This window comes from Lolium rigidum, chromosome 7, assembly GCF_022539505.1.
Source record: "Lolium rigidum isolate FL_2022 chromosome 7, APGP_CSIRO_Lrig_0.1, whole genome shotgun sequence".
Taxonomy (NCBI): domain Eukaryota; kingdom Viridiplantae; phylum Streptophyta; class Magnoliopsida; order Poales; family Poaceae; genus Lolium; species Lolium rigidum.
Window position 1 is genome coordinate 11,118,678 of NC_061514.1, and position 72,089 is coordinate 11,190,766.

Below are 72,089 nucleotides of genomic sequence, written 5' to 3' on the forward strand. Positions count from 1 at the left end.
GCTCCTATCCCAAGTTTTTACTTTACAAGCTTTACTAAATTTTGTTTATCAAAGTTACTTTTTGATTCATGATTCACTTAGTTTAGTTATGGAGTAGTGCAAGAGTATCAAACTTAGCCTAGAGCAATCCAAGTTGCTTAGCACCCCTTATGACTAGTTGCTAGTGCTAAATTAAAGTTGACTACTATAGATGGGAACTTGTGAAAACCAATGACTTTGAAAACCTTGGAATGACGAGTAATTCTATTGAAAGATTTTGAAGGTGAATATGACTGGTGAATGACTTGGTGACTTTTATCAAAACTGATGGTTGGGTTCGGATGCGATACCATTCCAATTTTATAAGTACCCCCACAATACCTGAATCTGGGTAAGGCTTAGCTGGAAATTTATGTGTCTTAGTATGGGTTCCCTCTGAAACAAGCGTCATCGGGGTTATGCCAGAGGCTACCTCTACAACAAAAGGAATGATGTGAAATGACGTGAAATGAGGTGAATGTCCGGCCCAAGCCCTGTGCAGTTCCCAGGCTGACTGTCTGTCTTCACTGGGAGGCCAAGCTCATGGGGAGAGGTGCCTATACTAGGGTATGTAAATGAAAGGTTAGGATTGGTAGTTCGCGTACTGCGTACGATAAATCAGGGCCAGTTACCCCTGACGAACTATTGCAATTGTTGTGGCACAAGTGTACAACCTCTGCAGAGTGTAAACCTATTCGAATAGCCGCGTCCGCGGTCATGGACAGTTGGAAAGGCCATACTGTTCCGTCATCAGAACTTTTCTAAAAATATGAATGGTGACTTGTGATTTGAGTTGAAAGGTGACTTTGACTTTGAATCACAACTGAGTTGTGGGAATGACACTAATGTTCCCACTTGAGTTAAGTTAGGCAAATGAGGAGTTTTTGGTTATTAAAATGCTTATAAAATAAAACTGGCTTTCTGCAAATGAAACTAGAGCTTAGAACCCCCTTACTATAGTTGATAGTTTTTACCTTAGTATTAGTTTGCGAGTACTTTAACTCATGGCTGTGTCCCTGGCTATTCAAATGGCCAGACTATGAAGAGGAGTACCAGAACCCGGAAGAAGGACAGCAGGACGTCTACGACAACTAGGATCACTCCTGACGTCAACAGTTGCCTGTGGAATAGATGGACTACTACTACGCTATTTCGCTTCCGCTATGTGTTATGTAATGGATCAATAGAACTTCTATTATATTGTAATAAAGACTGGATCATGTGATCCTTTTTTTTAAGACGATTATGTGTTGTAATGAATGATGTGTTGTGATATCAATCTATTATGTCTCGCAAAAACAATATTCCTGGGATTGCGAGGAATGGCATAATAGGCATCTGGACTTAAAAATCCGGGTGTTGACACAGAGGTTCAATAGTAAAGATGGCCCAGAATGCCACGGTCCTTTTTAAGTCAATGAAGAATGGACTATATCATCTTTCAGGTTTCTTTGGTAGGTAAAGATCATGAGTGTAAATGGCGTATTAGAAATAACGTGGGCGCAGGCTTTTGTTAGATGGTCGTCAGCCTACCATGTGTACACGGAAGTTGGTCATGTAACCTATATGTAGATTTTGCTCCTTTGGTCAGTGGTTTATGCAATTATTTGATTTAACTATTGATCTAGACTTTAGTTTCAGTGATGAATTTATATATATTCTCTAGGAAAATGATTTCTTACTTGAGTTCTCACATGTAGTTCAGGTGTGTCATCGTATATTATCCTATTTAAGACAAGTATATTAAAAATTGTCATGTCCTATGTCGTTAAGAAAAATCCAGAACATACTAAAGTATTTTCATGGTATACATAGTCTTTACATTAATTCAGTATGGCTGAGATAAGGTTTCTGTATAGAAAAAGAATCAATATCATGATAGTTGAGTTCTCCTCGAACAGTGTGTTATCGCATCCTTCTAAGAAATAGTTTACACTGGTGGAAAAAGGGCCTTTGGTCGCGGTTCGCAACTGCCATTAGTCGCGGTTGCGCAACCGCGACCAAAGTAGCGCGACTAAAGCCCCCCCCCTTTAGTCGCGGTCGCTTACGAACCGCGACTAAAGGCCCGTCCACGTGGGCGCCGGGCGACCGTCGGGGCGGAGGCCCTTTAGTGGCGGTTCTTCGGCCGACCGCGACTAAAGGCCGCCGCAGGTTTAGGGTTTTAGGCCCCCCCCCCTAAACCTGCCCCCCTAAACCTGTTTTCTGTTTAATTTGTATTGTTTTATTTCTTTTGTGCTTTATTGTAATTTTGAAGGAGTTTCACATATTCTACGGTACTACATACATGCATGCATATGAATGTACAATTTCAAACAAATTTGAAATTAGAACCAAAAAGAATTCAAGAGGAATATACAATATATATTCAATATCATCGGATGACCATATACAAGTTTGAACAAGTTTCCATACATAATTTAATGCATGTATAGTTCTACGTCCTCTACGTAGTGTTTTCCTGTAGGATCGATGACTTCCCTCGCGAACCATCCAGCTAGTTCCTCCTGAAGTGGTCGGAAGCGAGCTTCTGGACTAAGCGTCATCCGGAGGTTATTCCTCTTGATGTTGAGCTCATCCGACTGGTCCCGCTCATTGGTGTATCTCCGGATCCTCTCACAAACATAGTATCCACATAGATTGGTCCCCGGTGGCTGAATATCCCCAGTCGTCCGCACTTCCCTTTTAAAATGTAGCTCTTTTTTGAATTCACCGACCTTTTCATCTACGAACCGTCTCCAAACCCTACGAGGCAAAGAAAATTAAATGAACAAGAGAGTTATTAATTAGTTACTTGATATTAGGAAATGATGAACGAAATAGGCCGATCGATATAGAGCGCAAATGAATGAAAACAATTACTTTTGCATCATTTTTCTCATGTCGGCCCAAAGCGCCGCATCCATATTCGAGAGAGTCGTGGACGAGAACTGTGGAGGTTTGAATTTGAATTACCATCGGAATCCGGTGGAACCTGCGGACACGATACATGCACAGTCATGCATATATAACTCATCGATTAGCCACATACCATGCATGGAGAGTAAACAAAAGAGAATGTGCTCAAGACAGAAACACTCACCCAAAATGGTAAGCAAATAGAATATCACTTTTGAGTTGCTGTTTTCTAATAAACCGAAACAGGTCTTCCTCCACGTCGGAGGGGTGGTGTTGTAAAACATATGAATTAACGATGTGTGGGTCAATGAACCCAACATCATTGATGTTCCTTATTTGCATTTCCAGCTTCTTCATTACTGCATAATAGCGTAGACAACAAGATAGTTAGGACAATATATAGTGCAGGCAATGAACGAGATGGGGTAGAAATTAATAAATCACTTACGAACGTAGCAACCGATGATAGATTTGTCGAGGTCGCGCAGATTGAACAGTCTGGAACAATTCACTCCGATGAACCGCGATATAGTAATGTTTGAAGTGATGCTCAGCTCTAACTTCCGCATAAATATAGTCTTTGGCGTTTTTAAGTTTTATGTAACTCTTGTACCAATTTAGCGGACCTTTCATTTGTCGAGGTAGATCCTCTTCCTGCGCAGGCTCGACGAGAGGGCCATTCTTCACATATGTAAAAACTACGTCCTTCATTGGCGCCTCATCAAGGCCTAACGAGTTCACGAAGAGTGATACCTAAGTCGGCCGCTTGTTCTCCGGCACTCGTTACGGTCAATCCATGTCTGCCGCAGGCTGCTATGATATCGGGGGCATCCGGACCGGCGGCTTGCACTATGAGCGGGGCGATCGATTGTTTACTTTGTTCCCCGAGCTGGGCAACTTCTTTCCCCCTTTCTAATTTTTTCTCGGCCTCCGCCAAATCTTGGTTCTTCTTGAACGCGAGTGCTTGCCTACGAAGTTCACGTGCATAGTCGTCAGGCAGATTCTTTGCGGCTTGGGACGGTGTGTTCAAAAATGACTTAGCCCACTTCTTTTGCTCATCAGAATATACTGGCTTGGGCTCGTCCTCTATTTTCTTCTTGCAGCTCGCCTTCCATTTCTCTAAATCAGCAGCCGCGCCCGCCTCGACTTCCTCGGCACTACTTTCCCAAGGCCTCGTGGGGAGAGGCTTCGGTGATACCTCCGGTACCTTTGTTTTCTTAGGTACGTAAGGGTCCGGGTTAATAATCCGGGACTGCTGCTTCGCTTCTTCGCCGGAGGTGGATTGGGGGGTGGCGTGCGCTACCCGCCCGGGGCGGACTAGGGGCGGCGGCTGCTTACCCGCCGGAGGTGAATTGGGGGCGGCGTCGGCCCTCGTGAAGGAGGTGTAGGTGAAGCACCACCACCACCACCGCCACCGCCGCCACCACCACCACCGTAGGGGGGTGGACTTGTTGGCGCCTCGCCTGGAAACTTGATAAACTTCTTCGCCATAGAATGAGCCGGCGCTTGATATCTCCAAGTCTTGTCGCCCCTTCGGGTGTAGCAATGTCAATGTCCAGGTCCTCAAACCCTTGGACTATGTCCTCCACCGTGACACGAGCATAGCCATCTTGAATGGGGTTGTTGTGGTGGAGTGCTCCAGGTGGTAAAGCATTGCCGATGGCTACCTTCATGGACATGTTCCCGATAGGATAATACAGATGACATGCTTTCATCTCCTTTATATCGTCCACGGGGTAGCGAGGAGGCTCCGGTGCAGTAACTTCGACCACCAGAGGCTCCGGTGCAGTAGCTTCGATCGTCGGTGCACCAGCCGATGGGGCGTCCGTGGAAGCCACGCCTGCTTCTCCGCGGGCCGGCTTCCGAGATCCAATGGATGATCTTCATGCTCGCGCCCGAGCTGCATCTCTTTCGGCTACTAGTACACTCACGGTTTTCTTCATCACATCCATTTCCGATACCAAGCTGCGCCACAACATCTTTTTCCCGATCCATCTTTCTCTTACGGCTTACGTAACCGTACGGGTCATCGTTCTGGGAACCCTATTTTCCACGGAATGTGCCCCATGCCTCGTACACGTCCTCCGTGTTCGGGATTCCCGAGGGCTTTTGTCGTGGCGTCGTTCTCTCCGTTGAACTTGATCCTCCCCTCTTGAGCATCCCTCATTGCCTCAATAAGCTTTTGGGTGGGTGTAATTATTTTGCCCTGGTAAACACACTCCCTCGTCTCCGGGTTCGGCGATCCCCCATGCCCGTACCACCAGCTTTTGGCCCTTGGGTCCCATCCCTCCGTACACCGGACGGATTCCTCGCGCCCTCGGCTCGTTCTCCATCTTATCCCACCTAGGCTGCCAAAAGCGATACCCTCCTGGCCCCATTTTATGATTGTACTCCTTCTTGGCCGCATTTTCCTTATCTTTTTCGATAGTTCAAGGAACTGCTCCGATTTCTTTTGCTTCACAAATTCTGGCCAATCATGTTGCGGTTTCTCATATTGTCCTTTGAAATCCGGAGTCTTGCCCTGGTTGACAAAGTCATGGGCTAGATTTTGCTTGTATTTCCGGAATGCGTTGGCCATCCTAGAAAGAGCGAATCTGTTTGACTAGCTTGCGCCTCTTCTTGTTTTCCGCAATCTTGTTACCCTCCTCATCGTATTTGCGGTATTCCGGAGGTAGAACGAAATGTTCCATAAGCTTGTTGAAGCAATCTTTTTTGTTCTCTTATCGACAAAAGTGAAACCAACACGTGCCTTCTTTGGCTCATTCCACTCCTGGAGGGTGATCGAGACGTTGTCTCTAACAACGGCTCCGCATTGGCCGACAAACTTGGTGGCGTTCTTGCTGGGCTCCGGCGGCCTGCCGGTTGCTTCGTCGACAACATCGATGGTGCATGTTTCTCCTGCTTTCATCGTCTTGGTTGCGCCACGCTTTGACGACGACGTACTCGATTGTTTCGACGATCCGGCCGAGGGCTAAAATAAGAAAGAGAGGCGCGCGCGTTAGTACACACATATTTATTCAAATCGGTGAGTTTGTATCACCGGAGGCTCAATGTATATATATATATACCTCGGCGCCGGAGGTGGTTGCTACTTTCAACGCGAAGATTATCGTCGTTTATCGACGTTCCTTCGGCACCATCTTGCTGACCATGCCCTTCATCTTCACCCTCAAAGTTCGAGATAAGAATCGATATCATCTTCTTCTTGTCCGGTCGGCACATATAGAACATCGCCTTTTATGATGCCGAAGATTTGTTCTTCAGCGTCCGGATCATAGTTGTCCATAATCGGGTCAGCTCTATCGTCCGCCATATGTCGATCCTGAAAACATGTAGTCAAAACAAATTAATTGTGTATATGCCAACATTATCACATCTCTTCTACATATAAAGAGAGAGGGCGACGATGGAGGCGAGAGGGGGGACGCAGTGACCGCGTGACCGAGAGACCGGTGGCGGGTGGCGAGTTGAAAGGGGGACGCGGTGACCGCGTGACCGAGAGACCGGTGTGGCGGTGACCGAGAGAGCGGTGGCGGTGGCGAAAGGGGACGCGGTGACCGCGTGACCGAGAGACCGGTGTGGCGTTGACCGAGAGGGCGGTGGCGGTGCCGAGGACACATAACCCTCGCCGCCCCTCTCTCGATCCCAAATTTTGTTAAGTAAAATTTTAGTTACATTATACTATTACATGTGTGAATTTTTGTTAACCTAATAACACATTTTTGTTAAGTAAATTTTTGTTATGTCAAAATTTGGAGGGGAGTACAATTTTAATTAAACACAAGTTAATTCGTTTAAGTCAAATTTTGTTAAATTTTGTTAAGTCAAAATTTTAGTTTACAATTTTAATTAAACACAAGTTAATTCGTTTAGGTCAAATTTTAAATTTTTTTTTTACATAATCTTTTTTAAGTCACATTTTTGTTTACAATTTTAATTAACAAAAACAAAAAAAACAAAAAAAAATGAGAGAGATGGCAGGGGCGCCGCGCGTGTGTACTGGCGCGCCCCGCCCCTCTCTCTCCCGCGGCGGTGGGCGGCGGCGGTTCGAGCCGGCCGGCGCGCGCGCGTGGGAACCGAGGGCCGGCGCCGGCCGGCGGCGTTGGGCGGGCGAGCGAGAGGCGGCGCGCGCTCGGTGGGCGAGGCGGCGGCGGCGGCGCCATGGGCGAGGGCCGGAGCTAGCGGACGGGCCGGGGCGCCGCGCGCGATGGCGGCGACGTATACGCCGGCGAAGGGGGCCGGGCTGGCGACGTTACGAGGCGGGGGCCGGCGACGTACGGTGGGCGGCGACGACGGGTCGACGACGGAGAACGGCGTGGCGGAGACGAAGAGAACGGCGCGGCGGAGACGAAGAGGCGGCGCGGCGGAGACGAAGAGAACGAAGTGAACCGCCCCTCGCGCGCGCGTTTAAATAGGGACCCCCCTTTAGTCGCGGTTGGTGGTACCTTTAGTCGCGGTTGGCCACCCCAACCGCGACCAAAGGGTATTTTCGCCGGGTTTTCGTTTCCCGCGGAAAAAACCCTTTAGTCGCGGTTGGTGACCCCAACCGCGACCAAAGGTTATTTTTCGAATTAGTTTTCATTTCAAAATCCGAAGAATACATATAATATATCAAAAAATTCAGGAAAATAAAACTAATTCATTTATAAATGTTAAAAATACAAATAATATATCAAAAAATTCAGGAAAATAAAACTAATTCATTTCTAAATGTTAAAAATACAAATAATATATAAAAAAATCGAGAAAATTAAAACTAATTCATTTCTAAATGTTAAAAATACAAATAATATATGAAAAAATTCAGGAAAATAAAACTAATTCAATTCAAATTCTTAAAAATACAAATAATATATCAAAAAAATCAAAAAAATAAAACTTATTCAATTCAAATTCTTAAAAATACAAATAATATATCAAAAAATTCAGAAAAATACTTCCCGCCACTTTCTTCCCGCCACTTTAAATTCTTCCCGCCTCTTTCTTCCCTCCTCTTTCTTCCCGCCTCTTTCTTCCCGCCAATTTCTTCCCGCCTCTTTCTTCCCGCCTCTTTCTTCCCGCCTCTTTCTTCCCGCCTCTTTCTTCCCGCCACTTTCTTTCCGCCTCCTGTCTTCCCGCTCCCATTTCTCCCGCCATTTCTCACTACATATATGTTGCCCGGCTTGGCCAGCATTATCACATCTCTACAATCTCTCATCACTCTCTCATGGCTTCCACCGCACCCACTCTAACCTACCAGCAGGTGGAGGAGCTTTGCGCCTCGAACTACCCTTGCCCACCGGGCTACCGCGTCCCTGCCGGCCTGGAGCCTAGCGCCGGCGGCGTGCCGGTCCCTCCCGTCCCTCGGGTACCGCGCGCCGGGCGGCCATCACGAACCACTACTACCTCGACCTCACGCCGGAGCAGCGGATGAATCCCCGCCGGCATCCCGATAACCGAGCATACTTGGGACGCCTTCTTCATCAATCGGCGTGAGAGGGCGCTCGCCGGGGTATGAGGAGGACGGTCCGCACTCCTGGAAACTTCCACGAGGCCGGCCGTCGGCTATGGTGGTACGGCCGGACTCGCGGAGCGTCATGGACTACATCACGGCCGGCGATATCCCCGCCTGCGCTACCCTCGGTTCGAGCCACGAGCGCCGCCCGACGACGGCGACGACAGCGGCGACGACGACGCCGGCAACTTAGAAGGCGACGACTACCGGTACAACGGCGGCGGCTATGAAGACTACGAGTATGCATATTATACGCCTAGGCAGGAGTATGACTAAATCACTCCAAATTTCATGTATGCGGGAGTATGACTTAGTCACTCCAAATTTCCTGTATGCGGGAGTATGACTTAGTCACTCCAAATTTCATGTATGCTATCTCGAGTCAATTGAATCATTCGAAAATGGACACCAAACACATCACGGGTAATATAATTCACATGATTCATTCAACAAAGTTTGGTACAATAAATTATTACACATCATTTCTTCCCTTGTGTCCCTGCTTGCTTACGATTGTGCCTTATCCATGGAGCATCCTCATCATTTAACTTAATGCTTGGGTCGGTGTTCACTTTGAAGGGCGGAATTTCAGCAAACATATTATAATCTTCGACATGTCTGTCTTGTCCTCCACTCCCACGATGTTTCTTTTCCCTGAAAGAACAATGTGGCGCTTTGGATCATCGCATGATGTACTCGATCGTTTTCTTATCTTTCCGTTTCCTCGGTTTGCTACTCATGTCCTTCACATAGAAAACCTGAGCGACATCTTTCGCTAGGACGAATGGTTCGTCAAGGTAACCAAGATTGTTGAAATCCACCATTGTCATTCCGTATTGCTGGTCCACCTTTACCCCACCTCCTGTTAGCTTGAACCATTTGCACCGGAACAAAGGGACCCTAAAGGAGGGTCCATAGTCAAGTTCCCATATCTCCTCTATGTAACCATAATATGTGACCTTTTGCCCATTCTCGGTTGCTGCATCAAAGCGGACACCACTGTTTTGGTTGGTGCTCTTTTTATCTTGGGCGATCGTGTAAAATGTATTCCCATTTATCTCGTACCCTTGGATCGTCGTTATAGTCGAAGATGGTGTCTTGGCCAACATGTACAGCTGATCTACAACCTTATTGTCACTCATTAAATGTTTTCTCAACCAACTGCCGAAAGTCTCCATGTGGGCCTTCCTAATCCAGGATTCGGGCTTCCCGGGGTTGTCCGAGCGTAAAATATTCTTGTGTTTCTCAAAGTACGGAGCCACCAAGCTGGAATTGGTCGGAAGCTGTGTGGTGTGCTTCGGTCGGAGAATGGCCGTCCATACATATCATTGATTTCCTTCCGATCGTGCCTTTTCCACTTAGTCTCCCCTCGTGCCGCGATTGAGGAAGACCAATCGGCTTAAGGTCGGGAACAAAGTCAACACAAAACTCAATTACCTCCTCATTTCCATAGCCCTTGGCGATGCTTCCTTCGGCCTAGCACGGTTACGAACATATTTCTTTAATACTCCCATGAACCTCTCGAAGGGGAACATATTGTGTAGAAATACGGGACCGAGAATGGAAATCTCATCGACTAGGTGAACCGGGAGGTGCGTCATAATATTGAAGAAGGATGGCGGGAACACCAACTCGAAACCGACAAGACATTGGATCACATCGTTACGTAACCGTGGTAGAACTTCCGGATTGATTACCTTCGAGAGATTGCATTGAGGAATGCACATAGCTTCACAATGGCTACTCGAACATTTTCCGGCAGGAGCCCCTCAAAGCAATCGGAAGCAATTGCGTCATAATCACGTGGCGGTCGTGAGACTTCGGGTTTTGGAACTTTTTCTCCGCCATGTTTATTATTCCCTTTATATTGGACGAGAATCACGACGGGACCTTCATACTTGCTCGGGCATTCAAAAAAGATGACCTTCTCTTCTTTGGTCGGAGCGTAGGCGGCACGACCTTGAAACCGTTCGGATGCCGGTCATCGGGGTCTTTCAAACTTTGTCTGGTCTCGCCGTGCTTCCTTTGTATCATTTGACTTCCCATACACGCCCAAGAAGCTTAGGATGTTCACGCAAATATTCTTCGTAACGTGCATCACGTCGATTGCGGAGCGGACTTCTAGGACTTTCCAATATTCTAGCTCCCGGAATATAGATTTCTTCTTCCACATGGCTAACGTGCCCGTCGGCTCCCTTCGGAACCGATTGTCCGCCGGGACCCTTTCCAAAGATGACTTTCAAATCCTTGACCATATCAAATACCTCGGCACCGGTGTGTTCCGCGAGTGCTTCGGCCGGTGATCTGCCTTGCCGTTGTAATGCTTGCCTTTCTTTCTTCTTGGATGACCTTTCGGAAGAAATCGAGGATGCCCAAGGTACACATTCTTCTTACAATTTGGCAAATGTACACTTTCGGTCTCATGTAAGCGGTGCGTGCATGCATTGTATCCCTTATTTGACAGTCCCGAAAGGTTACTAAGAGCAGGCCAATCGTTGATGGTTACGAAAAGCAACGCTCTTAGGTCAAATTCCTCTTCTTTGTGCTCATCCCACACACGGACACCAGGTCTGACCCACAGCTGTAAAAGCTCATCAACTAATGGCCTTAGGTACACATCGATGTCGTTGCCGGGTTGCTTCGGACCTTGGATGAGCACTGGCATCATAATGAACTTCCGCTTCATCGATGAAATCATCCCCTTCTTCATCTTCTTCCATTATAACCCCTCTTTCTCCATGCTTGGTCCAACAATTATAGCTTGGCATGAAACCGTGCCGAAGCAGGTGCATGTGAACATCTCTTGAGGAAGAGTAACCCTTCGATTCTTACACTTAACACATGGACGAGATAACAAAACCCCCACAGCTTGTTCGCATTAGCCACTACGAGGAAATCTTTCAAACCCGTGCTGAACTCCTGCCGGAGAGTCGGTTACCGTACATCCATTGCCGATTCATCTGCATTATTATAATATAAAATATATAATTAACCATCATGCATTTGTTAAACTAACTAGCTACAAACAATATAAATTAAACAATGAACTACACACACATGCATATTGTATCAATGACGACACATCAAAGGTTCAAGTTGCTAACCGCGATCGAGGAGGAAAAAATAAATGAGAAAGCTCAAGTGTGGCTCCAACACTTCATATCATGTTTGTTTCATGCTCTTGGGGCATTTCATCAAACACCTTATGTGCATAAGAGGAACCAAAAGCAAACCTAACACTCACTTGTGAAGTTTGTGAAGAGAATGGCTCCAAATGGCTAAGTGTTGGCTCGCTGGATGGGTATATATAGGGGAGGGGCTTTAGTCCCGGTTGGCCTGGCCAACCGCGACTAAAGGCCTTCGAGCACCTTTAGTCGCGGTTGGCCCGGCCAACCGCGACTAAGCCCCCACGTGCACCAGCTGGCCACCGTGCGCCCTGGGCCCAGGCCTTTGGTCGCGGTTCGCCACACGAACCGCGACTAAAGACCCCATTAGTCGCGGTTCCTTTACCTTCGCGACTTATGGGGCTTCCCGGAAGCCTGTTTTTCTACCAGTGTCTGGGCCCTCTCGGTGGAATATCGTCTAATTAGCTTGCAAGCATGTGACAAGGTCACAAGAGATAACATACCACGGTACGAGTAAAGAGTACTTGTCGGTAACGAGGTTGAACTAGGTATGGAGATATCGATGATCAAACGTCGGATAAGTAAAGTATCACGCGATAAAGGGAATCAGTATCGTATGTTAATGATTCAATCAATCACTAAGTTATCCCTGAATGTGTGGGAGCCATTATGGATCTCCAGCTCCCGCTATTGGTTATTGATCGGAGAGGAGTCTCGATCATGTCCGCATAGTTCACGAATCGTAGGGTGACGCGCTTAAGGTTCGATGTCGTATAGTAGAGTCGGAGAATAAGATTCATATAAGGGAAGTTAATTTCTGGGGTTCGGAATAGTTCGGGATTTTTTCGGTGGAAGACTGAGAAGGTTCTAGAATGTTCCGGAGGGTCCACCAGTGGGCCGACAACCCTAGGAGGGCCACATGAGCCGAGGGGGTGCAGCCCAGCCCTAATGGGCCAGGCGCACAGCCACTCAAGGCCCAAGTCGGCCAACCCTTTAGGGTTTCCCCAAAACTCTAGGGGGAGACTTGGGGGGAAGAAATCTCCCCCCCCCTCTTTTGGCTGCCGACCCTGGCTTGGAGGAGGGGCCAAGGCAAACCCTGGCCGGCCTCCCCCCTATATAAATAGGGGAGGGGGCAGGGGCGCAGCCCTCCCTCACCCTCCAATCCTAGCCGCCCCTCTCCCTCCTCCACCGCAATCTGCTCCGGCTTGGCGAAGCCCTGCAGAAACTTCTCCTCCAGCATGCCATCGTGCTGCTGGGATTCCGAGGAGATCTACCACACCTCCGCTGCCCGCTGGAATGGGGAGAGGAAGGACTTGATCGACACCATATGTGCGATCGAGTACGGAAGGGCTGTCGTATTGCAGCAGCGGAACGCTCGACTACATTGATACGTCTCAAACGTATCTATAATTTCTTATGTTCCATGCTACTTTTATGACAATACTCACATGTTTTATACACACTTTACATCATTTATATGCATTTTCCGGCACTAACCTATTAACGAGATGCCGAAGAGCCGATTCTTGTTTTCTACGCAGTTTTTGGTTTCAGAAATCGTACAAAGGAAATATTCTCGGAATTGGACGAAATCAACGCCCAGGGTCTTATTTTTCCACGGAGCTTCCAGAAGACCGAAGGGGTTACGAAGTGGGGGCAACGAGGCGCCGACACCACAGGGCCGCGCGGCCTGGGTGGGGCCCGCGCCGCCCCATGGTGTGGGGCCCTCGTCAGCCCTCCGACTCTGCCCTTCCGCCTACATATACTCTCCGTCGCGAAAACCCTATTACCGAGAGCCACGATACGGAAATAGTTCCAGAGACGCAGCCGCCGCCAATCCCATCTCGGGGGATTCAGGAGATCGCCTCCGGGACCCTTCCGGAGAGGGGAATCATCTCCCGGAGGACTCTTCATCACCATGATCGCCTCCGGATTGATGTGTGAGTAGTTCACCCCTGGACTATGGGTCCATAGCAGTAGCTAGATGGTTGTCTTATCCTCATTGTGCTATCATGTTAGATCTTGTGAGCTGCCTATCATGATCAAGATCATCTATTTGTAATGCTACATGTTGTGTTTGTTGGGATCCGATGAATATGGAATACTATGTCAAGTTGATTATCAATCTATCATATATGTGTTGTTTATGTTCTTGCATGCTCTCCGTTGCTAGTAGAGGCTCTGGCCAAGTTGATACTTGGAACTCCAAGAGGGAGTATTTATGCTCGATAGTGGGTTCATGCCTCCATTGAATGCGGGACGGTGACGAGAAAGTTCTAAGGTTGTGGATGTGCTTGTTGCCACTAGGGATAAAACATCAATGCTTTGTCTAAGGATATTTGTGTTGATTACATTACGCACCATACTTAATGCAATTGTCTGTTGTTTGCAACTTAATACTGGAAGGGGTGCGGATGCTAACCCGAAGGTGGACCTTTTAGGCATAGATGCATGTTGGATAGCGGTCTATGTACTTTGTCGTAATGCCCCGATTAAATCTCATAGTAGTCATCATGATATGTATGTGCATTGTTATGCCCTCTCTATTTGTCAATTGCACAACCGTAATTTGTTCACCCAACATGCTATTTATCTTATTGGAGAGACACCACTAGTGAACTGTGGACCCCGGTCCATTCTTTTACATCTGAAATACAATCTACTGCAATACTTGTTCTTTACTGTTCTTCGCAAACAAACATCATCTTCCACACTATACATTTAATTCTTTGTTTACAGCAAGCCGCTGAGATTGACAACCTCACTGTTACGTTGGGGCAAAGTACTTTGATTGTGTTGTGCAGGTTCCACGTTGGCGCCGGAATCCCTGGTGTTGCGCCGCACTACACTCCGTCACCAACGACCTTCACGTGATCCTTGACTCCTACTGGTTCGATAACCTTGGTTTCTTACTGAGGGAAAACTTGCTGCTGTACGCATCACACCTTCCTCTTGGGGTTCCCAGCGGACGTGTGCTTCACGCGTATCATACATCAACCACGAGATCTGATCTCGTTAAGGCTTTGGATCTTCGAGGGTTAGTCTCTCATCTCTCTCGTTAAACCGATCTCATAGATTAGATCTTGGTTTTTCCATAGATTGTATCTTGGATTTATTCGTCTTTGCGGTAGATTTTTTTTCCATGCAACGAACCCATCAGTGGTATCAGAGCCGTGTCTATGCATAGATCTGTTGCACGAGTAGAACACAATGAGTTTGTGGGCATTGATGCTTTTGTTATCTTTTGTTATGTGTACTTTGCATCTTGCGGGATGGTGGGATAAGGCGGCCCGAGCTAACTTTACATGACCACGTTCATGAGACTTGCTCCACGCTTGACATGCAACTTGTATTGCATAAGTGGCTTTGCGGGTGTCTGTCTCTCTCACTATAGTTAATATTCAATTTACTATTTCAATCGACAACACTAGTATCAGTGTTGTGGTTCTTGTTCGTAGTAGATTGGATCTTATTCAAAAGCCCCAAACCACGTAAAACATGCAAACACTTTTTTAGAGGCATCTAACATGTTTTTGCAGGGGAATGTGATATGATATGGCTATATTATTGTGACTATATTTGATGTATGATATGATCATTATTGTATTATGACAACCAGCAGGAGCATAATGGTTGTCTTTATTGTTTCATGACATGCGTGTCAATCACCATGTAATAGCTTTATTTCATTACTATGAGTTAGTAGTTGTAATAGTTGCTATGGATGGTGGACAATCATGAAGCGGCACCATGGACCTTGGCGCAATGCTGATGATGATGGAGATCATGCTCATGTGCTTTGGAGATGGAGGTCAAAGGCACAAGAAGAAAAGGCCATATCATATCACATTATCCATGCATGTGATGTTAATCCTTTTATGTATCTTATTTTGCTTAGATCGCGATGGTAGCATTATAAGATGATCCCTCACATTAATATCAAGATAATAAAGTGTTCTCCCCTTCCATGCACCGTTGCTAAAGTTCGTTGTTGTGAAGCATCTCGTGATGATCGGATGTGATAGATTCTACGTTCACATACAACGGGTGTAAGCCATGTTACACACGCGGAAATACTTGGGTTTGCTTGACGAGCCTAACATGTACAGACATGGCCTCGGAACACAGGAAACCGAAAGGTTGAACACGAGTCATATGGATGATATGATCAACATGTTGATGTTCACCATTGAAGCTACAACATCTCACGTGATGATCGGACTTGATGTAGTGAATATGGATCGTGTGCCACTAAACAACTATGAGGGATGTTGTATTAAGTGGGAGTTCATTAGTAATAAGATTAAAACTTGAACTAATTATCATAAACATAGTCTGAATAGTATTTTGAATTAAATTTGTAGAATTGGCATCTGTTATCTACCATGCGCTAGTTTAGTAATTGGGATAGAAACACTATTAAATCCGACAAGTAACTTTACGGAATGGTACCGTATTGTTAAAGAATCAAGAAATGATTAAGTCCTATTGCGAACTTTTGGTAAACCTCACATTGCTAATTCAAAGAGTAATGGCTTCAATTAGTACCTAAAATCATCTTGTCTCCGTAAAACTTGATGTTCAAATCCGTTTGAAAAGTAAGGAGTTGGAAAGTTTGTTTTCAGAAATAAGCAAGGTATGAGATATATGTGATATCTAAGACCTTATTGCAAGATGATAGAATATAATTTAGTAAGACTACATAAACTCATAAGTTTTACGGGAATGTACGAAGATTGAAGATGCTAGGCGTCCCGATCCTCCAACTAGTTGGGTGATACGTCCCAAACGTATCTATAATTTCTTATGTTCCATGCTACTTTTATGATGATACTCACATGTTTTATACACACTTTATGTCATTATTATACATTTTCTGGCACTAACATATTGACGAGATGCCGAAGAGCCAGTTGCTGTTTTCTGCTGTTTTTGGTTTCAGAAATCCTACAAAGGAAATATTCTCGGAATTGGACGAAATCAACGCCCAGGTTCTTATTTTTCCACGAAGATTCCAGAAGACCGAAGGGGAAACGAAGTGGGGCGACGGGGCACCGACACCACAGGGCCGCGCGGCCTGGGTGGGGCCCGCGCCGCCCTATGGTGTGAGGCCCCCGTCAGCCCTCCGACTCCGCCCTTCCGCCTACTTAAAGCCTTCGTCGCGAAAACCCCAGTACCGAGAGCCACGATACGGAAAACCTTCCAGAGACGCTGCCGCCGCCAATCCCATCTCGGGGGATTCAGGAGATCGCCTCCGGCACCCTGCCGGAGAGGGGAATCATCTCCCGGAGGTCTCTTCATCACCATGATCGCCTCCGGATTGATGTGTGAGTAGTTCACCCCTGGACTATGGGTCCATAGAAGTAGCTAGATGGTTGTCTTCTCCTCATTGTGCTATCATGTTAGATCTTGTGAGCTGCCTATCATGATCAAGATCATCTATTTGTAATGCTACATGTTGTGTTTGTTGGGATCCAATGAATATGGAATACTATGTCAAGTTGATTATCAATCTATCATGTATGTTTTTTATGTTCTTGCATGCTCTCCGTTGCTAGTAGAGGCTCTGGCCAAGTTGATACTTGTGACTCCAAGAGGGAGTGTTTATGCTCGATAGTGGGTTCATGCCTCCATTGAATGCGGGACGATGACGATGAAAGTTCTAAGGTTGTGGATGTCTTGTTGCCACTAGGGATAAAACATCGATGCTTTGTCTAAGGATATTTGTGTTGATTACATTATGCACCATACTTAATGCAATTGTACTCGTTGTTTGCAACTTAATGCGGAAGGGGTTCGGATGATAACTCGAAGGTGGACTTTTTAGGCATAGATGCATGCTTGGATAGCGGTCTATGTACTTTGTCGTAATGCCACTGATTAAATCTCATAGTACTCATCGTGATATATGTATGTGCATTGTTATGCCTTCTTTATTTGTCAATTGCCCAACCGTAATTTGTTCACCCAACATGCTATTTCTTATCGGAGAGACACCACTAGTGAACTGTGGACCCCGGTCCATTCTTTACATCTGAAATACAATCTACTTGCAATACTTGTTCTTTCTTGTTCTTCGCAAACAACCATCATCTTCCACACTATACATCTAATCCTTTGTTTATAGCAAGCCGGTGAGATTGACAACCTCACTGTTACGTTGGGGCAAAGTACTTTGATTGTGTTGTGCAGGTTCCACGTTGGCGCCGGAATCCCTGGTGTTGCGCCGCACTACACTCCGCCACCAACAACCTTCACGTGCTCCTTGACTACTACTGGTTCGATAATCTTGGTTTCTTACTGAGGGAAAACTTGCTGCTGTACGCATCACACCTTCCTCTTGGGGTTCCCAACGGACGTGTGCTTCACGCGTATCATTGGGCACTAACGATATTCACATATCCATGAAGTGGTCGTCCTTAGTATGCACCGTTGCTAAGACTCGTCGTTTTGAAGCATCACGTGACAATCGGGTGTTATAGATACTACGTGTGCATACAACGGGTGCAAGCCAAATTTGCACATGCGAATACTAAGGTTAAACTTGACGAGCCTAGCATGTACAGACATGGTCTCGGAAAGTTGTCATGATTTGATGGATAAAAATTATGAGTGAAAGTTTTCATCACATTAAAAAGGTTACTAATAGTGAAATCTGGAACGCTTGTCATGTGATGATCAACTTCAAAGTAAGAACCTCATGGTTATTGGCATTTGACCAACAAACCTAGAAGTTATTGATGTTGAAGTGTTTTTTTGAAAAATGAGGAAAGCCAAAAGAGAAACTACAAAAGTTGTTGGCAGAAAGAAAGAAAAGACTAGAAAGTCTAGCTCAGGTGTATATAGATGATATACATGTTATGAATGTATCTTTTGATTAGTCACACTATGAAACTATTGGGTATTTGTAGCATATTGGTTGGTATGAGAAGTCATACAACACAACGCAATATAAGAATATAATGGCCTAAGTGACTGACAAGGAATGTGGTTAGAATGCACGTCTCGAACAAAATAAAGTGTTATTATGTTCGTCGTTGGCATTCTACCTAGCCCTTCAGATTTATAATGAACTTTATAATTGTTATTTTGTTTTGGTCGAATGAAAACAATAAGTTGTTCAAATTATGACCGTACTCCATGTACGATGGAAAATTTATTATTAAATGTTTATGGTGAAACACACATGCATAACACTGACGCTAAAATGCCATAAGGCAAATGATAAGAATTCCACTTATTTGTGGAACCACCATTTAGGTCATGTTAGAAAGGAACGCATGAAGGAACTTCATGCAAATGGATTTTTAGAGTCATTCGATTTTTGAATCATCTGGCGCTTGCAAATCTTTTCCAAAAGAGAATGACTAAAACACCGTTTATCGGCCAAGAGTTGAACGGGCAACTAGCTTAGTGAAAACATACATGATGATGTATATGGTTCATTGGGCATAGTTGTGTGCGGAAGATTCTTCTACTTTATGAATGATTACGCGTGAAGAACACGTCCGTTGGGAACCCCAAGAGGAAGGTGTGATGCGTATAGCAGCAAGTTTCCCTCAGTAAGAAACCAAGGTTTATCGAACCAGTAGGAGATGAAGGCCACGTGAAGGTTGTTGGTGAAGGAGTGTAGTGCGGCGTAACACCAGGGATTCCGGCGCCAACATGGAACCTGCACAACACAATCAAAATACTTTGCCCAAAATTAACAGTGAGGTTGTCAATCTCACCGGCTTGCTGTAAACAAAGGATTAAACGTATGGTGTGGAAAATGATGTTTGCTTGTGAAGAACAGTAGAGAATAGTGATTGCAGTAGATTGTATTTCAGATGTAAAAGAATGGACCGGGGTCCACAGTTCACTAGTGGTGTCTCTCCAATAAGATAAATAACATGTTGGGCGAACAAATTACAGTTGGGCAATTGACAAATAGAGAGGGCATAACAATGGACATACATATCATGATGACTAATATGAGATTTACTTAGGGCATTACGACAAATAACATAGACCGCTATCCAGCATGCATCTATGCCTAAAAAGTCCACCTTCGGGTTAGCATCCGCACCCCTTCCAGTATTAAGTTGCAAACAACGAGATAATTGCATTAAGTATCGTGCGTAATGTAATCAACACAAATAACCTTAGACAAAGCATTGATGTTTTATCCCTAGTGGCAACAACACATCCATAACCTTAGAACTTTCACGTCACTTGTCCCAGATTCAATGGAGGCATGAACCCACTATCGAGCATAAATACTCCCTCTTGGAGTTACAAGTATCAACTTGGCCAGAGCCTCTACTAGAAACGGAGAGCATGCAAGATCATAAACAACACATATATGATAGATCAATAATCAACTTGACATAGTATTCCATATTCATCGGATCCCAACAAACACAACATGTAGAATTACAAATAGACGATCTTGCTCATGATAGGCAGCTCACAAGATCTAAACATGATAGCACAAGAGGAGAAGACAACCATCTAGCTACTTCTATGGACCCATAGTCCAAGGATGAACTTCTCACGCATCAATCCGGAGGCGGGCATGATGATGTAGAGTCCTCTGGTGATGATTCCCCTCTCCGGCAGGGTGCCGGAGGCGATCTCCAGAATCCCCCGAGATGGGATTGGCGGCGATGGCGTCTCTGGAACTTTTCTCGTATCGTGGCTCTCGGTACTAGGGTTTTCGCGACGGAGAGAATAAATAGGCGAAGGGGTAGTGTCGGGGGGGGGGGCGGCCGAGGGGCCCACCCCATAGGCCGGCGCGGCCAGGGGCCCCACCGCGCCGCCTTTTGGGGTGGCCGCCTCGCGGCCCCTCTTTGTCTCCTCTTCGGACTTCTGGAAGGCTCCGTGCAAAATAAGACCGTGGGCTTTTGTTTCGTACAATTCCGAGAATATTTCCGTGTAAGATTTCGAAACCAAAAACAGCAGAAAACAGAACCGGCGCTTCGGCATCTTGTTAATAGGTTAGTGCCGGAAAATGCATCAAAATGATATAAAGTGTATATAAAAGATGTGAGTATTGTCATAAAACTAGCATGGAACATAAGAAATTATAGATACGTTTGAGACGTATCAATGAAAACTTCCAACAATGAATTGAGTGTATATATAAGGATATATTTATTCAATAAGGAAGAAGTTTGAAATTTTTGAATGGATTCAAATAAATTTCAGCATGAAGTGGAAATTATCGTAATAGAAAAGTAAAATATCTATGATTGGATCATGGTGGAAATATTTGAATTACGAGTTTTAGCGAACATCTAAGAGAGTTACAAAATTGTTCCACAACTCACGTTTCTTGGAACACCATAGTTATGATGGAGTATTCGAAAGACATATCCAAACCTTGTTGCATTAATGATGAGATAAAATAATGCCATTATATTTTGTGGTTTATGCTTTAGAGACTACCCCTTTTACACTAAATAGAGTGTCATCATAATCCGTTGAAATGACACCATATGAGTTATGGCGTGGGTATAAACCCTAATAGTCATTTCTTAAATTTTGGTATGCATAGCATAAGTAAATGAGTTTACAACCAAAACCAGATGAATGTCTTTGTTGTTGTCCCAGAGAACAAGTTGGGAATTCTTCCCACTATGAAGTCAAAAACAAAAGTGTTTGTCGATGTTACTTGATTATTTCCAAGAAATTGTTTCTAGCGAAGTATTTGAGTGGGAGGACAATGGAACTTGATAAGGTTGATGAACCTGAGCATGATGATCAGAGTAGCGCAGCATCGGAAATGGTTTCGAAAGCGGCCACGACGATCATGGCTCCCATGTCTACAAAGTGTTATAGTCATAGAGATCGAATTACCTATTGAACCTTGTAGGTATGGTTTACTTTGTGATCAAATAAATGATTTGTGGACAAAGGATTAATTTTGAACAATGATAAACCAACTACATACAAAGAAGCTATGATGGGCCCTGACTCCGTTAAAATGGCTAAGTGCCATGAAATCCAAGATAGGTGAATACTTTTTGAAAGTAAATGGATCTATAAAATTGATGGACTTGGATGCAATATCCTTGAAGAAGCTTGACTTGTCGAAAAGTTGTTTACGACAAAGTTCAAAGAGTTGACTACAATAAGATTACATCTTTGGTAGTGATGCTTATAGTCTATGCGGATTATTCTAGTAATCACTACATATTTCTTTTATGATATATGTTAGTAGGATGGCAGAAATACATTCCTTACCAGAAGTGTGTATTAAGGATGTATACTTGATACAACCAAGAGTTTTGCTAGTCTGTGGAATACTAGATAGGTATACAAACTTCAACTAGATGAAGTGAGTATCACGGAGTTGGAATCTTCACTGGATGAAATAATCAAAGAGTTTTGATTTCATCAGAAACGATGAAGATGCTTGCGTTTGCAAGAAATTAAGTGGGAGCGATGAGACATAGTTATAATATTATATGTGGATGACATATCATTGATTATAAATGTTGTAATTATGTACTTGATGTGATTAAAAGGTTTCATTGCAAATTAGCTTCAATGAAAGGATATGGACTAAGAACATATTTAGCGTCAAGATCTATGAAGATAAATTGAAGCGCATAATAAGTCAAGTCAAAGTACATAGAATGAGTATTGAAATAGTTCAATATGAAAACGTCAAGAAGGTGTTCTTTTCCATTTGGAAGTTTAACAAAGCTTGAGTGTATTTGACACTCAATGAGTAAAAACACATGAGTGATTTTAGATCACGAATAATATGTACACAATCAAATGTCATGTGCTCTAAAGTGTTACGAGCATATACCAGAATGATTCATGTGATGATCATTGGACAACAGGGATATCCCTGAGTACATTAGAAGAACTAAGAAAATATATAGTTTTGTATGGGGTAATGACAAACAAATCTTTGTAAGGTGTTGCACCGACATTAGTTTGGTCACATATAAAAATGAATTTCAAATCTCAATTAGGCTAAATGTTCATTAAAAGGTAGCACAATACTAGATCTAGATGAGTTCTAAATATTGTGACGGATTCTACAAACAAAGGCATATATAGTAGGTCATTCTTTTCACAATGATCGAGGGTGTTTTTGAGTCAAGGAGTTCTTTGAGAACTTGGTGTAGTTCCGGTAGTGTCAGAACTTTGAAGCTATATTGTCTGTGACAATATTAGTGACATATTTCAGACCGCGGAATTAAAGTTCCATCAGAAGACCAAACATATATGATTAATGCCGACTCATTTTGAAAAATGAGTGATGCGTGGAGACGCAAATGAATTACAAAATACATATGTTTCTGAGCGTGTCAGATCCGTTGACTGAAACCTCTCCCATGAGCAAACATGATAAGCATCAGAAGACCATGGTGTTAGATCTTTACAAATGTAAACTAGATTATTGACTCTAGTGCAAGTGAGAGACTGTTGGAGATATGCCCGAGAGGCAATAATAAAGTAGTTATTGTTATATCTTAGTGTTCATGATAAATTTTTACATCACATGCTATAATTGTATTAAGTGGAAACATTGATACATGTGTGTTGCGTAAACAACTAGAGTCCCTAGTAAGCCTCTCGTTTAACTAGCTTGTTGATTAAAAGATGATCATAATTTCCTGATAATGAACATTGGATGTTATTAATAACAAGATCATATCATTAGGTGAATGATGTGATGGACACACCCCCATAGTAAGCATAGCATAAGATCAAGTCATTAAGTTCAACTTGCTATAAGCTTTCGATACATAGTAACCTAGTCCTTCGACCATGAGATCATGTAAATCACTTGCACCGGATGGGTACTTTGAGTACATCAAATGCTACTGCGTAAATGGGTGGTTATAAAGATGGGATTAAGTATTCAGAAAGTATGAGTTGAGCCGTATGGATCAAAAGTGGGATTTTTCCATCCTGATGACGGATAGATATGCTCTGGGCCCTCTCGATGAAATGTCGTCTAATTAGCTTGCAAGCATGTAACAAGGTCACAAGAGATGACATACTACAGTACGAGTAAACAGTACTTGTCGGTAACGAGGTTGAACTAGGTATGGAGATACCGATGATCAAACCTCGAACAAGTAAAGTATCGCGCGACAAAGGGAATCGGTATCGTATGTTAATGGTTCAATCGATCACTAAGTTACCGCTGAATGTGTGGGAGCCATTATGGATCTCCAGGTCCTGCTATTGGTAATTGATCAAAGAAGAGTCTCGATCATGTCTGCATAATTCACGAACCGTAGGGTGACACGCTTAAGGTTCGATGTCGTATAGTAGATTCGGAGAATAAGATTCATATAAGGGAAGTTAATTTCTGGAGTTCGGAAAAGTTCGGGATTTTTCCAGAGGAAGACCGAGAAGGTTCTAGAATGTTCCAGAGGGTCCACCAGTGGGCCCACGACCCTAGGAGGGGCCACATGAGCCAAGGGGGTGCAGACCAACCCTAATGGGCCAGGCACACAGCCCCACAAGGCCCAAGTCGGTCAACCCTTTAGGGTTTCCCCAAAACCCTAGGGGGAGACTTGGGGGAAGAAATCTCTCCCCCCTCTTTTGGCCGCCGGCCCTAGGCTTGGAGGAGGGGCCACGGAAAACACTAGCCGGCCTCCCCCCTATATAAAGAGGGGAGGGGGCAGGGGCGCAGCCCTCCCTCACCCTCCAACCCTAGCCGCTCCTCTCCCTCCTCCACCACAATCTGCTCCGGCTTTGCGAAGCCCTGCAGAAACTTCTCCACCACCACTACCACGCCATCATGCTACTGGGATTCCGAGGAGATCTACCACACCTCCGCTGCCCGCTGGAACAGGGAGAGGAAGGACTTCATCGACACCGTACGTGCGACCGAGTACGGAAGTTGTAATGTCCCAGGTTTAGAGATGATTGAGGGGTAGATTTTAGAAAGGGATGTGCATTGCATCGTAAATTCTGGGGAAATTTTGCGCTTTTAAAACAAAACTGCATCGAAGGGGGACAAGTTTCTCTCTCGACACCTTACAGGGTTAGGGTTTCGAGAGTGCGATAAACTTGTTTCTCATTCAACTAAGTTAGTGTTTTGAGAAGAGAGGGAGATATTGCATCACAACTTAAGTTGCATGATTGAATTCAAATTTAAGTTGCATGATTGAATTCAAACCTAAGTTGCATTTGAATTTCAAATTCAAACAACATATGAATATCTCATAATTCAAATGTGAGGTAATTCATTAAGCAAATTGTAAATAATAAAGAATATGAACAATTCAAACATAAAGTAAAGCTCATTAGAGAAAATTTGAGCTTTATTAATAAAAACACAAGATACATTGTCTTTACAATATTCAGAATATGAATTATAGAATATTACAATACATTACAAGAATTGGCAATAATAGAAAAAGAAAAAAGAAAGAAAATTACAATCCAATGATCTATCCTAAACTACAAGCTAATCTTCATTAGATAATTGAGCCTGATGATCTGGATCTTCACTTGATCTTTTTTTTTTGAAACTTTAACAGTAGGAAAGGCTCCTACTATTTTGCTATATTAATATGGGGGGTCTGGGGGGACCCCAAAGAGTTTACATCTTTTTACACAGAAGTGGTTCTCAGGAAGTACAGGTGGGGGTTTTAGAGATTGTCTACAAAATTATTAATAAAAGGATGCAGATCCTTTTTAGTTCTATGGACTAGTAGAGCAAAGTCTTGCTTGAACCTCCTTGTCCAAGAGTCAATATCTGGATCTATGCCATTGAAGAGCTTGTTATTCCTTTCCTTCCATATACTCCAAGATGCAACAATTGTGACTTCCATGTAGAGAGGATCCTTCCAAGTAGCACGCCCCTGTTCTATTACATCAAGTCTGTTGCCATGTTGTGACCAAACCATCTTCAATTTATTCCAACAAGATCTGCTGAAGTCACAGTGGAAGATCATGTGCTCAATAGTTTCTTCTGGTGGTGAGGGACACATCAAGCAATTATAAGAAGAATTAATCTTGTAGTTTCTTCGGCGTAGCATGTTTCTGGTGTTCAGCCTGTCTACCAAAACTAGCCACCAAAAGAATTTGAGTTTGGGAGTGCATTTAGATTTCCAGAGCCAGAGGAAGGAAACATGTGTTGTGCATTCTCTAAAGCAGAATTTATAATAATCTCTCGATGTATATGTGGCAGCTCCCCAATCATATGTCCAAGTGTCTTGAGAATTATTAGAGAAATTAATGTGTGCAGCCAATCCTTGTAGTGTTCGGACTTCTTCAAGAGCTTGTGGTGAAAGTGGCAGAGTGAAATTCTGTGATAATTGATTGGCTGTAGTTCTGGAGTGCTGCTCTGGTTGCTATGCACGGCCAGGGACACTGGATTAGATGGGCTAGTCCGGTTTAGCCCAACAGGACAAACATGTTTAGCTAAACGGGATTAACAGGTTTAGGGATGTGGGATGGGATGAGATGAGGGGCGTGCCTATCCCACTGGAAATTTTATTGAATTTATTTTGCAATCCTCTTTGGCTACTGTCTTGGCTACTTGGGTATATTATCCAACTAGATTGATCCTATCTAATTCTCTCTCTCTGTGTATATATGCAGAAAAGCCTTTGTGCCGCTTCAGAAACAGATGTGCATTTTGTCCTGAAGAGTCCAAGATTGTTCACCCAAGTGAACCAGAATTTGTGTGTGGAAAGGAGGGGCAACAAACAGAATTCTTCCGTATGAGACATATGCTAATGAGGCCATTCCGTACTTCTGATGGCAACGATTTGTAAGCTTCTTGTTTATCATCCTTGCGGTAGGTATATTATCTGGACCATTAGAGAAACTAGATAATATAGCCTGCACGTCGCTGCTAGACTTTGTGTGTTTATTCTCAATGTAGCAAAGAAGATGTAAACTTGTATCAATAAGATGATAAGAAAATAATTATGTAATAACCCTCCGATCCAAACTACTTCTTAGATTTCTCTAGATTCGCATTTGTCTGCACTAAAACGTGTCTAGATACCTGTGTAGCGTATCTAGACAATTTGCGACAAGTATTTTTTTGGATCGAGGGGTATCTCTATCTTTATCCGTGCCACTTAAAAAGAATCTGAGTGTTTCGTCGTCAACCAATGACTGAATTCTTTTGTCGAGCGTCCCTCTGTCCATCTTCCACATCTGGTTTTCTATCCTTCTTTCGTCATGACTCCATCCTGGTTTCTCCGAAATCTATGTTGTGAGGCTGAAATGTTTTCTTCCCCGACATGTGTTTCTCTCGCAGCTCTCTTGTCGGAGAGAGGCCAATGAAGCTAGGGTTTTGCAGCCCATCCTTGTGGCTATCGGCCTAGCTCCGGCCATGCCAGCCCTTTCTCCTAACCGCATCGTCGACCCCAAAACACAATCAGCTGCACCAACTCTGGCTACCAGCTGCACTGCCACGGCTTCCCTGCCGTAACCAATCTGTCACCGACCCTGGTGGACATGTGTGCCGCTAGGGTGCCTGCACGTGTGGTCTCCCTCCATAGCTAACACAAGCAGCACCAGAGCAAGCACACAGACACAGGTACGTAGGGCCCGATGCGGAGGACGGGAGGAGGACTAGGGCCAAGTAGTCCAGATAATTTGATTCGAGATGCACATCTCGCTCTTACAGTCATGCAGCCGCCTCTGGCTCACCACACCAGGCCTGTCCCGAGAGTTGTACCAGCTGCCAGACGCCAGATTATTAATCGATCCTCGTCTCGTGTCCTCCAAAATTCGCTTTCCTAATTGGACCAATTGCAACACTGCTTTATACACGGCGCTATGGTGCTTGGTATCGTTCACTGAAGCATTGTTAAAGAAAACATATGCTGATAAGAAAATGTTCAGTGAACTCTGAAGGTCTATTTCCCGTGGGTATAAGATGGATATGATTTCGTAGCTGCAATACTAAGTTTTGCCCAAGCTAATGAAATGCCTTGTGATCAGACTGGTTGGTTAATTTTGTTTATGTAATCAGCGATTTAATCAAAAACTTGTAGGTAAGCAGAAAGATGATTCCTTAGATGAAGTGACATCACACGGTCTAAACACTATCTCTGCTCGTGTGAATGAGTGTGTATAAGAATACGGTCACATCGTTTTGTCAGAATTCAGCAACACAATAAGATTTTAATCCAGTTTATGGATACGAGCAGGACGTCGAGCTGAATGTACCTGTAATTTCAAGAAGGTTGGACATTAATTTGTGATGGTTTTGTAAAATGCTAAAGGTATATGTACATTTTACACCATTCACTACATAATTATCCTCAACAAAGTTGTACGTTTCAGGATTCATTCTTGAATTTTACCGAGAGCTCTCTTGTTGTCCTTACAGCGCAACTCTCGTGGTTGAACATATGGAAAAGCTTTGTTGAAAGATAACTAGATAGCAACTTCCACCGTCTCGATTTAATAGGCGCACATGAGATTGTTCAAAAAAATAGTTTGACCATTATTTTGGTCAATTGAATATTAAATATATGTTAAAAAGTTATATTATTCGAAACCTTTTTTGAATATGAATCTAACGGTATATATTTTGTAGACATATAATTTATATTTTTTGACCATATTAATGGTTAAATTTTATCTTAAACCGAGACGGAGGGAGTAATAAATTTGTAGTAATTTGAGGTAGCCTGTTGGCCTTTGGACCGTTCATTTAGTGACCCTTGAGGGCAACTATCATTTTCAGTTTCCAATGAGCTTGGAGCAAGATGTAGATATAGGAAAGCGATTAGAAAACTTACACTCGTGTGTGCTTAGATTTTTTCAGTGGCCCATCATATTATTTCATGTTGTAGTACGCAATTTTTTGACACAGTACTTATGAAAGTACCATGTCATAAATATTAAGTGGTACAACGAAAACATTGAAATGTCAAGCACTTACTGTTACAAGTAAAATATGAACGAAGACTTTGATATTCTCATAGGTCCAATGAGGGTACGCTAGGAACTCGACTTCGACTCTAAACAACTTCAGCTAGAACTAAAAAAACTAAGAACCATTGGAGCTCAGCAGCTTATTTAGTTAAGGTTCTATGATGTTCAGCTCATCTACTTTTACGCTAGCTTTTACATGAATGAAAGACTTGTACTATTTTTCTGCAATTTTACAAGATTCAGGTTTAAATAAGTTGCAACACGTATGTCGAGCATATATATGTATATTCCGATATATAGGGAGCGGTGTTTTCGCACATGGAAGCATATGCTCCCTTTATTTTGAAATACATTTTGAAATTTCCAAAAAAATTGAAACTAAAAATTCACACGTACATCTTCTCGTGCTACGCACTCGCGAGGTTGTTTCATGAAAAATCGACTTGTCGTATGACGTGTGTAAAATATACAAAATTCAATACTAAACATAAGGCTTCTCAGAAGATTTTTTTTCTCCTTTTTACATAGAGCACAAAAAATATTGGTTCCTCGCGAAACTTGATGAATGCACGTATATTGCTGAGATGTACATGCAGAATATTTTGTCGAAAAAATTTAACATTTCGAAATACAATCTTTTGGTAGAGGGAGCATACTTACCCGGGAGCCGAATTGAATTTCCGACATAGATAGTTAACATTAACAAAGGAACAAGTTAACCAAGATATATTTCATACCATGATAGATATAATTAAGGTTCAAAATATGTAGACAATGAGAATACAATTACTTACATGAATAAGGTCGGATGCATAACAACATATACACTTGTCTTAAAAGAAAAAAACGTTGTGTGATATAACTCAATACCATTGTTGTTATTTTCCCTAAAAATGCATGAAATCAGATCATTGTCCATAGATGGATCAGCTAAACAAAAACAAATGTTTAACCTGTAAATAAAAAATGTTTGAAACAAAATAAAAATCTAATATCGGATAATTGTGCATACATACATAGATGGATTTGCCAATACTTAGTTAAAAAGATCATGTGTGTCGTTACAACAACATATACTAATAAGAAAGAAGGCAAGAATAAAGAGTAATAAGAAGTTGAACACACGAAAGAAATGTTTTTATGCTTTCAGAAAAGGAAAAAAATGAACATATTACAACTCTAATAAAGGATCATGAAGTGTGTAATCAAAGAAGCATACCTGTATTTGGCTTGAAAGGCCAAGTACCTTTGTGGGAGAGCCGTTATATATCTTCCGATGAGGTCACTAGAGTAGAAAAACCCGGATTCTGTGAGGATCTCCGTGTTGATGATTTTCACGAACATGTAATGGATGCGTGAAAACTCTATTCCATAGTCAAAGTCGGTGAGCTCGATCTGACAACCGAGCTTCTCTAAGTCATCTTCAAGTTTTATGAGTGTGTTCTGCATCCGTACTAAATGTTCCATATGCCAGCATTCACGGTAGACAATTGAAATATCTGGAGAATTTTGTACGCAACCGAAATCCGTTACATGTTTGAAATTTTCCTTCTCTTTGCTTAGAGGACGTCCCTTCTTACATGAAAAATCGAAGAGAGTATTATCGAGAAGGTCTGAGATAAGTTTGATTTTCATCCTTGATTTGCCTTTCATATAATCCATGTAATACGTCTTCTGCTTTCATAGTGCGAGAACTATTAGGATCCAGTGGTGCCTGTGCAAACATGTAAACAAACCAAAGTATCAGCAATATATATTTCATAGGACGCAACACTTAATATTATGGTGAAATGGTGAAATATTTAAGCATTCTAGCATTTAGATATGATAGCACCAAATAGGACTATTCACATTTCAAACACGACAGTTAATCAGAATATGGATAATTTTAGACATAGTGCAAACCATGTCCATCAACATATTAGCTAAAATGTCACAAAAATTAAATACATATAAATGACCAAAGTGTATGCTTGTTTTTTTTCACATATGGACTCCAACGATGGCTACTACTCCACCGGCCACTGGCGCTTCCCCAACGACTGCCTCACCGCCATCGCCGATCGGTACGACGATGACGCCCACTATGGTCCCCGATTCTCCGGTTGAGGAAATCGCTTAACTCCCGCGTGGCCAGCCGGCCTCCGTGCCTTTTTTTGGGTTCGCTAGACATTTCAATGCCACGATTTGCGACGACGTGTTCGTTGAGACTTCCATTTGTGACGATGTGTTTCGTCGAGACAATGATCCGTTGGGCGCGAAATCTGATCGTCCTATATTTATAAATTTCGAATTTTGGAGCGGACGTTTAGGGGGTGCGGCTGGGCTCCGGTACCCCTATTAGGAGTTACGCGCCAGCACCCCCCCATACGGTAAGGCGTCGGACGCCATATTGGGGAACGAGTGGAGATGAGCATCTCCAACAGGCGCTGTATCCAGCGCTGTATCCGAAAAAGTGACTAGTTTAGCGTGCGAGACCTAAATTATGCTCCAACAAATGCTGCAACCGGTGCTGTAAAGTGGAGCGGGCTGCAAAAACGCTATCCTGTGCGCTATATCTACCGCGCCGAAAAGAGCGCGCGGTACAAATCGTGCGCAGAAACAAGTACCTAGTTTTACAGCTTCAAAATTTAGAGTTTCTGTTGAAGAAAAATATAATCTCACGCACAAAACACAGATAAAACACGCTGCAAAATAGTTTTACAGCGCCAAAATTTGGCGCCTCTGTTAGAGATGCTCTGAGCAATTGGTCATGCGAACTTGCGGTACCGCAAAGTAATTGAGCACGTGCCAACGAATTCACGGTCCGCAAAGTAACCCCACCACCACACACACACACGGAGACACACAACGAATTCGGGGGCCAAGTGTGAACACAATGTGCAAAACGAACGAATAACTATAAGGGTTTACCTTATATTTAAAACTAATGAAGTAGAAAAAAACTTCAGAGGGAAACCACGAGGTAATAAAGAAAAAATAGTGCAATTCCTTCAATTTTTCTGGTGAGTTTACGGGGTCGGGCCAAAGTGGCCTAGACGAAAGCCAAACTCGCGACATAGCCCGTAAACTCTGTTCGGGAGCACAATAAATGCGACGCTCGCCCCGTATTAAAACATGCCGCAGAGGGGAGTTCGTTTTCCAAACCCTAGTCCCCTCCGCCGCGGCCGCCGCTCCGTCGTCTTCCTCCTCCGACGGCGACAAGAAATCGTCCCAGCGCCAGCGACGCTTCGCTCCACCACGACCTCTCCATGGCTAGTCGTGGAAGCTCCGCGAGGGGAGGCGGCCTGTTGGGTGGCGGAGACTCTCCGTCGTGGCCCCCTATTTTTCGCGCGGAGGCGGAGTGGCGGAAATTGAACCGTTTGGAGGGAGCGCGCAAGCGCAGTGCCCACGCTCACGCTCACGAGGAAGCTCGCCCGCTACGCGAACGGCGGCGAGGGCTCCTTCCTCCGCCACCACCTCTGCCGTCGTTCGGCGGTAGCTTTGAGTTAATTTTGGTTTCGTAGAACAAATTATGTAAAGTTTGATGCTCAATCGGAGCAAGAACTATCGTCCTAATATGTGTTCATCGATCTGCGTGAGCGCTAAAATCAACCGAACAAGCGTTTTCAGGAGAGTGGACTCACCATTTTTAGTTTTGGTGAGTTCAGTTAGAGATGCTCTAAGAACATCTTCAATCGCGTCCCCCAAATGATGCGAGGTTGAACGTTTAGGGGATATTTCCGCTTCGTGTCGCGTTTAAGGCGTGTCTCTCCCTAGTCGCGTCCCTCAAACGCGTCCCTCAAACTTGTTTTTACATTAGAATAATTATTTTATTTTCATTTAAATAGAGAGGAGGAATATTACATAAACTAATACATAGTTTGGAACATGGTTAAAACACTACAAAATGAGAAAACCTAACTAGTGTAGGTACGTAGGTTTCACGTTCTTCGCTGCCAAGAAAGAACACTCTCAATCACACAAACTGGAGAATCCAGCTGGTTCTGAGAGTGCCAGTTGTTGTTTTTCGATGCGCAGAAAGAACACCCAGAAACCTACCCTAGTGGCTTCAATTGGCCGGCGGCTATCTTCGCTGCAAAGAAAGAACACTCATCATATTCAATCATCGTCCTCTTCATCGTCAATGTGGTAGTGCCGGCGGTAGGACGTGTCATCAAACACCTTCACGCTCATATTCTCGTAGCCTTGGTAGCAGAATGTGAGCACGCATCCGGTTTGGAGGTCATGGGAGCGCATGAACTTCTCCCAGCCGGTGTGGAGGTACATCTTGCTGCGCCCGTCGAAGAGCATGTCCACCAGCCACCGACAAAAACTGCAGCTACCCTTCCACATCGACAACGCGGCCGACTCGTTGCCGGCAATGAACTTGGTGAACTTGTCCTGCAGCCTCTAGATGCCAAGTGGATCGCTATTGAGGACGACGATGAACTCGAACTCCCACTCCCGCTCGGAAGACGACAACGGTGCAGGCGACGGCGACCGTGCAGGCGTTGCTGCTCCAGCACGGCCACCGCAGCCACGGTTGCGAACTCAACCTCGACCTCGTCCTCTATCAGCCATGGAATGGCCCCTGACTCCTGAGATGGTGGCAGCCAAGGTTAGAGATTGCGACGCTAGGGTTTGTGTGAAGGGCGATGCGGGAGCACCCCTTTTTATACGCCGGAGGGAGGCGAGGGAGTGGTGGCGCACATTATCGCCGGCACGAAGAGCTAGGCGCGACGAGACGTGTTGCTACGCCTCTGTGAAAGCTGCACCGTCGTTGCGCTCATTAACTTCCGTCACAAGGTAGGCGAGAGTTGCGCGTCGTTCGTGTCTCAATGACACGTCAGGCCTACTACTCCCCGCTCGCTTCTCGCTTTGTTCAGCACGCCTGATGAAGCGTCCTCTATGGAGCGGAAACGGTGCCGAAACGCCGGACACCGTATTAGACCGAACCTTTGAACTCGCACTAGAAGTGGTTAAATGTATAATGCGCCTCAAAAAAAACATTGGGAGCCACTTTAGCTAATAACTGAAGATGCTCTAAACTATCGCACCGCAAGAACTAATCTCTTTTTTTTTACATACGCAAGAAGTAATCTCGGCAAGATGGTCGATTGAACCGTACTTGTATTTGGCGAGCTCCAAGTAAACTGAACACAACCAGTTCCGCACGTGCGACTACACCTCACCTGTTCACCAGGTCCCACATGTCAGGCCTCTTGAAGTGCTCCGGCTTGGCGCCCAGAACTAACGGTATTCAACTATCAACCGACATCGCCTTCATCTTCTTCTCCGCCTTACCTCCAAGAAACCAAGAACCAAGAACTCACTCGGCGACAGAACCATGGAGCGTTTCCACGGCGTGGAGGACGGAGAGGGCAGCATCACCTTCCGCCGCCACCGCCGGTTGCTATCGGCGCCTCTCCACCACGACGACCACAGCCTGTCCGTCAGCGCCGCCTACGGCCGCTACCTCACCGCCTCGAGCGCGCCGGCGCCAGGGGAGCACGGAGAGACGGAGGCGCAGGCCATTACGCCTGCCTGCCGCGTGCCGGATTTCTTCCTCCGACGTGAGCACGCCGGGGACGAGGCCCCACGCCCGGGAATCAGCGTCTTCGGCCATGAGTTGGGGGTCCGCGTGGTCTTGCACGGGCGGCCTGAAGAGGTGCTGATGCGGAGCGCCGCCTCCACGAGGAAATCCACCGAGCTTGTGGGCAGCGGCGACAGGTTCTTCCTCCTCCTCCTCCTCCTCCTCCTCCTCCTCCTCCTCCTCCTCCTCCTCCTCCTCCTCCTCCTCCTCCACCTTCCTCTTCTTCTTGCTGAATCTTGATGACTGATTGTTCAATCAATTGGTTAACTGCAGCCCGGACTTCACCGCAGCTGGCGACGAGAACGGGGAGGGCGTCCACCGCCAGCAGGTGCAGTTGCTGAGTGTTCCGTCCGTGGAGCACGTCGGTGGCCACTCCTTCGGTGCCGCCTACGGCCGCTACCTCGCCGCGACGGTCGCGCAGGACTACGGCGAGGTGAAGGTTGAGGCCGTCACCACGGACAGCGGCGGGGAGGCCGAGGCCTTCCAGTTCCGCCACGTAGGAAGAAGCTTCATCCAGGAGGGTGCCTGGGATGAGGCCCTGGAGTACCTCACGCGGCGGCGGAGCCCCGGCGACGTCACCAAGCGCTTTGGCCACCAGGATTGGGCGGCAAGCCGTCACCGCGTCGGGACATCGGCTTCATCTGAGCGACGTATGTACTGGCATCTTAACTCAAAATGTCTTAATTTGAAGTCACAATGCGATTTCCTGTTGGTACTAGTCCTATTGGATTGGGTTCTAAAGCTTGGATGCAAAATGTGGTAATTTGAAGTTACATATTTCGTGTCTTTTATGCTACTGACACATTGGTTTAGCTTGGAAAAACATCAAACTGAAACTGGAACCGAAAGTGTTGCTTAGTAGCTAGTCTTGCCTGAAAGTGAAAGAGTTAATTTCTGATTCTACACTGTTTTTTCATTCAGACTGCGGGCATATACGCGCGCCGTTGGACATATTTATTGCTCGGGAGAGGACCCAAGGCGTCCCGGCGTCGTTGCTCGACACAGCTTGTGTACTCGGGATAAGGTACTGGATTGACACTCTCAAGGAGTGGATTCTTACAAGGTTAGGCTTTGGGAGCCCAATCCCAACTATTCCGAGGGCGTGGTCGTGGATGAGTGCCATGAGTCCACCTGTGCACCAGACGGGCGGTGATGATGATAGGGGCGATGGTGAGCACCATCATGTCTTCTTTACGTTCCTGCTCTGTCAACTCACTTTGCAAATCCCAACTTACACATATATTGTGCGAAACCTATGGGTCTTACTTGCTGCAGGCTCCTGCGTGATATGCTCCACTGCGATGTGCATCCATGCACAGCACCGCCTCGCCTTCGAGCGGCTCTTCGGTGCAGGATCCTTCCCCTTCGAGCTCGCCGACGTCGAGTATCTCAAGTGTGCGAGCCACTCGGCGGGGGTTTGGTCGCCTGTCACAGGGAGCTACCCGGCAGACATGCTTGACTTCATCAAGCTGGCGTTCCCGGAAGGGCTGAGGTGCCGAGAGGTGCCCGGCTGGAGGGCCTGTTCCCTGCCGTTCAAGGCGCACGCCACGTTCTTAAGGAAGGAGCTGGCGCCCATCGCCGCCATGTTCATGCTCCGGTACTGGGGTCCCATGATTGGCACGGTCTACGCCGGCAAGGTCTACTCCTTCGGCAACTGGAACCCCAACTACATCTACAGAGGGGACTGTGCCAGTGACACGGCGGACCATGCCGTCCTGTGCGTCGGCTACCGCGTCACAAAGAAAAATGAGTTGCTCATTCTCGTACTCGACAACCAGCGCCCGCACGGACCTCTGCGCTGGATCTCGTACCGCGCTTTCATGGAGTTCACTTGCGTGCAGGTTGACGCGCTGAGCATGGACGATCTGCGCGTCCAGCCGCGCTCTGCGCTCCAGAGGATGCAGTCCTGGGTCATCCGCAGGATCTAGTCCACGCTACCTCTGGGAAAACGATGCAGTAATAACAGCTTATGAACAACAGCAGGAAAGAAATTTTGTTCGTAGCTAGCTAGCTCTAGAACATTCATTGTACCTGTTTACATTACAACCTGTCAATAGAATTCAGTGAACATTACATTGGCCAGCAGCGCATCATAATGGAAACTACTATTCCTAGCATTTCTCCTATATCAACAATTGTTTACATTATAACTGCAACTGTTTACTGCCCGATAAGAGACTCAGAATTCGGAGTTGCTGGTGGCTTCCGTCTCTTCTTTCAGCTAACATCTTGCTCCTTGCTTCTTGGCTCTGCACCCAGCAAAATCTCCATTATTTCAGTTACCGACTGGGAGCACACAAACTCCCACTTCATCTCTAAAAGCTACGGAGTACAACATAACTTATTTCATGTACTGAAAGATTCTAATCAACGTGATCATGAAAAGTGCAAGGGCTCTCATCGCCAATTCAGAAATGCACAACTGAAACTTGCTACGGTCCTGATAAGACTACATGTAAAGAGACATGGTGCCAGACCATAACAAGTGAAATAAGCACTGCTGAATCAGAACCGAAACTGCCACTTTCCAGAAGGATCTGCCATACATTCTCATTTCTTAAGATTCATAATTTGACAGTTCGCAAATGGGTCAGCAAAATTTAGTTTTGACAACTTACTTTTTCAGAAGGAAAAAAACACAATGATGTAATAAAATTTCAGATTTGCGCATCCTTGTTCTGGTTCTACGTGAAGGACCTGTGTAATTAGAAAGAAAGACCTAAACTATGCTTACTCGTTTGTTATTTAAGATATGCACACAGTTCACCTGACAACTCCCGAGGAATGTGAGACGGTCTTGGCGACAATCATTTTGCATCTGAGCTTCTTGATGGTGATCTTAGTCTCTTCTTTGGTTGGGGTCTTTGCATGCCTCCACAGAAATTACACCCTACACACAAAAATCAAAGTCTTCATTCCAGTACATGAAATGCAGCTGTAATCAGTAGACTAGAAACTGAGCTTCTGTTGCACAATCAGTACAGTCTAAATTTCAGGTTCACAGGTAGCATAAGAACCTTATAACTATAAGCAAGCACACGATTTCCCTCACAAAATAAGGCACACGACAGTCCAGCATGACAAAGGTAACATCCAGCGTTAGATCAGAAATGGACAGTCCAGCACGACGAAAGCGACAAATCGGTAAGTGTATGTCCAATTTCTGCAGATAACAGCGTCGTCGGGTTCAGATAGATCCTGACAAGATAGCTGCTAATAAAAGAGGCAGATGCAACCTTTAAGGGCCTCCTTGCAAAGTTCCCCCACTACCGGCCACAAAACATCCCCCGTCACGAGAGCCCAAGTCGATGTGGCAGTCGTCAGCTGGGCTAGCTAGGGACCAAGATTTACAGTTCTGTAAAACAGCCTAGGATGGGTAAATATATGTCCTTAACTAGAAGGGTATGTCAGCAGGAAAAAATAAAACTAGAAGGGTATCAACGGAATCCTTTGCTGTCCACCAGCAACCAAGTGAGGGTCCTTCACTGAATCTAATTCTTTGTTTTTCTGATTATTTCCTGGTTTTGGTTTTTTATCAGTTGAGGCAGCTAGAAAGTCAAAGGGAACTAACATAGTAACTTTCGCTTCTCAGCTGGCAGATAGCGGATTGAGTAAAACCTAGTAAATTAGGTGCCGCCATATAAACCATAGTATGGCTTTGCTTCTGCCCATAGATGAATGTTATCATTTTGTTAACTACATAGTTTCCAGGACAAGAAATAAAAACTTTAACCAGTAGCCGCATAATTACTTGAGAAACTAACTAATGCAGTCGGGTTTTAAAAAACTACTTCCAGTAAGGTGATCCCCACAACATATGGACACAAAAGGAGCGTATAGAAAAGTCGAACAATCGAACAACTAAATCAAGATAGCTTACGCATTTGTTGAGTTCTATTTGTAATGGTGAAATTTCAAAAATGACATACTAATGAATGACTCATTTATCACTATTTGATAGGTAGTTTTCTGATGATTCACTAATACCTACTGTAAGTGAGACTCACTTGTCATCTTGTGCTCCACCTTATGTAGCGAATTTTACCTAACAAATGTAAAGATAAATTCTACACAGACAGCCAGATATGTATCCTCGATGGCACAAATGGCATTACTTGTTTTCACTCATCAGAAAGGAGAAATGGTTGTGCGATTAATTGTAGCATTATAGCAACTTGATCTTGACTTTTGATTCATTATCCAACATCTAAAAGAGAAGAAATGTTAGCCTACTAATTCATTAACAATTATCTATGCAATGTCACAAGATATGAATCCCTGCTGGCCTCATTCTGATGCTATAATAAGACAAATAACCAAAAAGTATCAATATTATCATTACAATCTCGTCATCAAATAAAGGTTGCCAAAAATCATGTAATTACTGTCAAAACCACTATAGCGGACAAAGAAAAAGATAAATTAAGTAGAAATCTCATTTGGCAAGTCAAACTACAATTGTGTAAGCACTTTTTATATCACTAGGTGAGCAAGAACCCCTGCCAGCACAGAGAAAATGACAGGGTTCTCTATATCTCAATATCCCATATACTATCTATTATAGTGCACAAATTTGGCAAAAACCAGCATATCTCGTATGTCCAGGCACAAAATGAAACTTTGGTTTGTATCATCACTTGCTGAGCAAAGGCCATAAAATACTACTCCCTCCGTCCCTTAATATAAGATGCTATTGCAACCTGCTAACCCATGTATTCGTTGTAATAACATCTTATATTGTGGGACAGAGGAGTAGCTAACAAGGGACACAATGAATAAACAAATACAAGTGTAGCAACTTAGGCATGAACTGAAAATTGTTTTGATTTCTCATAGGAAGGTTGAATTATATAAATACATCACCAAATCTTGCATAGGAAAAAACAAGAGAAATGGTCAAAATTTAAAATTTGGGACTTATACTTCAATGGGAGAGACAATTAGAAATTACAGATTCATTCTATATAATAGTAGGAAAAACAAATATAGTGATACCTCTCTAAAGAATTTCTTAAGGCCTGACATAGTGTGTGTTGCCCTCTTCTGAGTTGCTTGGAGGTGGAGTCACAGCAGTAGAAACAAGCAAATAAATATGCTCTTGAGAGCTATTACTCCATGTAAGAAAAATACATCAACAATAACCGACCTTTTAGTTTGGCTACAGCAGGGTGGGTTATTTCAGCTACAGACGAGTGATGACCATTGACCAGAAAGAAAGAACCAAAGCTTGACTTCTGATCTGTCAGTATTACATCTTTTGGGTAACAATAAGAATGTGCTAGACTTAAGTAAAAAGGAAGACGGATGTAACCATGTAGGTATTGCACATAACTATTACCAGGGTTATTCTTTCTTTGAAATGGACCACACAGACCAACAAAGGAATTCATCCATGTACTTAGGCGACCTTCACTTTGCAAGTGAAGATACTATGACAGCAGTATTCTGTTAAGATCATGTTCCTGCTCGTCTTTTGAACCAAAAGAGGAACAATTATCACAAAAAGAACAAATGCATCAGACACAAATGATGAGTGACAATAAGCAACTATAAGATATCACAAAAATAGGAATATGGAGGGTAATAAGTAACATCTTCTCTCAGAAGTAGCACTACAAGGTACAATGGTTCAACAGGAAGAAACAGATACCATAATTTAGTCTAAAGAACCTGCAAATTGACCCCCTAGCAGACCGTGGCAGACAACATGTCTCCCCTGCCCCAATCAAAAACTCTAAAATAAACCTAGATCAATGAATGAATCGGACGGACCTGGTTCAGTACATCTGGATAAAAGCACGAGATATGGTAGCGTTGCGCCGCCGTGGCTGGGGTGGTACCGGAGCAAGCAACAGACGGAGGGCCGCCGCCGTGACTGACCACGACGAGGAAGAGGGGCGAGAAGCTGCAGGAGGGCAGAGGGCGGATTGGATCTACAATTTGCGGATGGGTCGTGACCGAGCACGAAGAGGAGGAGCAACGGCCGGCCGGCGGCAGAAGGCTGAGCGGCGCCGCCGAGGCCGAGCACAAAGAGGAGAGGAGCAGGGCGAGATAAAAAAAAAATTGAGAATTAGCAGGGCGAGATAATGGGGCATGGCCATGTGTGTCATTGCGTGCGGGCCCGATCTGCCAGGGCGCAAATGCTCAAATGGATTATGAAACAAAATAAACAGCTGCACTACGGCGAAAATATGCAGTGGGACACGGTCCCAGGCGAGATTACATTACATCCTCGCCGGGAAACTCTGGATTCATGCGGAGATTTTTAGTTCAAATTGTTTGGAGATCCGGTATGTATTATACTTCTTTCGATCCTTTGAATAAGCGTTTTGCTAGTTGCAAGTCAGTTCAGAGCTGCCGCGTGAGTGTTCGGCGACTCTGACCTCGTCCCCGCTACACAAACGATGTTGTTAGGACGCCGGACAGAACGAAAATCAGCGTCGCTGAGTGACGAGCCAGCCTTGTTAGCTACATCTGGCCGACCAAATTAATTTCCGCGTAGCGATATTGCAGTTTTCCTAGATACGCATGTCTTATTACCCCTAAGTGTAATTAAGTGTTTCTTGATGCTAATGAAAATCTAATTACGGTAAATGATTTGCGCTCACTTATCCTTGTCATGACACTAAATTATCGTATCGTCTCTTCTAGAACAAAGGTATTTCAATTTTTTAAATAAAAACCAAAACAGGTGATTATTCTAAGAGTCGAATGGATATAAGAGATCTGCTAGAGGGATATTCACTTTGCCTCATAGCAGCATTTGCTTCCATTATGTGAATCTACATTTCGAAGTGTCAAAAAATTCTAAAATAAAAAAATTCATGTATATCTACATATTTTATGTTCGTATACAAGTTTTCGAAAAAAAATAAAAAAATTATGGCTCCTGTAAAAAAGACAAATTTTGATGTTATAACACGACTACGTACAGGATATTATTTTATCTTTTTTGTACACGCCACATAAAATTTTGTTTCTCCACAAAAACTTGTGCACTAACATAGAATATCACGATGTATATCAAAAAAGTTATGACAAATTTTTTTGACACTTTTAAATTATTATTTTATTATTTTGTATAATGAGATTATTTGCTCCTATGAGCCAAAACGCCACCTCCTCTGCTAGAGATGTTTTAAAGATATGTATAATGCAAAATATTTAGGGATGTGTTTACAAAAAATAAACTTTTTTTATGTAAGAAGATGTACTAAACACCACTCCTATGCAAATAAGCACTTCTACTTAACCAAATTTTTATTTTATTTTCTTAAACACTCGTTAAAGGGTTGCTTCGATCTGAAATGATGAATACCGCCTGGTCCAACCACCCGTACGTCCATCCAAACCGGCATAAATTGCATTTGGCGGGCCTGATTGCCCTGATGCAACCTACGATTGGCGGAACCAAACAGCCACCATGTTCCATGAGTTCATCTCATGAAGTTAAGTCATTTTCTCCCTCTCCCTCTCAGGGGATTTTATTTTTTGCCCTTGTTTATTTTGCCACTTTATTTTTCCCTCTTTTACTTGATGCTTTCTTTTTGGCCCCCATTTACATTGCCACTTAATGATTTGCCCTGTTACAACCTGGAACTGGATTTGCACCATCCAGGGGACTTTGGGCCTAACTCACCTTGGACCATGTTGGACTGGACTACATTGGAATTGGACATATGTTCAACTAAGGTCCAATAAACACACTGATATTGTTGGGCTTAGAGGATAGGATCCATCCAAGATTCACTAGATAGTGTCTGCTAGCCATCGAGACATTGTTCATGACTAAGATGGGCACCAGGCCACGCGGCCTCGCTGACGACATCAAGTCGATGATGGGAGGCGGCGAGAGCGAGCGGGAGCAACTCCTCGGCGCCGGCGGGCCAACTTGGAAATGGATCAACGTCCAAGTCCAAAAGTGAGCCTCACCTGGAAATGGATCAACGTCCAAGTCCAAAAGTGAACTAGCCAAAACACCTGGAAATGGATCAACGTCCAAGTCCAAAAGTGAACTAGCCAACTACTGTCCAAATATACATGATCCACTCCATATCCTATCCAAGTAACGATGAATAAAATCCAAACCCATCCAAATACACACGCATGAAGTCAAGGATATCCAAATCCAAATGGACTCTATCCTGAGTTTCGTCCTCGTAGCGTGCATCAGTTTTTTTAGCCGTGGGTCCCATAAATTAATAAAACAAATCATCTCTCGCCTTTCATCTCTTCCTTCGTCCCTTAACTTTTCTATTTTCTCCACCATTGTTGCACCATGGTCTCTGGAGCTCTAAATTCTTGCATTTGAGTTCGATTATTTCAAAAATAAAGCTATGGGTTCATTCCAGTCACCGCCGCGAACTCTTAGATGCCGCAAAAGTGCATCAGAGAGCTTATTCTAACTGAGATGACGATTTGGCCACCGGCCGGCGCCGCAGCGTGGGCATGAGCTCGAGCTCCTCCTGGACCCACGCGGGGGTCACGGAACCTTCTCCCGGAACTCGAGTTTGTCATGGACGGTGCAACGCTTCTCGCCGTGCAGGCCACCATGATGTACCCGCGCGACGACTTCGTGCTCGGCGTCACTGCGCACTACCCCTCCTGCGATGGCGCCAGATCCAAATCCATTGGCTTCCTACACATCTGGGTGGTCGCCGCTACCCTAGTCGCTCGTCTACACCCCTGCCCAGCGCCTCCTCCATGCACATTAGCACGCGTCCAGCTCACGCCCGCCTCAAGTGCCTCATGCAGCATCTCCCTCACGGCGCCTAGCTCCACCCTACTGCCTCCATCTCCCGCGATCAGGAGGTCGGGGCCGCAGCTCCACCATCGGTCGAAGCTGCGCCATCCGCCTCGCAGCGAGCTGCGTCGGGGAGATGTCGCATGCAAAGCCGCAGGGATGGACGCGGTGGAGGTGCAGCCGTGTGCATGGGCGTGCAATGGCGAGCGGTGGCGCCATCAGTGAAGCCCTAGGCGAGCTAGAGTTTTTCGGCGAGAAGGGGAACGACGACATGTTTCTTGTCCCAAGTGCAGAATTGCCCCGCAAAAGAATTCTATTTCATCAAAATATAAGAAACAATTTCAGGTTGAAACAAAAGGGCAAATCATAAAGTGGCCATGTAAACAGGGGCAAAAAAGTACCCAAAAGCAGCAGAAAGAGGGCAAAACCCCCCACCACCACCACGATTGGCGGAAGCAAATTCCCCTCATAGATCCGGTGCCTCTTCCGTCGGCCGGCTCGTCCAGAGGCAGAGGAGCCCGAACGCGCCTCGGATCCGACGCGCGCGGCGTTGGAATAGGATTCGGATGCCCTTTTCTTGTACCCCTCTCTCCTCCAGCCTACCTATATACTCGTAGATCACATCGATGGATTATTGACCTGCACGCGACGCAGGCGCAGGAAGATCGGTTGAACCGATGGGGTCCTGGCTCTCTTCCCCTGCCACTCCCGATTACCTGCGTCCCGTCCCAGAAGAGTGGGCGGCTGGATTCGACTTCGCCGCGCTATGCGAGCTCAGGGACCGCCGGGGTGCTGTTCGCCCCCCGCGCACACAACAGTACTACATGCCTTACTCACCGTCGCTTTCTTCTTCTGATGAATATGCATTGTTACTCCCTAATCTCCCAGTCCATAGCTGACTAACTATGTTAAATTGCAGAGAGATCGACGCCCGCTCGATCCTTGGCCTTGCCAACCGGGCCATCGAACATTACAACTCCAACCACCCGGTACGTAAATCACTGCTAGTGCTAGCTAATAACCAACTGATCTTACCTTTTTTTAACAGATTTGCTATGTCTATATTGAATCTCAGTCATCCAACATGCACTTTGTAAATGGTTCCAGTTGCACTTTTTGAATTACAGTTGCACTTTTCTGAGTTGACTAAAACTCAAGAAAATCACTCAACTAGAATCGTAAACAAACCTTTTTTTTTTATTTCTGCGAGGATATATGTGCATCCATAATGTACTTACTTATGCTTCTTGACATGGATGCAGGGTGTTGAGTACTCGTATCTTGACGAGCTTTCAAAAGAGTCAGAGATGAAAGCTTCTTGCATTGGTTTTAGGAGAGATCTATGGTACCATGTGAACTTCTCTGCTCGTGATGCCAACGGGATACGCCGCTTCTTCGCTGAGCTACGCTACGAGCAATGTTCCGGCAACATAATCGTCGAAACATGCTCCACTTTAGGTATGTGCTTCAGTCAATGTTTGAGACATCCAAATCTTTGAAATGGTGTTATATAACTCAATTGATCCTAACTCTCTCTATCTCTCTGTAGAAGGGCCAGCTTGGTGCTTCGGACGCATTTGTGCATTTTGTTCAGATGAATCCAAGATTTTGCACCCAAGCAACACGGAATTTCGGTGTGGGAAGGAGGGTCATGAAAAAGATTTCTTTCGTGAGAGGTGTGGAATAGAGAGGCATGAAAAAGAACTATTTTGCGAGAGGTGTGAAAGCGAGGGTCACAAAAAAGAAGTCTTCTCCGAGAGCGATATGCTGAAGATACCATTCTTGTTAGGAGGAAAATTACCTCGATATAGATAGGATTGACCATGATTTGTATTTTCGTACTCACTTACCATGATCTTTTTAGTTTCGTAGACTATAGGAGAAACAAACTATTTTGGCAAAAAAAGAGTTCATGGATTAACAAGCATGCCTAGAGCTAACTACAATTATGTGGCAATTCAGTTATAAAATAAAGCTTCCAATTTAGATCTACTTGCATATGTAGGTGAGAAAGCTGTTGTGGGTGGTGAATTCACGTCAAGAACTCAAGATGGGTTGAAGTGAATCGGAATCGTAAGAGGATAAAACTCGAGAAAAGGGGCGGGGGGCACTTCTGATGTTTTCGAATGGAGCCTCAAGTTTTGATACTAATAAATATACTCTTAACCACCATGATACTCTATCTGATCAAAATAATCATCTAAAAAGTAGATACGTTTATTTTTAGGTGGGGGTTATCAATTTTTGGTCAAGCCTGCTAGGCGACAAGAAAAGTTGTTGAGAAAACAGGCAACTCTGCTATACATGGAAATGAAGAAACAAAAGCCGTGCTCTCGAAGTAAACAACTCGGAGGAGAAGGGTAGCACCTCATTCGTGTCTTTGTGTCTGAACAATGGTGTGTCAAACTATGATCGTGTCTACTGTCGTCTATGATCACTGTATTGTGTTTGTATTGTGTTTTTACTTGTAATGTTGATCACTAGTAACCACTATAGGGAAGAGGTAACCAGAGCGGATTTTAGGATGCAACATAGACGCCGTTCTAGGCTGCAATTAGGCCTGAAAACTGACATACCAAGCCGCAGAGCCCAAATGGACCGAACTCTACGAAACCACTAAACAACTAAACAACGTCGTTTTTTAACTCATGGCCTATTTCTTACCATAAGATGCAGGCTGCAGCTACCAAAACACGGTCAAGTTGACGCCGCTGGGCGCGACGGCGCACACATTGAAGTTCCCACGTGACGCCGTGCCGTGAACATGATCCACACACGCGCGCAGGAAGAGCGCCACGCCGCTATTCACTGCGCTGCTCAGGGCATCTCCAACCGGGCGACCCAAACGGACGCGTTGGACCGTCCGTTTTGGGCCGTTTGCGTGGCCGCCTGGACACGCGGACAGCGCTCCGCGTCCGCGTGTTCTTTTGGGTCGCACGCGGCGCCCAACGCGGCGACCCAAAGAGACGCCACGTGGTTCGTCTTCGTTGCGCGGCGCTGCGCCATGGCAGGCCTCGACGGGACAGTCATGGTGGGCGGTGGAACGCGCGGGAAAGATCTCGCGCGCACCAAGGTTCCCGCGCGCGAAAACGCCATTGGCGCGCGCTCGCGCCCAAGTTTCCCGCCGGACCGCCGGCTATAAAGACGGCGGCGGTCTCCACACGGACCGCGTCACCGTTCTCTCCCCTCCACCTTCTCCGGCGCCATGTCGCGCACCCCGCAGGCCACATGGGCCAAGCTTCTCCCTCGCCGCCCGGCCGGGTTCCCGCGGACGGAGGAGGAGGAGCGCGCGGACTCGCGGTGGGTCGTCGACGACGAGGCGCTCCGCGTCGCCGCCGAGGCGGCGGCAAAGAAGGCCGGTGACGCGGAGATGGGGGAGCGGCCGCGCGGAGGGCTGGCACGAGACCGCGGACGGCCGGTACGAGGCCGCGGAGGAGGGGCGGCCGCCGCGGAGGAGCTCGTCGCCGGAGAGGACCTCGCGTTGGCGAACATCAACGCCGCCATCGACGAGCGTCTCGCCGACCTCACGCGCGTGACGAAGGAGCACGAGGGCATCCGGCGGGCCGGCCGCCGCCGCTAGGCGACCTCCTCGGCCGGAAGAACGAGCCGCTCGCTATGCGAGCAGCCCGTCACCTCATCCGGATGCGCGTCGCCCGAGCGGCGCGCCCGGGAGGATGCGCGAGTCGGCGGAGCGCGGCCGGCAAGAGCGCATGCGCCGACGGCAGGAGAACCACGAGGCCCGGGCCCCCGCCCGCGTCCGCCCGGAGGCGCGCACCGCCGTGGAACGCGCCGCTCTGCGAGGAGGTGGAGCTATGCGCGGAAGCGGATGACTCCGCCGCGCGGAGGCGGAGCGCGGCGCGCGCCCGAGGTGCGCGGACGAAAAGGAGGAGGATGATGGCCTCCGTCCAAGCCGCCGAAGCCCGCGCCGCCGCCGACGCGCCACCCGGCCCGTAGGCCGGAGTGGAATCCTCACGCGCACGGGCCGCCGCGTCGAGTGAAATCCACGGCCCCGACGGCGAGCCGGCGAGGTGTCGCCGGCGAGCCACCGGCCCCGTACGTATTTAGGATAGAAGTAGTACCTACCAAAAAAAATGTAATGAATCTCTTTAATGAAAAATATTGTTTATGCCTATGACACGCGGGCCAGGGGCGGACAAGAGGCGGACGCGAGCGACCAGCCTTTCGCGTCCGCGGCCACGCAAACCCAAGATTTGGGCCGGGTTTGCGTCGATCCGGACGCCGCGGGTATCCGTTTTAGGGATGGGTCCGCGCGCTGGACCGGGTTTTTGTCTGGTACGGACTCATCCGGACGCGCGGGAGCAGATGGATCGCCCGGTTGGAGATGCCCTCACTCCTCGTCGCTGCTGCCTCGGACGCTGCGACCGTGCCTGCTTGGGTCCCAGCCAGCTCAGTCTGTGTCCGCGCCTAGACCCTGCCCACCGGTCCAAACCCTGCAGCGCAACAGAACGTGCGCGCTGGTCCACGGACCGGGTCTACGCTGGATCTGGAGGACCCGGACGCGCCAGCGCCTCGTGAACTACACCGAACCGGAAACCGCTCCCCGCTTCGGCCACCGTCGCAGTTTCCAGTTTTCAACCCCACTCCCTCTCCCATCTCTCTCCCAGCTCGCTCGTCAGCCGCCATTGCCTCTGCTCTGCTCCGCTCTGCTTCTTCCCAACTGCGTCATCCGATCCGATCATCCGAACAAGACTCCTCCATCCATCTAAGAAGCGACCAAGCAGCCGGGTACGTGGCCGCCCGCTCTCTTCTCCTCTCTCTCCGCCGCCGCAATCCCATTCTCCCTCCGTCTCTTAATTTCTCCATGAATGAACTGGTCTGTCCCGCCGCCTGCCTGCCTGCGTTTTCTTTCGTTTGTTACTATGAATCTTGGAGAGCTGGAGTGCTAGCAAACGCCATCAACTGTCCTCGCCGCCTTCGTCGTTCCCAGTCAGCTCCTCGGACCGATTCAGCATCTGCTGCAGCGGCGAGTGCCGAGTCTTTCGCAATGAAGTAGTAGGTGGATTCTTCGCACGACACGTGATCTTCACGGTCCCAGTCATTCGCACTGTAGTAGTAGTATAGGTGGATTCTTGGCAGTTCCAGGGGGATTTGCGGATTTCGTGGCGGTTTAATTAGGGACCTTTTTAGCCTCTTGGTGGGGAATAGACGAGTAGTAGTAGTAGTAGGTGGCTAATGTCCCTGTTACAGTGTTACCTGCCTGTGATCGGTGAATACGAGAGCATTTGAAACGTGTATCGGCCCCTGCTGCGTTATTAGTACAAATTAGTAGTTGACACATGTTGTTTCAAAAAAGAAAAAGAAATAGTAGTTGACACATGTTTTTGCTGTCAAAAGAAAAATAATTGAGACATGCTTCTTCTCCGTGCGCTCTGAAATGGAGTTCCGGGCTCCTGTTCTTATTTTCTCTGAAGGCAACACCATTTTTTTTTTTGTGAACTGCATTTGCATCAGCTTTCTGCTATACCACTTCACTATCCTGGTTTGCTGGCTGGTACTGTTTGTGTACATTGGTGGAATCCACGCAACACCAATTTTGCTCTTTTCTGCAAAACTCTAGTTTCAGGCTCTCCATTTCTGTTCTTTCCGTTAGGTTCTTTTCATTTGTAACTTGATCTTGATGGTTGGGAAGATGACATTATACCTCTGCGACACATTTTCTGCAAGTTTATTTATAACACAAGTAACCCGAGCTGAGCTGCAGAATACTCACGGTCCGTCCGTATCCATCTCCAGGAAACTGAAGGAAACAGTGGAAAGGTACCTTTCAGATCTGACCCACTGGTTGTCACTTTCGCCATCATGTTATACAAACCTTGTTCCCTGTGGCTGCAATGATCCAAGAGATGTCTGTTCCAAATAGTCTTAATTAACCTGAAACCATGTGTCAAATGTGGTTCTTGTCCTACACTTCGCATCTATGCGCTTGTCCTGTATGCTTGAAATGTTGCGTGCAAAGGGGATTCTTGGTTCCACGGATGGCGAGCCGTAGGTTTCACAGGCAAGCATGCTGTGGCCTTTGCCTGTAGGTTGTCTGTGAAGTGTAGATTGCTCAATGGTTGGTGCCTGTGGTGGTTGTTGCCCGTTTGCACTTTCCCTTTAGATTATTAACTCAAGTTTCAGTCATTAGTTAAGTTGTGAAGCTAATTATGGTCATACTTAACGCATGAAATATTTTGTATTTAGAGCAACTCGTGAAATATTTTATCATGTTCCATCATTACAGTTTTCCTGCTGGTGCAGTTGGACAAATTAATAGGATTTGTTTGTGCAGCTTTGTTATGATTTAAGGTTATTGATGTATACGGATTTGCTGAGCTTGAGTGTTTTAAAGAGTATGTCAAAAATGTTCTTGAAATGCTGGACTCTTTTTTCTGAACAATTGAATACTGTGGAAGCTATGCGAGAGAGGCCCTAGTTAATTAATTTATTCTGCTTTGGTAGCTGGTAGGTCAGAAAGTTTTCTTAGAAAACATGATTTGCCTAGTACGGCAGTGGCAATGGGCCTGGTGACTTGATGAATTTATGCTGGTGGTGATGTGCCAAATAAATGGTGTCTTATCATGGCTAGTGGAAATTGTACTAATAGTGGTAGGTCAGGCATGTTACCGCACTTTCTAATTAGTGCAGTATTAGATGATACTACAGTGTAATCATGTCAGTTCCTGGGTTACTTCCTGTATGCTTCAAGCTCTTATGGCCAATAAAATGAGATCTGGTACATGCCACTGTACTGATCGGAGTTTTGTTGCAGAGCCAGATCACAAGCATGGACAGGACAGCGAATGTGGTATTGGATATTGAGGGTCTGCATCAACAACCTGATAAATGCTGCTCTGGAAGTCCAAAGATGGCCGTATGTCCTCCAATTCACATAATAACATAAGGACAAAATATTTATTTGAATGAGTATTAACCTGGCCATATTTCTCTCTCAGAGAGCCTTATCACGTAAGGGTTCAAATCGCATGGAGAGGAGAGTCGGCGAAGAGCAGGAGCCAGATGATTTGGCAAAAAAACTTATCATTAAAGGTGATAAATTAGTGCTCTCTTATATTTCCTAACCTGTCTATTCTATGGTTGGCAAACAAACCTGTCTATACTGTTTTATTCATATACTAGTATTTATACTGAGTTAATTTTTGAATGTGAACACTAGTTTTTTTTCTTGTACTGCACTACTGCTGGTATTCGACAGTAGTAACGACTGGATTACTGCTGTTTGTAAGAGATGGTCATTATCTCTGTTAGGATCCTAGCCACTGATCATATCTACAATGGCTAACTGCTGTATATCTTGTTAGTTAGTTTTTTTTTATGGAATTTGTTAGTTTGTTTAAACCTTGGCTTAGATGTAGAGAGCTAGTTAGTCATTGTAACGTGTTGATCAAATTTCTTAATCTACAATGTTTATATCTCGCTGAATTTCATTCACTGTAGTTGTGCCGTCTCAACTGGAGCAGCTTAAGTTGCCACTAGCACAGAGCAAAACTTTGGTTGCTCCGCAATGTACTGCCTCTGCCCCTGTTTTAACTGAATCTGTTGAAGGAAGGAGCAAAAGATTCAGCCGACTCACGTCATACCATCCCCGGAGAATTCTTCTCTTCTTTGCAACCCTGTAAGTCATCAGCTTTCTACAGTTCTCATTCAGTGTTCTGCTGAAGTTTTTCCAACTCTGCTTTGTCTGAGCTTACTTACGTAGGTCTTTGGTAGAATACACCTAATAATCATGAGACAACAAGTACATAAAAAATATATGCGATAAATGTAATAGCTAGCACAAAGACAATACATTTCGACCATGTGAAGCAATGGAATCGGCAACACCACTTTTGTCAAATTAACTTGGAATAGTGTACTCACGTAGGATGGAATGTCGCGCAGTCCACTCTACTCGTCGCTAGGTGGTCCAAGGACTTAATTGTATTTTTTATTATTTGTGGGCCTGTCTGTACTGCTTTTGATGATTATTAATAGATTGGTGGAATTTTCGCAAAAAAAAAATCCATTACGATCGGTTTTTGGTTTGTCAGTAGTTTTCATTGTGGTCTGCCGCAAGATTTCCCTTGCAAACTTTTAGCTTGGACACTAGTTTAGCAGATCACCCGAATCATAGTCTGGCCGGTTACTTTTTAAACAGGACAAACAGCATGCATTTGGTGGGACTGATGATCATATACCGACAAAACTCGATCGATAAACTTACCGAATATTGTCACATTTTGTCTCTGCATTCATCTGTATCACTGATGACCGTGCTCTCTAACCTGTTAGCCTCTTACTTCCACAGGTCGAGCCTTGGGACGATGACACTGATATACTTCACGCTTGCCATCAACAGCAAACCGGAAGCATAGCCGTCGTTCGTTGAGAGAAACAGACTTGGCTTCAACTTGGTGAGGCGGGCGTGGGAGTGATACATTCCATAGCTAGGACAGTCTTGTTTCTTTTCTGGATTTTGTTTTGTTAAGGATGAAAGAAGGAAGCTACAGTAGCGTTATATCAGAATTAAAATTAGCAGCAGCAGTGATGAACTGATGATACATACATAGAGACTACAATCAGGCTGTCATCTCATCTCCGACATGCTGGTCGATCAGTCGGCGTTCATGATCGATCACTGCCCTGACGCTCCTTTGCCTCCTGAAATTCTTCTTTCGTTCTTTATTTACAAATATTGTTTGCCAGAAGAAAGAGATGGATAGAGTGAGAGAAGGTGGGGGCGTGCCGTTGGTTGGCGATGATGACTGATGAGTGCGTGCTGTGCATCACTGGGCTGAGCTGCGGCGGCCGGCGAGTGTCAGTGGTGTGCTTCGCTGTGCTGAAACTTCAGTAGGCGAGTGATTGTACTCTGTACTCTGTAGCCTGTGGTCTGCGTGGGAGCCGAGACATCGGATTCATTGCGATCCCAGCGACTACCTCTGGCTCCCATTTACGCCGCTCTTCATCATCTGCGCCTCCATCTGCCAAAGAAGCTCGTGGCTGACGCTGAAGCAACTTCAGCTGCAAACGAAGAACAGCGACGGCCAAATATTTTTTTTAAACATTCAGAGGTAGAAGGACTTGCCCTGTCAGTCCAGCAAACCAAGATTATGATTCACCTTTTTCTGGATTGTTTCGGGAATCGTTTGATGATTCTCAGTAGAGAAGTGAAACTGGGTACACAGGAAAGATATGGCGAAGTTCATGCTGCTATTTTGCGAAAAAAAAGTAAAAAAAATTGGCTTCGCCCGGGCTCGAACCGGAGACCTTCAGTGTGTTAGACTGACGTGATAACCAACTACACCACGAAACCTCGTGTTAAAGCTGGTTAATTTAGTTATTAGAACTCAAAGAACATACCGAGGAAAGAAGGCCGCCTTTTAGCCTTTCTCCAGCTCATCCTTTTCACATACGGGCCTACGGCTTGACATATATAGTAGACGGTCAATCCCAACCGGGCTCCGCTAACGGTATCGTGTCAATGAACTTCAGGATTTTGGGTGGCTAACTGAAGCTCGTCCTCGCCAAGGCTCCAGCCTATCTCCCCCATCTTCCAAGAAGAAGGCGCTTCTTGGCACATGGTCTACCCCTACGTTGACCCTGGAGGTGGCCTCCTGCATCTCCCCGGAGTTTGCTGCTGAAGCCTAAGCATGCTGCTCCTATTCAACCGCCGAGTCGTTTAAATCTCTCAGTTTGGACTGAGTTTTAGCTAGTTTTTGTTGTTGCTCCAGAACTTGTTCTGCTTTAGTTTCTGTCCGTTTCCTCAGTAGTTATATAAAAGCTTTAGGGCTTTACCAGTTTGCATGTCTTTTTGGTGTAAGAAACTCGGACCAAAAACTTTGGTTTTGTTTATGCTATCAATGGAACCGGGGAGGGGTCCTCCCTGTTGATCTATAAAAAAAAAACACTACCTAGTCTATTTCTATCAGTTAGAACTTTTAATTTAATTGGTTAGTGTAGTAATCTTTTATCCGTACCCCGGTTAAAAAATTCTTTTATCCGTACTCTTGTACCACGACCAATCTTCTGGCGTTGAAGCCAGGGAAAGCTCCCTCTCGTTCTCTCCATCATCAGCCGAGCAACACTCGTCGGAAGGCGACGTTGGCCAGGCGAGGAGCCAGAATCGCCCCGTCTACCCTCCGCTCATCTTCTCACTCCCCGTTTCATATCAGCCTTCGATGTAGTGTGCTTGTTAAAACAGAATCTGATGCCACATGAATCGCATCTGGACGCGATCTCCAAATTAAAACACAAGCTTAAGAAGCCTTTCCTTAAAGAAGTCATGATCTTAGGAGCATGGGCAATATGGAAAACGAGAAATGAATTCATCTTAGGCAACGATGTCTTTAAAGTACAGAGCGAATCGCAAGGCATACACCATGTTTGTAGCATGGATATATATATATATATAGCTTCATATAGACAGTTTTTTTCCCCATAGATTAGCCTTTATTTCTTGTAATACAAATATGCCGTAGCAAGGCTATTGTGGTTCGGATAAAAACTTAACACTAAATACTAGGACATTATTAGGAAAACTTAATCCATTTTGATTATTGCCAACAACATTAATTGAAAATGTTAGCAACACGATGGAATTAACATTTTGTTTTGTTGGAAATAAAAAAACCAACACATTTTCTATACATGCCCATTGTTAATGGGGATTTTTAGGACCCGTAAGGTCCGTGGGTGGAGGACGGCAATATATACACTAACACACCGGCTGTAATCGGTAGGATTTCAAATTTGAATTTGTAGTGCAGTAATCTTGACCTACTCACACTACAAAATTTTCGACTCACCGCACAATCTAAATTGGCCTATCGGAGGGATCAAGCCAACCCACAAGAAAAAATTGAGTCCCTGGACCAGTCTTGTCTCCACGATCGTTGCTTTCGAAAAAATGTACTTTACTGAGTTGAAAGGCACCCCTGTCGTCAACTAGATAGGCGACACCACTTCCTATGGGGCCTACCAGAGAACCTCCATCAGCAATTGGGCCATCCCAAGTAAATGTTGGGCCGAGACGAGCTAAAGTGAAACTATTTATACTAAAATTTATATTATTTATTAACTTCCATATCATAGGGAGGTATCAACAAGTATATATTCTATATTGCTTAGTTAGGATTATTATCTGCACAATTATTGCTAAACAATAATCATTGTGTTTCTATTATATAGTCGTATTGTACATTAATGAATAAATGTATGAGTTGTGGTAATTTAAACCATCTTTGTAATTAAAGGTACATTAGGTCTTTTCTCCTTTCATGGACATTTCCCTTAGCAAGATAGGCAACCTAATCACCTTAAATGTGAAAAAAGAACAAAAATGCGAGCCTCCATAAAATATTTTTATGTTTTTGTATGTGTGACTGTTCTTCTCTGTTTTAATATTACTGAATATATTGGCAGAGTGTTCAAGTCATATGAACAAAAAATATATTTAATAGTGGTCTGTGGTGTATGCCTAGATAAGAAAATTTCTAGAAACTTCTAGAGTATAAATTGAGGTGTTAGCATGATTCTCTTTCTAGGGTTAATTGAGTCATAGATGTTAGCGAGAGTTTAGTAATTAGTACACAATAAGTTAATGCTCTAAACTTGGATCGCTTAACCTTTGACGACCATTAAATATTGTGGGCTATAACAATTTTGCATACATAGAGCTCTTTATCATATGATGTATAGAGTGATCATGCCAGTGTGACTCGTATGTGACTCACATATATTGAGTGGGAGCCAAATTCGTTGTCCTGATCTCATATATGTTGCTGACATTCTGAGAATGTTATAGGTGGTACTGGAAATTGTTTAAGCTAGTAAAATATTAGATGAAAGAAGTTGAAATATTAAAACACTAAAGGACTATCAATATAGGCAGAAATGTTTAATGAACATTAAAGTCGAAACACATCCCTAGATTAGATTCTGAAGAAGTTCACAATAGAACAAGCCAAGAAGGACTTCTTCCTTGTATATCTAGGTATAGCATTGATTTGATCGGTGCTACAACGATGATCACATGAAATAATAGGGATGTGCTACACCCCCTTATGCCTAAGTCATAAGGTTCTGTCATGTTGTGTAATACGACAAAATGTGACCAAAATTCTTGAACAGAAGAACATGTTCCGAAGTGATTCCTGAGTTAATCATGGAACAAAGTTTTAAGTGTATTTTCAGTGTGTATTGAGAACTGAGAATATTCTTCCTAAAATAGGTAAAGAAAGGCAAACTTGACCATAAATTGTTACACCAGTGCAAGTTGTGCTAACATAGAAGATTGGAGATATCCACTGATAAAAGCTATAAGTTGAAAGAAACAAGGTTAGACATTTGAGTTGCATGTAATGAACGATTATTCAAAATCTACATCGATACTTTGGCCAAGAAAGTTCGACTTTCAGCTGAGTGTGTTTCCTAGTGTACATGGCCATGTGAAAGTCAAGTTGATTGAACAATGTGTGATTGTGAACACGGTAGGAAAGTCTCACTCTACTCTGCCAAATGTGTGACCACGAAATTATCATGTTGATGATATAGTAATGTTAAATAAGGGGAAATTTATGATTTGTTTGCGAGAGTGGATTTGGTAACCACGTGTATACGTGAGCACGGTCTCTTTAACGTTGAATTTGCTTTGAGATTCTAGCAACACAGTTAGAAGAGCAAACGCCGTGAAGTTAACTTTTGTAATCTAACCCGGCCTTGTTTCTGACCAGCAAGCGCGAAAGTACAACCCAGCATTGAACCGTACGTTGGAGGGACCTGGACTGCTGTAGTTTGTCGCGTCGCTGCTTGTGGTGGAGAGCAGCCGAGACATCATGCGCTGCTGCTTACATGTGAATAAAGGAAGGATACATGGAGTATCGTTCAGAGTAATCATTGCATGCATCAAAAGGCTGCACCAATGCGTACCATGCAACACAGTGGATAGCAAACAGTAAACATCAGAACTAGTAGCAACTAGACTTTTTTCCTCGCATTACATGGCTCGATGTCGATGCTGCTAGCTGTTGAATGAGCATGCACGTGTGAATCACTAATCCGTTCCACGAACCAAGTAGGAATATGCGGTAGGAAAAAAATGTCGCATGCAGTATTACAGTGCATGGACCAACACACAGCGAACAGCAATTAGCAAACAAACAAACGACAAAGATGCATCTAGACTCTTTTTTGCATTGCATGGCTGGTTTGGAGGCTACGATGTGTATTTTCTTCGATCGCCTGACTGTTGACGACCTCGCCGTGCTCCTGTTGTACCACGCCATGCCGTCTTACGACCCCAAGGCCGTCTCTCAAGCTTGTCAAGGCGTCGGCCCGCCCCTTCCGGCCGCTGGACTTGCCGGCCTCGGAGCAATGTGTATTGTCCCTGGTGGCGCGCGCTGACCAAGTGTCTCTTGATACTAGCGTCCGTAAGTCCCGTTTGGCCGCCATGGTCCTGGACGCCACGCCGGTGTGCTTGCCCACGGTGATATCCTCCTGCTGCCCGTGGAGCTGTTCCCGGCACGCCTGCGGAAGCCCCGTCGCTGATGCCCGCCAAGAGAAGCAGTGAGGCACGGTGCTGCAGCAGCTGCCTGCTGCATCGTCGGCCAACCTAAGCAGCAGCTCCGACCGCCCGCCCGTCGCAGCGGCGCCGCCCGCCCATAGCAGCAACATCGCCCGTCGGTGGTAGCAGCGCCGCCCGCCCGTCGCAGCAGCTGGTGGCCTTGCCAGCTCCAACCCGGCCTCCTCTGCTGCCGCCGGACCCACGCCGGAGCGGCACAAATCGGGCGGAGCTCCCTCGCCAGTCGAATCCAGCCGAGGCGAGGAGGGCCTAGGGAGGAGGACGCCGGAAGTTGCTGAGCGACGGACTGTGCAGCGTCTCGTGCGGCTACCGGCGGCGAAGCCATGAGGAAGATGGGAGGCTCGATGGGCGGCGCAGGGTCGGGGCTCGCGGGGGCGCGTACGGCAGCAGACGCGACGTGCACGGCCGGCAGGTGCGGCGGTCTAGGTTGGGGAGGGCTGCCTCCATGGCCGAGCTGAAGAATGCGTGCAAGAGCGGACCAAGCTTATTCATTCTGGAACCAATTCTGGATCGGTCCAGTACAATTTGCTACTCAGCATTTTTTTAACTAGATAATTCCTCGCGCGTTGCTGCAGAATATTTAGTGAACAATGGTGAAAAGAAGTCAAATTTAGACATGCTCATAGAAAATAGATATGTAACTATTTTTACCACATCATGTATAAAATAATGACTACCTAGCTCATTCAAAAACATTCCACATATATCATCATTTCGATCTTTTTAACTTTGCAGTGGTTACATACTTGCATACATGAAAAAAAAATTATAAGTGCTATTTGCTCTGTCCAAAGAAGCGATTATCTCTCCTGGGAAGCAAGATATTGATGACATGACGATCATACTTTGACAATTCTGCACTTATGTGCCCTCTGTACTTCTAGAACAAATGCTCCGAAGGAAGAAGCCATTATGTATATTTGAGCTCATCGATCAGTAACATATTCATTGAGGCAACTATATGTCTAAGAATACAATACTACAGAAATAAGAGTTAATGTTTATTCATCAAATCCATTAAATTAATTGCAGAATGGATGAGCCTGAAATGAATCCTTATAGCAAAATTGTCCAGTGGTCCAACAATTAGGGAATATGCTATAGCAAAATACCTCATAATTCAAGATGCAAGAAACATGATTGTGGAATGGATCAGGTGCTCGAAGTCAATAGATCAAAGTAGATGTAGGACTGTCAAATTGTCTTCTAACTGTATATCAGTGTTCATCAATATAGTAGAAAACTAAAACATTAATATTTGAGCTTCCATAGGTACATGAAAGTTGCTAAAAAATAATCAATGCACATCTAAAAAGTTGTACTATTAGATACTATTTTCAGCAGATCTGCCACTACAAAAAAGGCTGATCAAAGTTCTTCCATCAAGTTTTTTTTTTGGTAAGATGTGGCTGACTTACCTAGACAGTGAAATATGGGAAAATTCTATGAAAGGAAGATTTCAAGGTCAAGATGGCAACTTACAGTCTCTTCCAGGCAAGACCCTTCTCATTCATCCTCCTCACAAAAGATGGGTGTCGTGGTATTAGCTTTCAGATTTTATATGCAAACTTGAATCATAGGTGGCACAGTCCAGGGAGAGGAAGCGCAAGTGTGAGAATCACGATGAACGTATGCTTAGTAACTCAGTTGAATACAAACATTGAAGCTGACCAGCAGATACACCTCCCGCAGAACCATTAATTACATTGGAGGATAACTTAAAGTGCAAAAGCCAGATCAATCCAATCGGATTATAACCAAAGTCGGCAGCTGGGAGCTCACCTTGTATGGGGGATAGAGTTCCTCCCGTGGGAACTTCAGCAAAAGCTCGAATCAATTCCAATACAGCAGGGCTCTGCGATCTGCAGCGTGGTCGTCCTGGAGAGCTATTTTCCCTTACGTATGCCACACAGTGCAGTTTGCCATGGCGGCGGTGGGATTATTTGTTGCGCGCGGCTGCGAGTCATGATCTGTCGACCACGCATGGGTAAAGTAAGTTCGACGACGGCCAATGGAACAATATGGTGGTGACTGGCGAGCATGGAGAAGGTGGCAGCGATGCAAGCCGCAATGAAGTTGATGGACTTTAAAGGGAGAGAAATCTGCACTGACTCGTCGTATCTCGACATCAGTTTCCCTTTCTTGCGGAGATTGTGCAGAAGAGGAAGAGAGCGCAGCATCGTGGAGTTAATACTGAAGAGGGAGAGCCAGGCGTCAATGGTCATAGGCGATTCGTTCGGTGTGTGCGTAGAGGTGGATGCAGAAGACAAAAAATCTTGGGCCGGTACATCATGTGATCATCAATGAAGATGGAGGAGCCAGATGCATGTGGGCTGAAGCAATGGGATGGGCGTTCTGGACTTCTTTTGCTAAATACTTTGTTGTGTGTGTTTTATCGAGGACCACTGAAACGGAAAAACGGAAAAATGTGACAGAACCAAATGGTAGATTGCTGATGTGGCAAATGTGACGAAATGACATGGACCTAAAACTGATGAAATGATGTGGCATGCTTGCATGTTGAGAGAAATCAACTTAGTGGGTTGCTCCTATTTAGATATTATAGATTATAGATTCTCTCTTCATTAAATGGGTCCCACACGCGTGCACTTTGTAGAAAGATTTTTGGCATCACACACGACCGCATGGTGCCTGCTGCTACTTGTCGCCTATCAACATCACAAAAAGCGTTCTCACCAGCTAAACGGCACGACAGACGGCGTTAGACACGTGTCGGGTAGGAACCGCGTGCTCACGTATACACCCGGTCACCAGGCTTCTTTTGTTTGCAAATAATATACGGATCTAAATGATCCGAGCTGTTAAGAACCTCTCCCACGAGCAAGCATGATCAATATCACATATGCATATGGTGTTATAATTAGTAAACAAATGCAACTAGATTATTTGTACTCTAGTGCAAGTGGGAGACTATTGGAGATTGTGTCCTAGAGGCAAATAATAAAGAGCTTTTAATATTATTCTCAATAGTTTGTAATAAGTTTTATGCCATGCTATAATTGTATCAATCGGAAACATTGATACATGTGTGACATGTAAACAAATAAGGGTCCCTAGTAGGCACATATGCGAGCTAGCTCAATGTGGTTATTCCATTATCGAGGTTTCTCGGTCATGAATATTTATGTCAATTGATAATGGGATCAAGTCATTGGATGAATGATATGATGTAGATATCCAATATATAAATATTGTAACGCGATGAAGTCACAAAGTTCACCGTTACGATAATTATGAAAACGCAGTGACCTAATTCTTAGATCACGAGATCATATTTAATCACTATCATCATAGGATGCTTTGAGTGCATAAACCATCACTCCGTAATTGGGTGATCATAAAGATGTTCATAGGTATTCCGAAGGGATAGGCTGAGGCTTATGTGTCAAGAGCGGTATTTATTCATTTGTATGACATATAGATACTCTGGACCCACTTTGTGAGATTATATGCATCAAGCTGTGGATCACATGACTAGATCAAGGGGATGGAATATCATGGGAATGAGTTGAATGGCTTTGTCCGTAACGAGATAGAACTAGGTATGATGATACTAACGATCATATCTCGGAAAAGTGCCGGTATCATAGTAAGAAAGAGAATATGACTCAACGTAATGGTTCAAACAACGATATTCTTCGTGGAATTCACATGGGTCATTATGAACATCCCGGTCTCACTATTGGTCATTGACCGGAGAGGTGTATCGAACTGTAGAATAACACACTTGGGTACACAATGTTTTGAGATGCTTTTTGGAAATTTGAAATACCGGAGTAAAGAGAGAGAGAAACGGAAAGGGTTCCAGGAGAATCCGAAGGGTGTTCAGAGTGGTTCGAGAGGTGTCTCGGATCATGTGGAATTAAATAATATGTATTATATATTAATTGAGTTAATTAATATTTAGTTATATGATTTATTTAATAAAATAAGGCAGCTTACCTTAATTGGGCCCCACCCGGATAGGATGCCCATTAAGGGGGTGGTCGGCCACCCAATGGGCCAAGAAAAGGTGCCGACCGGGCTAGGGTTAGGTGGGGGGCACCATGGCTGGCTGCACCAACCCCTCCTCCTTTTGTCCCACCGAGGCACGTGGAGAGAGGAAGACACACATAAATTTTTCAAGGCCCCCTTTCACAAGGTGTATGTCTCTCCCGATTTCTCTCCCACATGTGTTCCTCGAAGAGCTGCGCACAGAGGGAGTCAACTCCACCTAGTACACAGGAGCGCAGCTGGGATTCAGATCTAGAAGATCTACTTCCGCAATTTCGGGTGGATCAGAGGTTCACGAGTCGTCGCCAACATCGTACGTGTGTGAAACCTACGAGGTGCTGCACTTGCGACACTCAACGTCGAGCAAGGAGGATTGAACACGACCCTAAGGTCGGCGGCGAGTACGACTATATCATTCTTTCCGTCTATGAGGACATGTCACCGAAACCATATCTGTTATAGATTAGTCTTAGATAGAGCTAGGCAATCATGGGTACGCTAGTCAGATTTTTTTTCTACTGCGAACCCCTATAGAAAGGATGGAGGCGGGTGCTACACCATGCATCCAGCTGAAGGCGGAGAATAGGAGCTCCCGAGCGGTAGAGGCAGGGCTGGCGACGACCTTGGTTGCACATGGGCTGAGATCTTGGCCCATGAGCAACTCCCATTACGTTAATAAAAATCTTTCACTATTTTAAAAAGTTAGAAATGTCTATCTCGGAAATTCAATTCGGCTCCCGGGTGCGTATGTTCCCTATACTAAAAAATTATATTTCGAGTTGTCGGAAAATTTTGACAAAAAATTCTACATGTACATCTCTATAATATATGTGCATTCTTCAAGTTTCATGAAAAATTAATATTTTTTGTGGTCTATGTAAAAAAGTGAAAATTTATCTTGTAAAAAGCATTATTTGTAGCACTGAATTTTGTCTTTTTTACACACGTTACGTGACAAGTCCATTTTTTATGAAACAACTTTGTGGCGCTTAGCACGTGAAGATCTTCACGTGCGAATTTTCCGTTCCAATTTTTTTAAAAATTCAAAATGTGTGTAAGATGAAATTCAAAATATCACACCCTCACAAAATAAATAGTGAGATGTTGTATACTGCTAACTGTAGTATTATAGCTATTATTATAGGGTACCGTAAAAACTCTCCCGTATGATGCGTTTGCGGCCCGATCAACCAGAAATCGTCTTATTTAACATGCGACTAGCAGTCCTTAAACGATAGGCTGGCCCATTTGACGCGAGTTCAGGAAGGAAACGAGCTTTGTGACATGTGGGGAATACTGATGTATCTAGACCATGCATGCACGAGTTCTGACGGTCCGGAGAGTGAGAGTGAAATCAGTGTGGTAGCTCCTAGATGATTGAGTTTTGTTGTTACTTATTTCCTCGCGAAATGATCCGCTTTGAGACGAATCGGTCGTTGGATGCAGCATGCATGAAAAGTGCTCTCTCTATATTACTCATGTACGTGTTCGTGTCCATAGTATGATGTATGAACTCGTGAAAGCTGAAATATGCATGAAAAGTATCGATGATCGTCAGCCTAACTCTTTCTGCACTTGTGATCCTGGTCGGCCCATCCTTTTTTTTCCGATAAAAGGCGCTTTCAAGTTTAAGCAATACATCCAGCCTCTGCATAACTAAGATACACAAAGTCGTTTTTTTGGTTCACGAAACACACCGAAAAGAAAATTACATGAGTACTTCATCTGAGAAGAGCAAATCACTAGACTGTAGGAGGCAAAATCCTTCGACTATGCAGCCACCCATGTTAGGTAATAAAATCATTCGCCGTTTCCTTCAATCATGAAGACACCTCCGTAAATAGGTTGCGGTCCTCCAAGCGCTGAAACGACAACCATGAACGGAGCAACGCCGTACATCGGTAGATGACCTTGATACGTCTCCGACGTATCGATAATTTCTTATGTTCCATGCCACATTATTGATGATATCTACATGTTTTATGCATACTTTATGTCATTATTATGCGTTTTCCGGAACTAACCTATTGACGAGATGCCGAAGTGCCGGCTCTCGTTTTCTGCTGTTTTTGGTTTCAGAAATCCTAGTAAGGAAATATTCTCGGAATTGGACGAAATCAACGCCCAACATCTTAGAATCCCCGGGAGCTTCCAGAACACCCGAGAGCCGCCAGAGAGGGGCCACAGGGGGCCCACACATGGTGGCGGCGCGGCCCAGGAGGGGGGTGCGCCGCCCTAGTGTCTGGTGGCCCAAGACCCCCTCTGAGGCTGCCCTTCCGCCTACTTAAGGTCTCCGTCGCGAAAACCCTACCACGTTCGACGAAACCAGAGAAAACCTTCCAGAGCCGCCGCCATCGTGAAGCCAAGATCTGGAGGACAGGAGTCTCTGTTCCGGCACGCCGCCGGGACGGGGAAGTGCCCCCGGAAGGCTTCTCCATCGACACCACCGCCATCTTCATCAACGCTCGCTCGTCTCCCATGAGGAGGGAGTAGTTCTCCATCGAGGCTCGGGGCTGTACCGGTAGCTATGTGGTTAATCTCTCTCCTATGTACTTCAATACAATAATCTCATGAGCTGCCTTACATGATTGAGATTCATATGATGATGCTTGTAATCTAGATGTCATTATGCTAGTCAAGTGGATTTTACTTATGTGATCTCCGGAGACTCCTTGTCCCACGTGTGTAAAGGTGACAGTGTGTGCACCGTGTGGGTCTCTTAGGCTATATTTCACAGAATACTTATTCACCGTTATGAATGGCATAGTGAAGTGCTTATTTATATCTCTTTATGATTGCAATGTGTTTTGTATCACAATTTATCCGTGTGCTACTCTAGTGATGTTATTAAAGTAGTTTATTCCTCCCGCACGGTGTAATGGTGACAGGTGTGTGCATCGTGTAGTACTTGGCGTAGGCTATGATTGTGATCTCTTGTAGATTATGATGTTAACTATTGCTATGATAGTATTGATGTGATCTATTCCTCCTTTCGTAGTGTGAAGGTGACAGTGTGCATGCTATGTTAGTACTTGGTTTGGTTATGTTGATCCGTCATGCACTCTAAGGTTATTTAAATATGAACATTGAATATTGTGGAGCTTGTTAACTCCGGCATTGAGGGTTCGTGTAATCCTACATAGTTAGTGGTGTTCATCATCCAACAAGAGGGTGTAGAGTCTAGCATCTATTTATTTATTCTGTTATGTGATCAATGTTGAGAGTGTCCACTAGTGAAAGTATGATCCCTAGGCTTTGTTCCTAAATATCGCTATCGCTGCTTGTTTACTCGTTTTACCGCATCTATACTTCCCGCAATATTAATACCATCAACCGCACGCCAGCAAGCACTTTTTCGGCGCCGTTACTACTGCTCATATTCATTCATACCACTTGTATTTCACTATCTCTTCGCCGAACTAGTGCACCTATTAGGTGTGTTGGGGACACAAGAGACTTCTTGCTTTGTGGTTGCAGGGTTGCATGAGAGGGATATCTTTGACCTCTTCTGACGTGATCGCCTATCAGCAGCTGTATCAGAACATGGAAGCCAAATTCGAGGGATGCGAGCTCAAACACATCGGCAGAGACAGTAATGAGGAAGCCGACACTTTGGCGAATATCGGATCCACATGCTCTCCCATCCCAGATGGAGTGTTTTACGAAGTGATCACTCAACGATTGATAAAAGAAAAAACGTCGGCACCTTCAAAGTCATCGGCTGATGAATCAGAGGCAAGCTCAAAGCAAACTCCTTCGGCTGAAGAATCTCCAACTCCTCCTGCCGAACAACTCCTCCTCCTCGAGCCACTATGGACCCAACCGTTCCTAGCGTATCTAACAAAGCAAGAGCTGCCGCAGGACTCGTGGAAGCTAGGCGAATCATCGGACGTTCAAAGGCCTTCACCGTGATAAATGGTGAGATTTACAAGCGTAGCATTTCGTGGATCTTCCAAAGATGCATTGCCATTGACGATGGAAAAGCACCGTTGCGCGAGATACACGAAGGAACCTGCGGACATCACGCTAGGGAGCGGGGCCCTTGTGGCAAAAGCCTTCGTGGCAGGATTTTACCGGCCAACGGCAGCGTCGGATGCTAGGGATCTAGTCATGAAGTGCGATCCCCGCCAACGTTTTTCACCAAAACCACACGCTCCTGCAACGGACCTAATGACAATACCCTTGGCATGGCCTTTCGCTCAATGGGGACTAGATCAAGTTGGGCCGCTGCCAAGATCATCACCCGGAGGACACACGTACTTGTTGGTAGTAGTCGACAAATTCACTAAGTGGATCGAGGCGGTACCTGTGCGAAATCAAAAAGCTGAAACAGCGGTCCAATTTTTCAAAGGAATAACTTGTCGATTCGGTATGCCCCATAGCATCGTCACAGATAACGGCTCCAATTTTGATTCCGAGGAGTTCAGGAAATTTTGTGATAATGGAGGAATTAAATTGAAATTTGCATCAGTCTCTCATCCCCAGACCAACGGCCAGGTGGAAAGGATCAATGGCTTAATAGGAGATGGCCTTAAGAAACGCCTTAAAGGCGCAGCCGGAGCCTGGGTCGAAGAGTTACCATCTGTACTCTGGAGTTTGCGTACTACACCCAACAGATCGACTCAATATACTCCATTCTTGGTGCATGGAGCCGAAGCAGTCTTACCAGCCGACGTCAGATTTGAAGCGCCTCGAGTAACAGCATACACAGAGTCCTCCTCCAACATCGCACTACAAGATGCTGTCGATCTCCTTGACGAAGCACTAGATATCGCCTTGGCAAGAACAACGGTGTACCGACAAGCGTTGAGAAACTACCACAGCCGACGAATACGCAGATCGAAGTTTCAATGTTTGGGATATGGTACTACGACCGAAGCAAAAAAGACCCTTGAAGCTAGAATCCCCATGGGAAGGACCATACATCATCACCGAAGTGATACCAGGAGGAGCCTATCGGCTCAAAAATCCAGATTCAGGGAAAGACGTTGAGAATCCATGGAACATCGCGCAATTGCGACGGTTCTATGCGTAGGACACGATTGTTTTGTCAACGGCCTATAAGGTTACTTTTACATTATGAATAAAGATCTAATCAGATTGTCTCTCTTTTCTCTTGCTTTAGGCTTCAGCATCCGAACATAACGTTTGGAGCCCCTACCATCGGCTATAACTCCCATCGGGAGCTCAGGCCCAAAAGCAATATGCTTACACAGTGTCATTAATTAAATACTCTCAGCGAGAGCTAAGATTAATGACACCCAATATGCTTACACAGTGTCATTAATTAAATACTCTCAGCGAGAGCTAAGATTAATGACACCCAAAAACAACCAATCCAAGCCTCGAAAAATACGTGAGCGCTGTAGTCGATGGTTACATTATCACAACATAAGGCTCAAACCGGTGCACCGGGTGACGAAGCCAAACGCTCGAATAAACTACACATCGACTTCGCAATAACATTGCGTAAAATTCAACGAAGTCGTCGAGAAAGCAGGTTGAACTGATCACTCAGCCGCACTCGACAATAAAATATCAATCCAACTAACATAGCGTGCAGCGTACGCAGTAAACAATCTTATGCAGATACAAGGTTATTATATTTATAATCGGGTTCCCCGGTCCCAATGGGCCTTCAGTTCCTTTTCAAGGCATGATTCCATCCGAGAAACGACGGTGTAAGCAGGACCTCTAGCAACATCATAGTACTGGCTTAAATCTCTTTCAGTATTTGCTACGGCTCCCAAATCTAGAGTTGGATGGCACGCCAATATTGAAGCAAAGGCAAGCTCAGCACCAGCCAGAAGCTCTTTCCGCACCAACTGTCGAATCCTCTCAGGGGACTTGAATCGGGTGAATAAGCCAGACAAGGTTCCGGGTGCCTGGTCCAATGGAAACAAGGTGTTCCAAACCATCGTGAGAAGAGCATAGTACTTATCAAAATAGTAATGCGCCTTCATCACCCGGTACTTGAACTTCGCCATGATGACGGCCTTCGGACGATGCAGCCATAAACCATGTGTTGGGTGCGCAACGTCGGTCATCGCCTCAACCTCTTCATGAATCTTCCTGTCCTCTTCAGCTGCATCCGAAGCCACGACTGGAAAAGGAACGAATGTTAGAACATTCAAGCTATACCTAGAATCAAAAGGCAGGCTAACACTCACAGTTCAAACTTTCGGTAGCAACATGAAGGCCATCAAGAGCGTATTGTTCAATGGCAGTCGCTATTTCTCCCTTCTTCTTCACCAAGGCAGCCATCGCACGAAGGGAAGTAATGTCTTTATTTAGACTAGACACCTGGTCACGTAACTGGCGAACAAGGCCTGATTCGTCATTACCCGAAGGATTCGGAAAGAGCTCGGCACGGGAAGAAGATGAGGGAATCTCGCAGCGACGTCCTCACTTCAGACCAAGCATTAATATAAAAAAGAAACTCCCATCGGGAGCATTGAGTGCACATCATACAGGCAAAAGGATGTTTGGCAACAGAGCCGAATTTAAAAAGTGTTACGAAAATATTATGTACAAAAAAATCAAATAACAGTTCAAGGATTAGCCGACGTTGAACCAGGGGCTGACTCAGGAGCAGGCTCGGCTTGTGCTTCATCCACGAACTTCAGAAGCCGGTTGGCGCAAGTTATTGCCGATCTCTTGAAAGGCTCAAGGTTGACTAGATGATTTTCATCATCAACAGGCAGCGTTTTAGAGAACTCTTCCAATTCCGACCCCATCCCGTGGCCCATAAGCAACTGGAAAGTAAGAACCGCACCAATCAAGCGGCTGCGACGTTTCAGTACCTCTACAGGTTCGGAGGGATCGACAAGGAAGGCTTCAGCCATCTCGTCGAGAGTCTTGTCCAGCTTCGCCTTAGGGAAGATCATCGAGTATAACTTCGACGAGTGCTCCCTTGGACTTCTGCAGCAATCTGAGGATCTGGACATTTGACTCAACAGCAAGTGACAAGGCGTCGGCCGTAGAATCCTCCCGAAGCTGATGACGTCGACTGGCAGTTAAATTGGCGGCCTCTGAAAAAGAGATGTATCAGTAACCAATGGAGAAAGCATCAAGAAAGAAGCGGAACACCATAAGGATTTTCTACCCAGTAAATCCTTGACGGATTCGCGGAGGACACCTTCCTTCTTATCAATTGCAGCCGCCGCTGCACGCCTGGCATCTTGATCATCTTTCATCTGACGCTTCAGCCTCGTTACCTCCTCCTTCAACAAGGCGTTCTCACTCTTGGCATCGGCAGCGATCCTGTTGGCTTCGATCGCTTGATCGGCCGAAGACTTGACAGACCTTCCGAAGTTGGGCATTTTCGGCCTCTAGGCGAGTAAATTGTTCAGCAAAATCCACCACAGCATCGATCGTAGCGTAAATCGGCTGCAGCCAGGAAAAACAAGAGGAGTCGGGTGATGGAGATTCAGCAAAGCCAGACAGATTAAGTACTTACGTGATCGCGGCCAGCCGGCGGGTTGGGAGCATCATCAGAAGGAATAACTCTCGATAATGGGACCTTCTCTACACCCGTTCGGGATGGAGGTGTCGACTTGGCAGGAGAAGGGTTCGATTCCTTAGCCGATGCTACTCTTTCAGAGGCCGGTTTAGCCCTCTTTGCGAGAGGAACATCGTCATCGTCATCGGCAGAGCTGTTCAAGTACGGCGAGCAGTTAGCATACATGGTGACAAGAAATAAAAGTAACAAAGAGTATAAATGCTCACAGGTCCAGATCATCTTCGTCCACGAAGAAACTTGTTGAACCCTTCTTAGCAGGAGGAGGCGAAGCAGCTTCGTCGGCATCATTATCTCCTCCTGTAGAACTTGATTCAGCCGAAGCGATAAGATCATCATGTACCTGCTTGCGACGTCTGCTCTTGAGGAAGGCGTCATCTTCAGCAGTTTCCTCCTCTTGGACATCGCTGTCCTCAAGGGCGTGCTGAGCATCCTCGGTTCCCTCAGAATTGTCATCATCGTCCTCTAATACCACTCCACTCTCGGGTGAGGGAGGATAACATTGGGCGACAGCGGGAACCTGCGGAAGGATAGAAAACATGTAAGGCACAAACAGAAAAAAGAAGTAATGACAGTAAACGAAGAACGATAAGGTTACCTCGGACGGAAGATGCTTAAAATCATAAGGAGGGCGCGCCGATGTCAAGACAATGGTGTCCTTGGTGCTGAGGCATGTCAGGCGACGAACTTCGTTCTGGAGCTCCTCTGCCGACAGGTCGGCAGAGTTGACCCTCGACTTGTCGTTTTTGCCGATGAAAAGCCACAGTGGTGAGGGCGAGACATCAGCGGCTGCACTCGACGTTGTAGGAAAACTGAAACTACTTCAGCACCGCGCATCGTCATGCCTCCTGAATTCTTCAAAGTGACAATTTGCTTGAAAAGCTCGTCGTGCTGTCGCCTTTTCTTCGGGAGAAAGGGCGTTGTTCCAAGACTTCTTCTTGTGAGCCACCAAGACATCGTCAAAAGGAGGGAGATTTGAACGCCGCCCAGAAACAGCGGGATCTCGCAGGTAGAACCACTTGTTGCGCTAGCCTTGGACGGATTCCTTCATCGGATAGTCGAAGTAGTCGACCTCCTTCCTGACGACGAAGCCGATGCCACCGACGACAGGGGGGCCATTGCTGTCATTGTGACGCTTCACATAAAAGATCTTCCTCCAAAGGCCCCAGTGAGGCTCAATGCCGAGGAAGGCCTCGCAGACGGTGATAAATATGGAAAGGTGAAGGATGGAATTTGGGGTCAGCTGCCAGAGCTGAATCCCATAGAAGAAAAGGAGGGAGCGAAGAAACTCGTGAGCCGGAAGAGAAAGGCCACGAAACAAGAAAGCAGCAAACATGACGGTGAAACCCTTCGGGGGCTTTGGGCGAGTAACCGAACCTGGGAGATGAATGTCTTCCTCAGATGCGGAGATGAAGCCGAGAGCGCGAAGCTTGTTGATATCGCGATTGGAAATGGCGGAGGCGCTCCAATCACGGCTAACTTTGACTGCCTCCGAGGTGCTGCCACTCTTTTTCTTGCCCATGGTGAGAGGAGCTTCTGCTGAAGAGGCGGAGGAACAAGGAGGCTTGAGGAAGAAGATGAGCAGTAAGCGGGGTAAAAGAAAAAAAGAGAGGAGGCTCCCTATTTATCCCGTAAGAATTTGTGCCCAATCGTGGCCATAACTCCACAAAGCGTCGTGGGGGTGGGGCGGATCCGACCGTACACGTGGCGCTTGAAGAAGGAGTGAAACCGGCGGCCCATTATTCCCACGTCGTGCGAAAATCGAGGAGATGCCTCGATCGCCACGCGTGCATTGGTCAAGCCCTAAAAGCGCATGCGCGAGCTAGGGTGGGCCCGTCGGGTCAAGTCTTGTCAATCAGGCCACGAAGTTACACGTCAACAGGTGACGTCATAAAAAAAAACTTGAAGCATTCGAAGGAAAAAAGAAGAGTTATCGGATGAAGGATTTGAGTCTACGCCCGGCCGCGTACATCCGTACCTAGACTCGGGGGCTACTCCCATCGGGAGCGCTGACGCGCACCCGATAAAATGAAGACTCGACAGAATGAGCAGTCGAAGGAAGAAGGTTTGAGTCAGCACTCGGTTGCAAAGCGCTCGCACCCAGACACTCGGGGGCTACACTCCCATCGGGAGCTCGTAATGCATACCTGATAGAAGTTTTTTGCACTCCAGGATCATGCCCGGGGACTTGATTCTGTGTAGGGTAACGGTGTTTTGCCATCGGCAGTTAACCAAACAACAGTTGGGCACGTTACTCATTATCCTTTGCATTAAAAAAAAACTCATCGGATGACCTATGAAGACTTGCGAAAAACTCGGCAGAGGAAAGTATTCGAGTAGTACAACTTGAGTCTACGCACGGATTGCAAGTATCCGTACCTAGACTCGGGGGCTACTCCCATCGGGAGCGCTGACGCGCACCCGATAAAAGAAGGTGAAGCAGAATCAAGATGAACAAGAACAGTGAAGGAGAAGAATATCATGCATTAGTCTCTACCCGAATTATCTTCGGCTAGACACTCGGGGGCTACTGACGTGGGCACTACCCTTCAAGTAACCGACGTTGCCCTATCCTGTATTGACCAACTGGAGGCCCATGAAGACACCCGAAGGCTAGATGGGCCACTAGGTCGGCGCACCAGAAGATTCCTTGATGGGCAAGACAAGAAAGCAAACAAACAAGGAAAGATTGGATCTAAACTACTGTAAATCTAGTCGTATTCGGTTAGACCTCTTGAGACCTGGCCTCCTATATAAAGGCCAGGAGAGGGGCTGCCGAAGGACACGGACAATCTTAGCAACCTTAGCCAGAAAAAGCTTATAGCTAGGTAACCCTAGCAATAGCAATCTCGACTAGATCTCAGACGAACTATTCGGCACCCCATTGTAACCCATTATCTTCATAATCAAAGAACAGACAGGCAGGACGTAAGGGTTTTACCTCATCGAGGGCCCCGAACCTGGGTAAATCGCTCTCCCCGCTTGTCTGTGAACCGATGTCTCGTGTCAGCCTACAGGATTCCATCAACCCTAAGCCCCTATCGGAAGGCATTGGCGAGGAGTACCCTCGACATCTTCCTCCCTGAGTTCGATAAACCTTGGGTGATCCACTTAAGGGAAACTTGCTGCTGTTCTACAAACCTCTGCTCTTGGAGGCCCAACACTGTGTACAAGAATTGAAGCACCCGTAGACATCAAGCACTTTTCTGGCGCCGTTGCCGGGGAGGAAAGGTAAAAGGCACTCATACTCCGGTCCCAGGTAAAGTACTTTTCTGTTGCCGTTGTGTGTTTGCTCGAAGCTATTTCCTTTAGATCCTGCAATTGCATCTTTTTGTTTCTTGTTTACACTAGTTTGGCATAATGGACAACAATGAGCTTCTTATTCTATTTCCTGATTTAAGACATGGATGGTTTGATGCGAAAATTAAAAAACCTATGGAACCTTATTTGCATGCTGATAGTAATATTAGTATGAACGCTTTGAACACCATTGTTGCTAATGATATGTAAAATTCTAAGCTTGGGGAAGCTGGTTTTCATGATCTTTTTAGTCCCCCAAGCATTGAGGAGAAAATTTTCTTTGATGATACTTTGCCTCCCATATATGATGATTATAATGATAGTGGTCTTTTGGTGCCACCTACTATGGAGAGTAAATTTTGTTGTGATTATACTATGCCTCCTACACTTGATGAGAATAATAATGGTAGCTACTTTGTTGAATTTGCTCCCACTACAACTAATAAAATTGATAATGCCTATGTGGAGAGTAATAATTTTATGCATGAGACTCATGATAAGAATGCTTTATGTGATAGTTATATTGTTGAGTTTGCTCATGTTGCTACTGAAAGTTATTATGAGAGAGGAAAATATGGTTGTAGAAATTTTCATGTTACTAAAACACCTCTCTATGTGCTGAAATTTTTGAAGTTACTCGTGTTTTATCCTCTTATGCTTGTCACTTTGTTCTTCATGAATTCATTTGTGTACAAGATTCCTTTTCATAGGAAGCATGTTAGACTTAAATTTGTTTTGAATTTGCCTCTTGATGCTCTCTTTTGCTTCAACTACTATTTCTTGCGAGTGCATCATTAAAACTGCTTGAGCCCATCTTAATGGCTATAAAGAAAGAACTTCTTGGGAGATAACCCATGTGTTTATTTTGCTACAGTACCTCTATTTTATATTTGTGTTTTGGAAGTTGTTACTACTGTAGCAACCTCTCCTTATCTTAATTTTATTGCATTGTTGTGCC

General features: G+C 45.3%; 2 protein-coding genes, 1 long non-coding RNA gene and 1 other non-coding gene across 9 annotated transcripts; 2 read left to right on the forward strand and 2 right to left on the reverse strand.

The window, feature by feature from the left end:
* Positions 1-35,946: 35,946 nt before the first annotated feature.
* On the reverse strand, positions 35,947-39,843 carry LOC124677501. 4 transcript variants are annotated; one of them, XR_006994075.1, is made up of 5 exons: positions 39,315-39,843; positions 38,972-39,215; positions 37,213-37,331; positions 36,744-37,139; positions 35,947-36,225 (listed from the first exon to the last, which is right to left on the reverse strand). It is a non-coding gene; the product is annotated as an uncharacterized LOC124677501 (long non-coding RNA). The 4 variants fall into 4 exon arrangements; XR_006994074.1 differs by having other exon boundaries at positions 36,744-36,866; positions 36,994-37,139; positions 37,213-39,215; XR_006994073.1 differs by having other exon boundaries at positions 37,213-39,215.
* A 3,553-nt stretch (positions 39,844-43,396) lies between these two features.
* On the forward strand, positions 43,397-44,638 carry LOC124670887. Its single transcript, XM_047207355.1, has 4 exons — positions 43,397-43,536; positions 43,639-43,708; positions 43,982-44,177; positions 44,269-44,638. The coding sequence occupies exons 1-4, from the start codon at positions 43,397-43,399 to the stop codon at positions 44,532-44,534; spliced, it is 672 nt and encodes a 223-aa protein (XP_047063311.1). The 3' UTR covers positions 44,535-44,638.
* A 2,701-nt stretch (positions 44,639-47,339) lies between these two features.
* On the forward strand, positions 47,340-51,267 carry LOC124669165. Of its 3 annotated transcripts, none has more exons than XM_047205845.1 (5): positions 47,340-47,465; positions 49,498-49,593; positions 49,676-49,769; positions 50,178-50,355; positions 51,028-51,267. In XM_047205845.1, exons 2-5 carry the CDS (start codon positions 49,507-49,509, stop codon positions 51,092-51,094), a joined length of 426 nt encoding a protein of 141 aa, XP_047061801.1. In that variant the 5' UTR covers positions 47,340-47,465; positions 49,498-49,506; the 3' UTR covers positions 51,095-51,267. The 3 variants fall into 3 exon arrangements, with proteins under 3 accessions (XP_047061801.1, XP_047061799.1, XP_047061800.1); XM_047205843.1 differs by lacking the exon at positions 47,340-47,465 and adding an exon at positions 48,447-48,497 and having other exon boundaries at positions 49,492-49,593; XM_047205844.1 differs by lacking the exon at positions 47,340-47,465 and adding an exon at positions 48,447-48,497.
* Positions 51,268-51,958: 691 nt separating this feature from the next.
* TRNAV-AAC lies at positions 51,959-52,032 on the reverse strand. Its single transcript has one exon. It is a non-coding gene; the product is annotated as a tRNA-Val (tRNA).
* Positions 52,033-72,089: the final 20,057 nt, after the last annotated feature.

Excerpts from the sequence above, each read along its gene's own strand:
- LOC124670887 (XM_047207355.1), top strand. The coding sequence starts at position 43,397 with ATGGGGTCCTGGCTCTCTTCCCCTGCCACTCCCGATTACCTGCGTCCC. Across the intron at positions 43,537-43,638 it reads CGCCCCCCGCGCACACAACA|AGAGATCGACGCCCGCTCGA; the intron begins GTACTACATGCC and ends GTTAAATTGCAG. Across the intron at positions 44,178-44,268 it reads CGAAACATGCTCCACTTTAG|AAGGGCCAGCTTGGTGCTTC; the intron begins GTATGTGCTTCA and ends ATCTCTCTGTAG.
- LOC124669165 (XM_047205845.1), top strand. The coding sequence starts at position 49,507 with ATGGACAGGACAGCGAATGTGGTATTGGATATTGAGGGTCTGCATCAA. Across the intron at positions 49,594-49,675 it reads CTGGAAGTCCAAAGATGGCC|AGAGCCTTATCACGTAAGGG; the intron begins GTATGTCCTCCA and ends TTTCTCTCTCAG. Across the intron at positions 50,356-51,027 it reads CTTCTCTTCTTTGCAACCCT|GTCGAGCCTTGGGACGATGA; the intron begins GTAAGTCATCAG and ends TTACTTCCACAG.